Source organism: Artemia sp. Qi Xiang Cuo, chromosome 20, assembly GCF_049724085.1.
Source record: "Artemia sp. Qi Xiang Cuo chromosome 20, ASM4972408v1, whole genome shotgun sequence".
NCBI lineage: Eukaryota > Metazoa > Arthropoda > Branchiopoda > Anostraca > Artemiidae > Artemia > Artemia sp. Qi Xiang Cuo.
The window spans coordinates 32,115,709-32,177,744 of NC_142813.1; the positions used below are offsets into that span (position 1 = coordinate 32,115,709).

Genomic DNA, 62,036 nt, shown 5'->3' on the forward strand with positions numbered 1-62,036 from the left:
CATATAAAATATATATTTGTCAACTTTTCGTGTTTTGATACTATGGAATTGTAGGCCCAATGCTCTCCATTAATATTCTGAATAAGTAAGAATTGAGTTAGCTAATTAAATTACGTCATTTTTTCAACTTTTGGGGGTTTAATATTAAAGGGGTAGTACTCTCCCGTAAGCTAAATAGTTTGAAAACTGAAATTGATTTTTATTTTAGAATGCCATTGATCAACCATTGCAGCAAAAACGTGCAAAATTGGATGAAACTCAGGATAACACCGAGACGGGATTAAAAGAATCATTGAATTCAACCAGATCAATTGTAATCCACCTCGCACCGCATTCCAAAGGAGAGGAGAAATCTGACGAACTAGCTGTGATTTTTGACGTAAGTGTAAATAAAATACGACAAAATAAAATAAGAATAGTGGAATTAAAAACAATGACTAACATCTGGGATACTGTACCACTAAGCATATAGGAGGAGATTCATCTCATAGAACAAACTGCTTCAGTTGAAAGATGGTATAGTTTCATGAAGAACTGGGACCATCAAGCGCAATGCTATGAGCTAGACTCCTATCACGCATTTTCATTTTAAATGTTATTACAGATCCGAGTAAAAACCATTATCAATATATCTCATTCTTTCATTCTAACTTAACTTGTAGGAATAGGACTTCATTCAAACAACTAAATCTGTTTTATTCTATATATAATAGTGTACAAAAAGACTATTATTTTTCCTCATTCTTCTTCCCCTGACCAGGTGCTAATGTCTCCATCTCACCCGGGCTCTGTTTTCTTCTTAATATTCGATAGAAATTAAGGCTGCGTGATCTCCATATCTCGTAATAGCCATCATGTGTAATATAGTGATAATCGTCCCATCTAGGTTCTCGATCTAAAAATATGAAAATTAAAAGGCTTAAAATATATGGAATTTGTACAAGATGTAATGAACAAAAATTACTACTTCACGATCAATCTAATATAAATCAAGATAATGTATTAAAAGGACTATAAAAATTTTTCCTTTTTTTTCAGGATTTTATTGATGAGAATGTGGATAACATATGGTTATCATACCCATTGAGTGAAGAGGAAGAATTGGCACTCTGCAATCTAATTGTGGAACCTGACACTATAAAACCAGTGATATATCAACAAATTCAACCATTAAGGTGTCATAGGAAAACACACAACAAAAATATCTTTTTACGCATTTACAACGACTCGAGTGACACAAGAAAAAGGATAAGAAAACTTGTACAAACACAAAAAAAGGACAGACATAGTCTTCTGTATAATGCTAGAAACGTGAGACACTTTAGTCAATTAAATCACGCAATGAAATATCGCATGATATCCTTATGCTAAACATTCCAAAATAAGAAAATAGTACACTGACTAGAGATTTTTTTTTTAATGTTTCTGTACATTATATTTTGGAAATTAAAATGCTATTATTATTATCATGTCATTGTCACAAGTTAGATCATCTAGGATGAGTATATCACCGAAACTATCAGAGGAAGATGTTATTAAAAGCTCTCTTATATACGTAATAATCTCTGTTTGTTTTAAGTTTTAGTGTTGTTCCATACTTTCAGTTGGAAAAAAAACTAGTTTTTTTTACTGGCTTAAACTTTCACACAGAGGAGTAAGTCAAATGGAGCTTTCAGTATTACATACGCTTAAAGAATAATGTCATCGACACAAAAATACGTCATATACATAAACCAATGAAATTCAAGAACACTTTCCGCCACAGAACTGCGTGAAAGTAATCCCTCCTTTTCTCTTGGGTAAAACCATATTTCGGAGACCTTTTTAATGCATAAAAAAGTGTTTTAGAAAAGCACAAACTATTTTTTATTGCGTTCAGCATACGCGGTACAATTGACTATGGTACGAAAAGAGCGGAAACTATCTCTTAAAAAATAAAATTTGCTCACCAAGTTTAGCGAAATAAATTCGTCTATTCGTAAGAATGAACTGAACATACATCATCCCATTTTTAAGGCATTTTATACGTTATATCTTGGGAATTAAGCATCTTCTTATCATTATTCTGCAATTCAAATGCTTAATACCCCAAACATATGCGAGTCAAATTTCACTTTAAAGTGCTGGCGTATCTGATGAAATAATTTAAGTCGTATGATCAATTTAGTAAGGACATTCGATATCCTAAAAGTGTCTGATTCAAACTTTTACCTTTTGAACATCAATGTTGTTGTTAGCAGAAGGGAAATCCAGAGCCTTTTTTACTTGGTGGTCATTCAAAAATCGAGGATTTCTGTTAAATAAATATTTCTTTTACCTTTTAAAATAGCTTTACGGGTTTTGAAAGACTATGTTGTTTTATTCTGTGTGATTTTTCTTTACTTGGTGGTCATTCAAAAAGCGAATATTTCTGTTAAATAAATAATTCTTGTACCTTTTAAAATAGCTTTACGGGTTTGAGAGACTATGTTGTTTTATTCAGTGTGATTTTTTCTTTACTTGATGGTCATTCAAAAAGCGAGGATTTCAGTTAAATAAATAATTCTTGTACCTTTTAAAATAGCTTTTCGGGTTTGAGAGACTATGTTGTTTTATTCTGTGTGATTTTTTCTTTACTTGATAGTCATTCAAAAAGCGAGGATTTCTGTTAAATAAATAATTCTTGTACCTTTTAAAATAGCTTTACGGGTTTGAGAGACTATGTTGTTTTATTCTGTGTGATTTTTTCTTTACTTGATGGTCATTCAAAAAGCGAGGATTTCTGTTAAATAAATAATTCTTGTACTTTTTAAAATAGCTTTATTGGGTTTGAGAGACTATGTTGTTTTATTCTGTGTGATTTTTCTATACATGGTGGTCATTCAAAAATCGAGGATTTCTGTTAAATAAATAATTCTTGTACCTTTTAAAATAGCTTTACGGGTTTTGAGAGACTATGTTGTTTTATTTTGTGTGATTTTTTCTTTACTTGATGGTCATTAAAAGAGCGAGGATTTCTATTTAGTTTTTTTTTCTTGTCCAAAACCATTTTTTTTATCATGAACCGTTTAGAGACTAATTTGATCTGTACACATTGAAAAATGTTTGTGATAAAGAGAAAAAAAGAATTGTTCTGTTATTGACATTAGCTAGTTTAATTGTGCTTTATTGTTCGACTTGATAGAAATTCTGAAACAAGATAGTCGTTGAAATTACTTAATGACTAAAAATTTTGTTTTTCTACTAAAAGGCTTAATATTCTCAAGGCTTTAGCGTTTGATGGATAACATTAAACCTAAGGAAATTTATGTATTTGGAATCGGCGTATAAAGTCAATCATTTTTATGTATCTATAATTATTAAAATTCTGTTTTTAGAGTTATGGTTACTTTCGGACGAGTTGCACTTTACTTTCACCTTGTTTCCCAAAAACTGTTTAAACTTAGGGGTTTTTTTTCGTAGTTGTTTTCGTATTTGCCCTATTGTTCGACTTGATAGGAATTCTGAAACAGGATAGTCGTTGAAATTACTTAATGACTAAAAATTTGGTTTTTCTTCTAAAAGGCTTAATATTCTCAAGGTTTTAGCTTTTGATGGATAACATTAAACCTAAGGAAATTTATGTATTTGGAATCAGCGTATAAAGCCAATCATTTTCATGTATCTATAATTATTAAAATTCTGTTTTTAGAGTTATGGTTACTTTCGGACGAGTTGCACTTAAGTTTCACCTTGTTTCCAAAAAACTGTTTGAAGTTAGGGTTTTTTTGTAGTTGTTTCCGTTTTTGCTTTATTGTTCGACTTGTGTAGGAATTCTGAAACAGGATGGTCATTGAAATTACTTAATGACTAAAGATTTTGTTTTTCTTCTAAAAGGCCTAATATTCTCAAGGTTTTAGCTTTTGACGGATAACATTAAACCTAAGGAAATTTATGTATTTGGAATCGATGTATAAAGCCAATCATTTTCATCTATCTATAATTATTAAAATTCTGTTTTTAGAGTTACGGTTACTTTCGGAGCGAGTTACACTTTACTTTAAATAAGTAGTTCTTGTATCTTTTAAAAGAGCTTTACAGGGTTTGAGATACTCAGTTGCCTGATTCCATGTGGTTTTTCTTTACTTGATGCCCATTAAAAACCGAAATTTTTGTGTTAAATAAGTAGTTTTTGTATCTTTTAAAAGAGCTTTAAGGGGTTTGAGAGACTCAGTTGCCTGATAATCAGTATACAAAGCCAATCATTTTCATGTATCTATAATTATTAAAATTCTGCTTTTAGAGTTACGGTTACTTTCAGAGCGAGTTACGGTTTACTTTAAATAAGTAGTTCTTGTATCTTTTAAAAGAGCTTTACAGGGTTTGAGAGACTCAGTTGCCTGATTCCATGTGGTTTGCTTTACTTGGTGCCCATTAAAAACGAAATTTTTGTGTTAAATAAGTAGTTTCTGTATCATTTAAAAGAGCTTTTAAGGGGTTTGAGAGACTCAGTTGCCTGATTCCGTGTGGTTTTTCTTTACTTAGTGCTCATTAAAAACGAAGTTTTTGTGTTAAATAAGTAGTTCTTGTATCTGTTAAAAGAGGTTTAAGGGGTTTGAGAGACTCGATTGCCTGATTCCGTGTGGTTTTTTTTTGGTACTTTGTTTTTCATGGATTCATTTTTATATTCCTTAGTGATATTTTCTGCCAATGTCATTTTTATTTTACTAGCAATATCACTCTTTTATCACACTATTTTACACAGGTAACAGTTCCGGCACGTAGACAGGATATAGTTTATGATATTAGTACGAGGGCAATTCAGAAACTAACCTCCGATTGGTCACAGTGCGTGTAGTGGGGGGAGTAGCACGCCATCTGTGCATTCACGCGCTCAGCAGGTCAGTCGGCATCAAGCCGTAGTCGAGTGAACATCATACCTGCGCTAGTTTAGTTATTGTGGTAGTTTGAAATGTGTGCTGCAATAGAAAAGCCCGCCAAATGTGAAGTGCGTGCTGTTATAAGGTTTTTTACAGCCAAAGGATACTCTGCAGCTGCTATTCATCGTGAGCTTTGTACCGTGTACGGACCAAAAGTTATGATTTAAGGAGTTGTCCGTGAATGGGTACGTTTATTTAAAAGTGGACGAGAAAACGTTCATGATGAAGAGAGGAGTGGTAGACCATCCTTGGTGACTGACGAACTCGTTCAGACAGTTGATGCAAAAGTTCGTGAAAATCGACGTTTCACAATGGCGGAGTTTTCTACTGATTTTCCACAGATTTCTAAGACTCTTTTGTACGAGATAGTGACAGCAAGATTGGGTTACCGTAAGTTCTGTGCATGATGGGTGCCCAAAATTCTTACTGACCACCACAAAACTCACAGAATGGTCTCTGCATTAGACTTTTTGTCATGTTTTGATAACGAAGGAGAGCCATTGTTAAACAGACTCGTGACCAGTGAAGAAACCTGGATTAAATACGTGAACCCTGAAACAAAAGAACAGTCAAAGATGTGGGCACATTCAGATTCGCCTACCAAACCAAAAAAAGCCCGGCAAGATTTTTCTGCCAGAAAACTGATGGCAACGGTGTTTTGGGATGCCAAAGGGGTGTTTTTGGTTGAATTCATGGAACGTGGGACGACCATTAATCAAGACGTGTACTGTGAAACACTAAAAACATTACGACGGGCTATACAGAACAAACGCCGTGGTATGCTGACTTCTGGTATCTTTTTTTTCCACGATAACGCCCGTCCTCACTCTGCTCGCAGAACAACAGCCCTTCTTGAGTCCTTCAAGTGGGACGTTTTCAACCATCCACCTTACAGCCCAGATCTGGTGCCAAGCGATTATCACCTCTTCATGCATATGAAGAAATGGCTCGGGTCCCAGCGGTTTGATGACGACGAAGAGCTCAAAGATGCGGTCACAGGCTGGCTCAAGGCACAAGTGGGTGATTTTTATGCAGAAGCAATTTCAAAGCTTGTGAAGAGATACGATAAGTGCCTCAATCGTTATGGAGACTATGTCGAAAAATAGTGCAAAGATGTAGTTGTAAGATGTATATATTAGAATATTTTTACTTAACTTGGTGTATTTTTTTCAATCAACCGGAGGTTAGTTTCTGAATTGCCCTCGTAGAAGAGTAGGCCTACACGACACACAAACAGAGTCATAGTGAGAGAGATATCCAAAAAGTTGGATCGATCAAGGTTCACTTAGAGTGGCGCGCCACTCTCAAACCCTGTAAAGCTCTTTTAAAAGATACAAGAACTACTTATTTAAAGTAAAGTGTAACTCGCTCCGAAAGTAATCGTAACTCTAAAAACAGAATTTTAATATTTATAGATACATGAAAATGATTGGCTTTATGCGCCGATTCCAAATACATAAATTTCCTTAGGTTTAATGTTATCCGTCAAAAGCTAAAACCTTGAGAATATTAAGCCTTTTAGAAGAAAAACTAAATTTTTAGTCATTAAGTAATTTCAATTACTATCCTGTTTCAGAATTCCTATCAAGTCGAACAATAAAGCAAAAACGAAAGCAACTACAAAAAAACCCAAATTTTAAACAGTTTTTGGGAAGCAAGGTGAAAGTAAAGTGCAACTCGTCCGAAAGTAACCATAACTCTAAAAACAGAATTTTAATAATTATAGATACATGAAAATGATTGGCTTTATACGCCGATTCCAAATACATAAATTTCCTTTTGTTTAATGTTATCCATCAAAAGCTAAAACCTTGAGAATATTAAGCCTTTTAGAAGAAAAACAAAAATTTTAGTCATTAAGTAATTTCAACGACTATCCTGTTTCAGAATTCCAATCAAGTCGAACAATAAGGCAAAAACGAAAACAACTACGAAAAAAACCCTAACTTTAAACAGTTTTTGGGAAACAAGGTGAAAGTAAAGTGCAACTCGTCCGAAAGTAACCATAACTCTAAAAACAAAATTTTAATAATTGTAGATACATGAAAATGATTGGCTTTGTACGCCGATTCCATATACATAAATTTCCTTAGGTTTAATGTTATCCATCAAAAGCTAAAACCTTGAGAATAATAAGCCTTTTAGAAGAAAAACAAATTTTTTAGTCATTAAGTAATTTCAACGACTATCTTGTTTCAGAATTCCTATCAAGTCGAACAATAAAGCACAATTAAACTAGCTAATGTCAATAACAGAACAATTCTTTTTTTTCTCTTTATCACAAACAATTTTCAATGTGTACAGATCAAACTAGTCTCTAAAAGGTTCATGAAAAAAAAATAGTTTGGGACAAGAAAAAAGAAACCTAAACAGAAATCTTCGCTTTTTTATGACCATCAAGTAAAGAAAAAATCACACAAAATAAAACAACTTAGTCTCTCAAATCCCGTAAAGCTATTTTAAAAGGTACAAGAATTATTTATTTAACAGAAATCCTCGATTTTTGAATGGCCACCAAGTATAGAAAAATCACACAGAATAAAACAACATAGTCTCTCAAACACAATAAAGCTATTTTATAAAGTACAAGAATTATTTATTTAACAGAAATCCTCGCTTTTTGAATGACCATCAAGTAAAGAAAAAATCACACAGAATGAAACAACATAGTCTCTCAAACCCGTAAAGCTATTTTAAAAGGTACAAGAATTATTTTTTTAACAAAAATCCTCGCTTTTTGAATGACCATCAAGCAAAGAAAAAATCACACAGAATAAAACAACAAAGTCTCTCAAAACCCGTAAAGCTATTTTAAAAGGTAAAAGAATTATTTATTTAACAGAAATCCTCGATTTTTGAATGACCACCAAGTAAAGAAAAATCACACAGAATAAAACAACAGAGTCTCTCAAACCCAATAAAGCTATTTTAAAACGTACAAGAATTATTTATTTAACAGAAATCCTCGCTTTTTGGATGACTATCAAGTAAAGAAAAAATCACACAGAATAAAACAAAATAGTCTCTCAAACCCGTAAAGCTATTTTAAAAGGTACAAGAATTATTTATTTAACAGAAATCCTCGCTTTTTGAATGACCATCAAGTAAAGAAAAAATCACACTGAATAAAACAACATAGTCTCTCAAACCCGTAATACTATTTTAAAAGGTACAAGAATTATTTATTTAACAGAAATCCTCGCTTTTTGAATGACCACCAAGTAAAGAAAAATCACACAGAATAAAACAACATAGTCTCTCAAAACCCGTAAAGCTATTTTAAAAGGTACAAGAATTATTTATTTAACAGAAATCCTCGATTTTTGAATGACCACCAAGTAGAGAAGGCTCTGGATTTCCCTTCTGCTAACAACAGCATTGATGCTCAAAAGGTAAATGTTTGAATCAGACACTTTTAGGATATCGAATGTCCTTACTAGATTAATCATACGACTTAAATCATTTCATCAGATACGCCAGCACTTTAAATTGAAATTTGACTCGCATATGTTTGGGGTTTTAAGCATTTGAATTGCACAATAATGATAAGAAGAGGCTTCATTCCCAAGATATTGTGTATAAAATGCCTTGAAAATGGGATGATGTATGTTCAGTTCATTCTTACAAGTTGGAGCATGAAGTGGAACGAGACTAGTCAAATTTTTTCGCTAAACTTGGTGAGCAAATTTTATTTTTTAAGGGGTAGTTTCCGCTCTTTTCGTACCATAGCCAATTGTACCACGTATGCTGAACGCAATAAAAATATTTTGCGCTTTTCTAAAACACTTTTTTATGCATTGAAAAAGGTCTCCAAAATAGGGTTTTACCCAAGAGAAAAGGAGGGATTACTTTCACGCAGTTCTGTGGCGGAAAGTGTTCTTGAATTTCATTGGTTTATGTATATGATGTATTTTCGTGTCGATGACATTATTCTTTAAGCGTATGTAATACTGAAAGCTCCATTTAACTTACTCCTCTGTGTGAAAGTTTAAGCCAGTAAAAAAAACTAGTTTTTTTCCAACTGAAACTATGGAACAACACTAAAACTTAAAACAAACAGAGATTATTACGTATATAAGAGAGTTTTTAATAACATCTTCCTCTGATAGTTTCGGTGATATACTCATCCTAGAAGATCTAACTTGTGACAATGACATGATAATAATAATAGCATTTTAATTTCCAAAATATAATGTACAGAAACATTAAAAAAAAAATCTCTAGTCAGTGAACTATTTTCTTATTTTGGAATGATTAGCATAAGGATATCATGCGATATTTGATTGCGTGATTTAATTGACTAAAGCGTCTCACGTTTCTAGCATTATACAGAAGACTATGTCTGTCCTTTTTCTGTGTTTGTACAAGTTTTCTTATCCTTTTTCTTGTGTCACTCGAGTCGTTGTAAATGTGTAAAGGGATATTTTTGTTGTGTATTTTCCTATGACACCTTAATGGTTGAATTTGTTGATATATTACTGGTTTTATAGTGTCAGGTTCCACAATTAGACTGCAGAGTGCCAATTCTTCTTCTTCACTCAATGGGTATGATAACTATATGTTATCCACAATCTCATCAATAAAATCCGGAAAAAAAATTTTTATAGTCCTTTTAATACATTATCTTTATTTATATTAGATCGATCGTGAAGTAATAATTTTTGTTCATTACATCTTATATAAATTCCATATATTTTAAGCCTTTTAATTTTCATTTTTTAGATCGGGAACCTAGATTGGATGATTATCACTACATTACGCATGATGGCTATTATGAGGTATGGAGATCTCGCAGCCTTAATTTCTATCGTATATTGAGAAGAAAACTGAGCCCGGGTGAGATGAAGACATTAGCACCTGGTCAGGGGAAGAAGAATGAGGAAAAATAATAGTCTTTTTGTACACTATTATATGTAGAATAAAACTGATTTAGTTGTTTGAATGAAGTCCTTTTCCTACAAGTTAAGTTAGAATGAAAAAATGACATATATTAATAATGGTTTTTACTCGGACCTGTAATAACATTTAAAATGAAAATGTGTAATAGGAGTCTAGCTCATAGCATTGCGCTTGATGGTCCCAGTTCTTCATGAAACTATACCATCTTTCAACTGAAGCAGTTTGTTCTATGAGACGCATCTCCTCCTCTATGCTTAGTGGTACAGTATCCCAGACGTCAGTCATTGTTTTTAATTAGACCATTCTTATTTTCTTTTGTCGTATTTTATTTACACTTACGTCAAAAATCACAGCTAGTTCGTCAGATTTCTTCTCTCCTTTGGAATGCGGTGCGAGGCTGATTACAGTTGATCCGGTTGCATTCAATGATTCTTTTAATCCCGTCTCGGTGTTATCCTGAGTTTCCTCCAAATTTGCACGTTTTTGCTGCGATGGTTGATCAATGGCATTCTAAAATAAAAATCGTTTTCAGTTTTGAAACTATTTATCTTACGGAAGGGTACTGCCCCTTCAATATCAAACCCCCAAAAGTTGAAAAAATCACGAAATTTAATTGGCTGGCTCAATTCTTACTTGTTCAGAATATTAACGGAGGGCGTTATGCCTTCAATTCCATAGTATCAAAACACAAAAAGTTTACAATTATATATTTTTTATATGCAAAGCTTTTAAAACTTATATACCTAAATTACTAAATACTTAAAATTACAGAAAAAAGAAAGAAAAAGATTCCTGGACATAGCCTAAACTAAAAATTATTAAGTATATAATGGGTTCGCCCTCTAGCCTATATCTCACCCTATACGCTTATTTTTTTAGCATTTTCAAAAGAGATATCTATTCTAATTAACCGGCCTTTGTGATTCGAACAAAATTCGAACTTTAGTGTAAAGAGCATGATATTGAGGAGGGGGGGGGGCGACCTTTCATATCTTCCGAAACTGATATGCAAATTCTATTTTAATTTTTCATATACAAAGAACCAAAATCAAAGTGAACCTGCCTCTCTTTTTTGAATATTTACTAAAATTGAAATACATGGACTGTTTAATATTTAAAAGAAGGAAGCTTTTTAAAAGAGGTAACAACACGGTGAAAAAAAAGCGTAAGGAAGGAAATTCTTCCTTAACTTAATGGCGAGACAAAAAATAGATTTCTTTTTTTTATAATAATGAGAAAATTTTACTCACCAGAAGTCGTTTAGAAGATTCCATATCTATGTAAATGATTGCAAAAATATTTATACTAGTAGAATGAATGAACTATTCAAATTGTAGAAAATGTTAATCTGAAACTTGAATATATATAAAAAAAAATAATTGAATATATTGGCAGTTAAACAAGACACACCGGTTTTCTGATACGGGTTTACCACTGGTTTTCTGACACGGAAGACATATATACAATATATATATCTTGATGTAGAAATCTAGTCTACGTAAATTATGTCAGAAAAACTTGTCCTTCATAACATACTATGCAAGGTCCTAAGTAGCACAAGATGGAGCATAGTCTACCCAAAGTATAATACTATGTGAGAGGATACTCACTCTCTTTGAAAAGGTGTAGAGCTTCTATAGAATAATGTAGAAATTCTTATATGTCTGTTAGAATAACATGGAGATTGCTATATGTGTAAGCAAATAGCATGGTCCTATACCTGCAAGCAAATAACATGGGAATTGCTATATGTCTACGCAAATAGCATGGTTCCATACCTGCAAGCAAATAACATGGGAATTGCTATATGTCTACGCAAATAACATGGAAATTGCTATAGGGCCATCAGAATCCAGAAGGCGCATACTACTGTTATCACTTACTACACCTGATAGAATAATGTCCAGAGCCCTTACGCAGGAGCTAGTTGGAGGAGTGGCCCTAAAACGTCCCACCAGGATGGTTGGGACCTAAGTAAGTAAGAAAAACTGAATAAAAAGGGGTTGCATGGTAAGAAATAAGCTTAGTAGCCAGGTTATATAAGAATACTCATAAAATTGGAGATTACGGGAGATGTTCTGTCAATATCATAGGCAGCGCAAGAGGGCTGCCTTAGTAAAGAGCGATATGGGCACTTTTTTTAAAAACATAATTAATCGATTTTTTTCACGTGGGATTGTGTAGTAAAATTATATTTTCCAGTTGATACCCAATTTTATTATTGCGAATAATTAACATCCCGCTATGCTATTCCTTGCATTTTATGATGCTCATTTATTTTAGTCCTACGGCAGTCAACCAAGTCATTACTGTGTGTGTTTGGAAGGGGGGGGGGGGTTCAATTTTGTTTAAATTCAATCAAATAGCTAATTTTTTCCCTCTTTAAATCTAAATTTTAGTATTTTATACATTCATACATTTGTAAGATCATAGACCACACTGCCTTTCTATTTATAACTAAAACAAAAATAATTAAAACCGGGTAAATTTTTTAACAAGACAGGACAAAAAATACTGCAAAAATAACAATAAAAGTCGGAATATTTATTTTTTACTTCCGGAAGTCTTTATTAACAGAAAAATAAAACAAAAATCTTGCCTCAAGAAAACATATAAAGAAAAACACAATAGTCTGGTATGTTTATATATATATAAAAAAAAACATTTCAACAAATTCCAATGTCGTACAGCACTAAAGATCAATGTACTTATATGTTTTATATAGGATAATTTTGCTTGATTTTTTTATTGATAAGGGTCTTAGAATGTGAAGGTGGACTTTTATTATTTTTTTTTATATTAATGTTTTTTTTGGGTCTTATTAAAAAAAAATTACCCGTTTTTAAGTGTTCAATTGTTCACACGTTTAATTGCATAGTTTGTGTTGCTTACATAAATTAGAAGAATTATTTTTATTTTAATATTTTTAATTTTGCAGTGGTCGATTTTTAATTATTTGAGCTTCGAGTTTTTACTATTTAAAACGTAGTTTTAAGATCCTAATATTGAACAATGGGTGAAAGTGCAGATGATTTGCTGCCCCTAAGTCCCTATAGTTATGCAAATACAGTTTTAGCTCAGAGTTTTGTTTTAAGTCATGGTATACTTTGCAAATATGTTATTTAATTCCTTCTTGATAGTCCACCAGGAACCACATGGAACAACAAGGAGCCGTATGCAAAGGAACTACATGGTCTTTATCCGAATTCTTGGATCCGGGAGATGTAATTTTTTTTCTGATTACAGTGCCTAAAATAAAAAAGTGAATGTCAAAATTTCAAAAAGTAATGGTAAAAGAACGTGACACTAGACTTCACACTTCCTGCAGATGGTGCTGATTATCGTTTCTTGGTTATTCAGCTCGGAAGTGCAAAGAGGCCTGTTCTTCACACACCTTTTGTGTTTACCTTCCCCTGATTTTTCAACATACCCATTTAGAGTTGTGTTGGCTCTGGCTAAGCTTACAAGAGTGACACCACTAACCTTGTCCTAAACCAAATAATAGGCGATACAAAGACTCGAACTTCTGTTTTGACAGACTCAAAATGGGAAAAAAGCTTTAATAATATTGGAGGGGAAAATAAAGAAATTATAATAGGAATATAGATATTGTTGTGATTTAGTAAAAAAGGAGTCAAATTAGAAAGAGCTCCCTCCTTTGGTGATTCATGAAACTAGGGAGAAACGCTTTACGAATTGTATAAGGATATTGCTTTTCCCAAAAACAAAAGTGAGAGACTTTGGTAGCAGCGTTCATATATTTAACAAACTATTCATCCTTAGGAATTTGATAATTAAAAAAAATGATAATTAAAAAAAAAAAAAAAAAAAAAATCTAATTCTAAAGTAGATAATACAAATTTTTAGTAAAAGAAGAACAATGAGAAAAGAACCACCTCTTTCGGATGCCCCTATAAACGTCCACGTGAATGAGGGCTTACCCCTCATTCAAGTTATGGCTCATATGGTTGTCCTAGTGGTAGTTCTTGCTTCTATTGCGCCTTTGGCAAAATCTTGATTAGTGCCCTTCCCCTCCCTCTAATTTTAACAAAGTTTTCACTTAATAAAAAATTTTAATAAAAAATATCACAAAAAAATATTTTAATTAATTAAATTCGGTTCAGTTACTTTTATTCCCAAGTAATCGTGATGAAGATATGGGAAAAGGGAAAATTTCTGATTCGATTTGCTGCCAACTGTGCCCTCTACTTTATTTCAATAAAGATAAAATTTTATAATTACAAAATAATTATAACTGTTAAATGATTGATTTGAAATTCGTACCTCTAAAATTTTTGTGCCCAGGGCAAGCGTTTATTGTAGAAGAGGCCATAATGGCCTCAATGTTTTAATGTTTTTTTCCTAAAGGCAATTCATATGGAACGGGTGGTTGTACAAACTTTGGAGGGGGCTCATTCGATTTGAAATCGGAAGTTCTAGTGTCCTTTTTAATAGTCAAAATCGATAGGTGGGCAACTAATCCCCCCCCCCACCCCTTCTTTCCCCAAATGGATCCAATCAAAACTTTTAGATAGCTACTTTTTTCAGAATATTTCAAAGATCCGATATCACAAACAATCGAAAAGGGATAATTTCATTAGACAGTGATAACATTCACAAAACATATTGGATATTTTGATCACGTGTACAGTAACCCTCATCAGCAGAAAATCAGACTTACATTTTGCTATAGTATTATAGTATTTTATTATAATATATTTTTGATACTTTATTGTTTGTATGTTTCAGAAGCTGCGGCCCAATCTTCGGTGCCGTTTTCACTGAGTGAGATGGTTGATATGAGTCTACCACTCTGGGAGTTGTGCGTTGGTCTAGTTTAATTAGCCTATCCATAAACAGTTCTTACAGAGAAGGAAATATCAAAAATGAATTTTGATCCTAAAGTTTGGAATTGTCTCTTTAAGTTTAAGAGATTTTTTTATTATTATTAAAAAATTAGTTTATTAAATTTATTAAGTGATTAATGAAAATATATTTTTCAGTAAAATAAAAGAAAATATAGTAAAAATCATAAGAAAAGTATTGTAGTATTGTAAGGAAAGTATTGTAAGTGTACGAGAAAATGTGTAGCTCTTGAATTGTGGAGAGGGATGTACGCTACAATAACAGGATAAATTGGGCTTAAGTGGCAATAAAGTGAAGCTTGGACATAAATTTGGATCTTTCTTCTCTTTTTTCATGAAAAGCCAGAGGTGCACCCAGGGTGCTGTTTCAGTGGAAAGACGGCAACTGTGCCTGATATGTAAAAAGAAAGGCTTTTGACCACTTTTTATATATATATGTTTTTTTATGAACACAGGAGAAATCTTTAATATAAAAGCAAACTAAATTTATAGCAACATCTTAATTCGTAGGGGTAGGGGGAGAAGTCTGCGCCAAAATAAGACGGTAACTTGAGCTCATCTTTTGCTCACTTAACTACGAAAATGGCTTTTCCTACTAAAATTTGACATCCACTGACTTTTTTAAGGAATTCAGAATATGGCCTGAAAATATTCTTTTGCCGATTTTGTTGCATCAACACTATAAGCTAATATTTGGAACACGGCAAGTGTTAGTTCTGAGGAAAATTCCATAGGTAAGTTTGGAACTCAAAAATGAACATACGCAAGTCAGAAACATAGATGAACCACTATATCATGAAACTATGATAACTTGAAACTGCAATTTTTCCAATATTTACAATCATTCATGGTTTTTTCAAACATATCACATGGCTCTGTGGCTTTTTTGTTTGAGATGATCTTGCAAAAGGGGCCTTTATATTAAAGCACTTAAAACCCGTCATAGTTCTAAGCTGCCCGACGCAGATGTACTGGTGAAACCTCTACTCTATCCCAACTTCCTCAACGATTCTGCTTTCTCCGTCTTCTGTGGAATTCATAAAGACTCTAGATTTTTTTTCCAAGCTTTGTCTAAGATTCGGTAGTGAAAGCTTTTTCGAGTAATATAAGCCTGATAGGCTAGATTTACAGTGGTATCTCAGTCACTGAAATCGAATATTGCACACATGCCAGAATGCTCAGTGGTGTATTGTATTAAAAATTTCTTTGCCAATAGGAATTTATCGCAGTGCTAAGCTGCCTGGAGCTAATACAATTGTGAATGCTCCTGCTTCATCCTAATTTTATCAAAGCTTCTGCTCTGGCTATCTGCCATGGAATTCATAAAGGTTTTTAGGTTGTTTCACTTTTTTCTCTTCTTCATCCTAGCCTTTATCTTATGCTCCGGAAACTGCTCCTTCTTTTTTATGCTCCTCCTTCATTTTAGTTTCTTCAAAGCTTATGCATCGACTATCATCCTCCTTCATTTCAATTTCTTTAAAGCTTATTTATCGGCTATCTTCCATGGTATTTGTAAAGATTTTGGGCTGTTTTCTTTCTCTTACATCCTCTTTTTACAGCCCTTATTTTAGGCTGTAGAAACTGCTCCTCCTCCTCCTTCTATGCTCCTTCATCCCAGGTTCCTCTTGGCCATCTTCTATTGACTTCATAAAGGTTTTTGTTTTCTTTTTCTCTGTGTTCTTCAGACTCGCCTTTATTTTATGCTCCGGAAACTGTTCCCTCCTTACGGTACCGTTGTGAACTCCTCCACAGATTCTACCTTCAGAGGCTTTCAGGTATGATCACACGGACATAGCCTCGCACTATTGGCCGTTAGACTAAGTGCAAAACTAAAGAAATGAAGATAAAAATTAGCGAAAAGCTGAAAAAATCGACTTTGCAGTGTGTGGCCTGATCTTGACCGTATTTTTGTACTGAGACTGCTCCGATCAGGCGTATCTGGTCAATTGATGACCTTTTATAGATTTTTTTTTCAAGTAATATTTTTTGTTCTTTTATATGAAAATTGATAATGGTTGATGAATACCGGTGAGTTTTATGAGTTTTTTCTAACTCCGGCTCTGAAGATTTTTAACTCCCTTGATGGGCGTTTACTTCAATTGTAAAGTAACCCATTAGATGTTTTGAGTATTCTTAATAATTCTATTGGTCAATTTAAAAGAAATTCCCTAAATATTTCTCATTCAATTACTAGTAAGTATGTTTCCGATTTAAAGTGGGCTATTAGACGAGATGATAATTTTTTGGTCTTTCCATTCAATACTCAGGGTCTATGTTCATCGATTGATCAGTTGAGAAAGATAGTTTTTGATGGGCAACCCTATGTTGTCCAACTATGTGAGACTTTCCTTAATTCTAGCAATGAAATGCTTTTAGATATACCCGGAGTGATTAAATCGCAGAAGGATGGCAAAGAGTGGTCTAGTAATGCATATTTCTGATATTTTTCCCTTTAGTGTTCGAAACGATCTGTCAAGGAATGACTAGGGGGTTTTTGAATCCCAGTCTATTGAAATCAAATTACAAAATAAGGTTTTGTGAAAAGACATTGAGTAGGGACACTCCAGCATCTGCTTCATCTTCTCTTAGGTTTGAATGAATCAATCCGTCTTAGATCCCATTTAGCTGAGATGACATGGAATACTTTTGGTGAGGATAATTATTTTTGTTCAAAATTTGATTCCTTTTATGAGTCAATGAAGGAGTCTATTTTTGACATATGTGCTCTGTCTCCCTCGACTTCAAGGTCAAAAAGGTTTATTCCTCTTAACCCATGGGTGACCCCTGGTCTTCTAAAGAGTTGGAGAAGAAAGAATAATCTTTGTAAAGTTTTTAAGTCAACAAAGCCATCTTTGAATGCTGCACGTCTTCATCAATTCAAACTCTACAGGAATGTTTTCAATTCCTTATGCCGGAAGGTTAAATTCCTTTATTATTCCAAAAAATACTCGGATTGTGATTGCTTCTGATGTTGAAGTAGCCAGGATTGTAAATAGCGTAAAGGGCTCTTCGTCGTCTGGCTCTGTCTGTATTCCAACTATGGTAGTTCAGTTCATTCCTCCTTCAATTATTTCTTTACTGACAAAGCTTATAAGTCTTTTTTTTGAAAATGGGATTTCCCAGTTCTCTTAAGCGAGCTAGAGTAATTGTTTTATATAAAGGTGGATCAAGAAATGATTCAGCCAATTATCGTCCTATATCTTTGTTGTCTGTTTTTAACAAAATCTTTGAAAAGATCATGCTTTCCCGTCTACTTGCTTTTCTAGAGGCTAAAAGATTTTTTCATGATTTTCAGTTTGGGTACAGATCTAAATAGTCTATGGAGCATGCTTGTGTAACTCTTTTAAATTTTCTCCACACTGCGCTTGACTCTGATTTGATTCCTGCTGCTATATTCCTAGATGTCCGTAAGGCTTTTGACTCTTTAATTCATGAGATTCTGCTGTATAAGCTATCACATAATGGTGTAAGAGGACAGGCTCCTGCTTGGTTTGATTCCTATTTGTCAGGTAGAACTATCTCCGTAGATTTCCTTTCCCGCTTTTAGTCTGAAGTTGAGTTTGGTGCTCCTCAAAGCCCTGTTCTTGGACCGTTTCTGTTTCTGATTTATGCTAATGACCTTTTAGTTGTGGTTAAGGACGAAAAACCTAAAGTTTGCTGTCGTCTATTTCATCCTGAATTTTTCAATGCTAAAAAAAATACAACGTTTTCGCTGGATGTGGACACTTGCTGATGGCAGTACGATTGGTGCTGTAGTAGGAACTGAGTCTGAGATGCTTCCCAAATTAGTTGCCCTTTTTGAGAGAGGCGTTCTTTGGGTTGATACAAATTGCCATGCGCTAAATGTTGCTAAGTCAAGTTTTTAATTTTTTCCCGTATTTCTTTGGCGTGCCCTGAGTTAGCTAATATCCTGCTTTCAAGGGGCTCTCTTTGTAGACCTAAGCAACGATATGTCCAATTTCCAAAAGGAGCCATGGAATTTTTAGGAAGCTAAAACACATTTTTCCTGGATCAGTTTTAAAAATTCTGTTCCATTGCATAGTTCAGTCCTACGTCTCTTATCCCTGCAATAGGGATTTCACCTTTCTCTTCTTTTTTGAAACCACTTTCTAAGCTATATGAGAAGGCAAGAAGGCTTATACAGAAAAAAAAATGTTCTACAACTAACCCAACTAGCCCATTACTTGATTTGTAGTCTCTCTACATTCTTTCATGTGCGTCTTTCACTTTTCATTAAATTTATGGTGATGTTCCCACAGCCCTTCAAACTACTCCTTCTTTCATCACTGATAGGTCTTCACATCATCTTCGCAATTCAAGGAATATTCATATTTTATTTACTCCAACGATGAGGTCTGACTTTAATCCATTAACTGCTTGTCACATCGTTTGGAATAGCCTACCTGAGTCAGCCCAAGAACGTCACTCGTTTGATAGTTACAAAAGAATTTTTAGAAATTTTTCAATGTCTTGATTTTTCATATTTAATTATTTTTGTTTTAATTTTATTATAATTATTTAGGAGGGGGGTGGTTGACCCTGGCCTGGATTTGAAAAGTTTGTTGTGAGGGGTACTGAGTTTGTCTATTTTTTTGTGTCTTGGTTTCAAATGTATACTTTGGAATTTTGGTTTATTTTATAGGATTGTCCTACATCTTTTTTTTGGGTGGAGGTTGTCTCTTTAAATCGCCTTTTAGTTGTTTTTTTTAATGCTGTTTCTTTCTTTTCCTTGTTTTTTTTTCTAATTATGATGCCTGTAAACTATCTATAGTAAATGTTATTACAGGGATAGCTGCCATTCCAGCTTTTCTGCCGTTAGTTTTTTTTTTCTTTTGTCTACTTTTCTTTGTACCATTGATTGGAGTCTGTTTAATTTATTCGATTATACTTGATGTGTTTGACATTTTTCTTCTATTGATTTAGTGCTTAAATTGAAATGTATGTATTCCCCATCTTTTACAGGCCAAGGAGCCTTTGGGGGATTAGAAGAATGTATTCATTGTGTGATTAATTAATTACGAATAAATCTTATCTATCTATCCTATCTAAATTTTTATTTTTTTTCAGTATAGTGCAAATTATGTTCTGGCCTTAAGAGGTTGAAGTTTCTACGACAATATTTTCTGTAAAAAACCTTATATGCCCTCAGGTCATACCTTACAATTCTGGCCCTGAGGGCTGTGGGGGAGAATCCTCAAAAACCTAATTTCTATCTGGAAATCAACTACGCTGAAAAAATGGCTCTCTCAAAATTTTGATTGGATGTGTTTCGGGAAAAAGCGGGTGTAAAAGGGGTGTTAGTTGCCTTCCTATCACTTTTGACTAGTAAAAAGCCACAAGCCACTCCAATTTTCAATTGAATGGGCCCTTTTTGGAGTTTCTGCAACAACTTTATCGATACAAAATACCCTGGTCTAAAGGAAAAAATAAATAAATAATACATTGTGCCAACATCGTTTTTATACGCCCCCAGGGCCTAACTTAAAGCCCCTTGCCCTGAGGGCTGTGGGGGAATGTCCTCCTGAAAAACATATTTTCTATTTAGAAATCAACTACGCTGAACAAAATGTCTGTCTCAAAATTTTGATCGGATGTGTTTTGGGAAATAGTGGGCGTGGAAGGGGTGTTAGTTGCCTTCCAATCACTTTCGACTTTTAAAAATGGCATCAGCCGTTCCAATTTCCAATCGAATGAGCCCTTTTCCAAGTTTCTCCACAACTTCTTCGATACGAAGTGCCCTGGTATGGAAGAAAAAAATAATAGACTGTGCCAACATCATTCTTTACTTATGCAGCGCGATTGTGCTGCCTATGGTAATCATAATCACCTTACTTTACTGGATGTGAAGCTCCTTCGCAAAACAAAGCTGATGGAGTGTGAAGGAGTTACAAAACAAAACTGTGAAGGAGTCTACGAAACTCCTTTACAAAAATAATTGTCAACGTCTTCGAACACGACTGTCTCTGCAGAGTCCTAGAATACATTCTCAAGATCACATGATCAATGCTGAAGTCCATTAACAGAGAGTCTGTCAAAGAAGTAAATGGGTGCAACTTGAAACCATTTGGCCATGTCTTGTGGAGATGTAGAGATTATCTCGTTTTTTAATTCTTAAAGTGAGCTGCTTAACTTCTGGAAGAGACTCTAAGAAAACTAAAAAAGAAAGAGCTCATGGAACGTACCAAAACAGACCTTAGATCCATTAAGAGGTGTCAAAAGCTCGCCCATGAATGTTGAGCCAGGTTACTTGTCTTTGGGAAGTTCTAGGCAGTGGACCAAGCCATGATTTTGCTGCTGATCTCTAGCAGTATCTCAAGGATTATCGATACCAGTTGAGGCGGCAATGTCTGATTTTCGCCACAACTACAAGTGAGTTTGAGTTATCAGGGTTTTCGCTTGTCTCTTTCAGATCGAGAATTAAATTACTTCATAAATTTAGTTAACCTTTTCCTGGGTTCCCAGAGCTTGGTTTTTACAAATAAATGTCAGCTTCCATTTTTTTTTTTTTTTTTTTTTTTTTTTTTTAATTTTAGGTTAACTCGGCATGACAATTAATCAGCTGATTTCAAATCTTTCTAATAAGTAGTTGACAAAGCATCTAATTTAGAATTATCCCTAAGCTGATGTATAAAAAAAACTTGCAGTTTCCTTTTATTGTTACTTTTTTTTGTTTATTTCTCTATTTTGGCGTTTTTGATTTTTTGCTACAGATGATACAAGCTGTTAAATAATTATAACGAAACTAAGTGCTGAATTAGTCGTGCTGTGAGCTACAAAACAAGATACAACTTTTTTCCGATTTTACGGCCGATTTTTCCCTCATTCTTACAAAAAACTTCTATAGCATAAACTATGGACAAAGTTGCATTTATTCAAAAACAAAGTGGAAAGGAATACTTTTTATAGAAGGCGTTGTCGTAGAAAACTTAAAAACAGGCTCATTCGATTGTAAATTCGAAGGGCTAGTACCCTTTTTAATAGTCAGAAGTGATTGGATGGCAACTGCCCTCCCCCCCACCCAACGCCCATCATTCCCCTAAACACATCCAATCATTTCTTTAGATAGCCATTTTGTTCAGTGTAGTTGATTTCCTGATAGAAAATATGTTTTTGAGGAGGATACTCCCCCAAAACCCTCAGGGCAAGGGTTTTAAGTTATGCCCTGGGGGCATATAAGGTTTTTATAGAAGACGTCGTCGTAAAAACTTCTAAAAAGGCTCACTCGATTGGAAATTCAAAGGGCTAGTGCCTTTTTTAACAGTGGAAAGTGATTGGAGGGCAACTAGCCCCCCCCCCCACTTCCATCATTTCCCCAAACCCACCCAATCAAAATTTTGAGAAAGACATTTTGTTCAGCATAGTTGATTTCCAGATAGAAAATATGCTTTTGAGGAGTACACCCCCCTAGAGTTCTCAGGGCAAGGGTTTTAAGTTATGCCCTGAGAGCGTTATCGTAGAAACTTCAAAAAAAGCTCATTCGATTGGAAAGTTCAAAGGGCTAGTGCCCTTTTTAGTAGTCGAAAGTGATTAGAGGGCAACTAGCCCCCTCACGCCCATCATTCCCCAAAACACATCCAATAAAAGTTTTGAGATAGCCATTTTGTTCAGCGTAGTTGATTTCCAGATAGAAAATACATTTTTGAGGAGGCTATCACCCACAACCCTCAGGGCAAGGATTATAAGTTTTGCCCTGGGGGTATATAAGGTTTTTATTGAAATCTTTGTAGTAGAAACTTGAAAAAGGGGTCATTCGATTTGAAATTCAAAGGGTTAGTACCCTTTTGAATAGTCGAAAGTGATTTGAGGGCAACTAACCCCCCCTCTCACACCCACCTTTTCCCCAAGAACATCCAATCAAAATTTTTAGATAGCCAGTTTATTCAGCGTAGTTGAAAGTCTTGGAAATTAGGTCTTTAAAGATGACAACCCGCCCCCCACAGCCCTCAGGGCAAGGGCTGTAAGTTATGCCCTGGGGCATATAAAGTCTTTATTGAAAGCCTTGTCGTAGAAACTTCAAAAGGGCTCACTCCATTGGAAATTGAAAGGGCTAGTGCCTTTTTTAATAGTTGAAAGTGATTGGATAGAGACAAACGCCCCGCTCATGCCCACCATTTTCCAAAACACATCCAATCAAAATTTTGAGATATCCATTTTGTTCAACGTAGTTGAACGTTCTGGAAATTAGGTCTTTTAGGATGATAACCCCCTTAGAGCTCTCAGTGCAAGGGTTGTAAGTTATGCCCTGGGGGCATATAAGGCTTATATAGAAAGTTGTTGCATAAATCATAGGCAGCATGATCGCGCTGCCTAAGTAAAGAAAGGGGACACCCGAGAACGAGACAAGAAACGGGGACTAAGTAAAGAGGAGGACACTACCCCACAACCCTCACGGCAAGGGTTTTAAGTTATGCCCTAGGGGCATATAAGAACGATGTTGGCACAATGTATTATTTATTAATTGTTTCCTTTAGAGCAGGGCACTTCGTATCGAAGAAGTTGTCGCATAAACTTCGAAAAGCACTCATTAAATTGGAAATTGCAGTGGCTTGTGCTCTTTTTAATAGTCGAATGTGATTCGAAGGCAACTAACACCTCTCTCACGCCCACCATTTCCCCAAACACATCCAATCAAAATTTTGCGATAGCCATGTTGTTTAACGTAGTTGAAAGTTCAAGAAACTCGGTCTTAGAGGATGACAACCACTCTAACAGACCTTAAGGTAAGGGTTCTAATTTATGCCCTGGGGGCCTATAAGGTGTTTATAGAAAGCATTGTCGTTTCCAAAGGGGTTCATTCGATTGGAAATCGAAAGGCCTAGTGCCCTTTTAAATAGTCGAAAGTGATTGGAAGGCTTGACATTTTTATAGTAAAGATCGAAGTGGGTATAATTCATTATTTTTTTTTGTTGCTGTTGTTTAGACCAAGGCACTTCATATCAAAGGAGCTGTCGTGGAAACTTCGAAATAGGCTCATTCGATTGAAAATAGAAAGGGCTGATCCATTTTTTAATAGTCGAAAGTGATTTGAGGGCAACTAATCCCCCTTCCACTCCCACCCTCCCACGCCAACCCTCCCATCTCTGCTCTTAAAATTTAACCAAATCAAAATAGCGTAAGTGTATCCAAGCCATGGACGTAGGGAGGGGGAGGCAGGGAGGCAGCTGCGCCCCCCTATACCTTCAAATTTACATTAGATATGGCTTAAAAAGCAGATGGTTGGAAAAGCAATTGATAAAAAGCCCTTCATCACACTATCTACTGCCCCCTGTAGACAATATGCTGCCTACTCCCATGATCCAAGCTATCAAATAAAGTAAACAGATTTTTTTTTTTGCGAATGGTAGGCTATCAAGTTTTCCATTTCAGGTCAACTAGAGGAGGTATAAAACTAAATTAAATAGTATTATTTGTGTCCAGACTTTTTAAAATGGTGTATGTTGTTAAAAATTGCTGAAAATGTTTCTCCAGCATTCAAATAGCAGGCCAAACTATAAAGTCATAAAAAACAAAAAGATTTAAAGTATTATTTTCTTTTTCCCTGAAAAGAATGTGTCAATATAAAACGAACAGAAATTAATTTAAAAAACTTTTTTTTTGGGTGGGGGTTGTCTCTTAAAATCGCCTTTCGGTGGTTTTTTTTTAATGTTCTCTCTTTCTTTTCCTTGTTTTTTGTCTAATTATGATGCCTGTAAACTATCTATAGTAAATGTTATTACAGGGATAGCTGCCATTCCAGCTTTTCTGCCGCTATAGTTTGTTTGTTGTTTTTTTTTGTCTACTTTTCGTGTACCATTTATTGGAGTCGTTTAATTTATTCAATTATACTTGATGTGTTTAACATTTTTCTTCTATTGATTTAGTGCTTAAATTGAAATGTATGTATTCCCCATCTTTTACAGGCCAAGGAGCCTTCGGGGGATTAGAAGAATGTATTCATTGTGTGATTAATTAATTACGAATAAATCTTATCTATCTATCCTATCTAAATTTGTATTTTTTTTCAGTATAGTGAAAATTATGTTCTGGCCTTGGGAGGTTGAAGTTTCTACGACAATGTTTTCTGTAAAAAAACCTTATATGCCCTCAGGTCATAACTTACAATTCTTGCCCTGAGGGCTGTGAGGGAGAATCCTCAAAAGCCTAATTTCTATCTGGAAATCAACTACGCTGAAAAAAATGGCTCTCAAAATTTTGATTGGATGTGTTTCGGGAAAAAGCGGGTGCAAAAGGGGTGTTAGTTGCCTTCCTATCACTTTTGACTAGTAAAAAGCCACAAGCCACTCCAATTTTCAATTGAATGGGCCCTTTTCGGATTTTCTGCAACAACTTTATCGATACAAAATACCCTGATCTAAAGGAAAAAATAAATAAATAATACATTGTGCCAACATCATTTTTATGCGCCCCCAGGGCTTAACTTAAAGCCCCTTGCCCTGAGGGCTGTGGGGGAGTGTCCTCCTGAAAAATATATTTTCTATTTAGAAATCAACTACGCTGAACAAAATGTCTGTCTCAAAATTTTGATCGGATGTATTTTGGGAAATAGTGGGCGTGGAAGGGGTGTTAGTTGCCTTCCAATCACTTTCGACTTTTAAAAATGGCATTAGCCGTTCCAATTTCCAATCGAATGAGCCCTTTTCCAAGTTTCTCCACAACTTCTTCGATACGAAGTGCCCTGGTATGGAAGAAAAAAAATAATAGACTGTGCCGACATCGTTCTTTACTTATGCATTGCGATTTTGCTGCCTATGGTAATCATAATCACCTTACTTTACTGGATCTGAAGCTCCTTCACAAAACAAAGCTGATGGAGTGTGAAGGAGTTACAAAACAAAACTGTGAAGGAGTCTACGAAACTCCTTTACAAAAATAATTGTCAACGTCTTCGAACGGGACGTCTCTGCAGAGTCCTAGAATACATTCTCAAGATCACATGATCAATGCTGAAGTCCATTAACAGAGAGTCTGTCAAAGAAGTAAATGGTTGCAACTTGAAACCATTTGGCCATGTCTTGTGGAGATGTAAAGATTATCTCAGTTTTTTAATTCTTAAAGTGAGCTGCTTAGCTTCTGGAAGAGACTCAAAGAAAACTAAAAAAGAAAGAGCTCATGGAACGTACCAAAACAGACCTTAGATCCATTAAGAGGTGTCAAAAGCTCGCCCATGAATGTTGAGCCAGGTTACTTGTCTTTGGGAAGTTCTAGGCAGCGGACCAAGCCAGGATTTTGCTGCTGATCTCTAGCAGTATCTCAAGGATTATCGATACCAGTTGAGTCGGCAATGTCTGATTTTCGCCACAACTACAAGTGAGTTTGAGTTATCAGGGTTTTCGCTTGTCTATTTCAGATCGAGAAGTTTATTACTTCATAAATTTAGTTAACCTTTGCCTGGGTTCCCAGAGCTTGGTTTTTACAAATAAATGTCAGCTTCCATATTTTTTTTTTTTTTTCTTTTAATTATAGGTTAACTCGGCATGACAATTAATCAGCTGATTTCAAATCTTTCTAATGAGTAGTTGACAAAGCATCCAATTTAGAATTATCTCTAAGCTGACGTATAAAAAAAACTTGCGGTTTCCTTTTATTGTTACTTTTTTTTTGTTTATTTCTCTTTTTTGGCGTTTTTGATTTTTTGCTACAGATGATACAAGCTGTTAAATAATTATAACGAAACTAAGTGTTGAATTAGTCGAGCTGTGAGCTACAAAACAAGATACAACTTTTTTCCGATTTTACGGCCGATTTTTTCTCTCATTCTTACAAAAAACTTCTATAGCATAAACTATGGACAAAGTTGCATTTATTCAAAAACAAACTGGAAAGGAATACTTTTTATAGATGTTGTTGTCGTAGAAAGCTTAAAAACAGGCTCATTCGATTGGAAATTCGAAGGGCTAGTACCCTTTTTAATAGTCGGAAGTGATTGGATGGCAACTACCCTCCCCCCCCCCACCCCACTCAACGCTCATCATTCCCCCAAACACATCCAATCATTTCTTTAGCTAGCTATTTTGTTCAGCCTACTTGTTTTCCTAGTAGAATATATGTTTTTGAGGAGGATGGATCCCCATAATCATCACGGCAAGGGTTGCAAATTATTCCATGGGAAAACAAAATTGATTCATAGGAACTGTTGTCGTAGAAAATTCAAAAAAGGCTCATTTGATTGGATATTCAAAGAGCTAGTGCCCTTTTTAATATTCGAAAGTGATTGGAGGACCAAACTATTAAAAACATTGTGTGTCCTTTTCTTCAGCAAAAAGCACTTGGACTTGCATCATTTGGGGCTCTTAATGCCTCTTTTGCCTTTGGTGTTGATTGATGTCACTCCATGACAATAATTTTTTATTCTTCTAAGGGGGGAGAGAAAATTACTCTGGCTTTTTCATAAGGACAAAACAAGGGAAGTTAAAAGTAAATACTTGGAGGGTTCCACTGTGGCTCTTGCGACAGGACACTCCCATTTTTCTGCTTGTTGACCGTTCTTCTTGCCGTTTTAAAGACATCTTCTACGAAATACTGAGGCTTCGGAAGAATTCAATCATTCTCTCGAAGATCTATCTCTCTTCTTGTGCTGGGAGGTCTGCTTCTAGCAACAGCTTGATATATTACTAAAATCTCAATTTTTTAGTGGTTCTTTTAAGTTCGGAGGAGATTGTTGTTGATTTTGGGCATTCAAACAGGAGATGCTGAATAGTCTTGACTGTTGATGAACATTGGCGACAGAGAGTGTTTAAGTTTCAACGGTCGATAGTAAAGTAAATTGCAATTTTGACGTCGCAGTTTAGCCCTAAGGGTGGTACAGGCAGAGTTTTTGCGGATTCCAGAAGACCTCAGAATTAGCTGGCTTGCCAATTTGTCAACCCCCTCGGTAAAACTTATTCCCTCACAGCTTGGGACGTATTGGACAGCTAGTTTTAACTCCTCTTTGGCAAAACGTATTATCAATTCTTGCAACCGATGGACGTCCTTGTCTGTGACTTAAAATTGAATTTTCTTAATAATTTATAAAGATGATTGGGAATCCTGAGAGTACATGTGCCTTTTCTATGGGAGGAGCGTTTGTGTGGACTACCTTTAGAGCCTTGCTTATTGCAGCTATTTCAGCCATGAGATCAGAGGAACCTTCAAGGACCAGTTTCGAAGTGTGAAGGTTTAGCTGGGTGATGACCGTAGCAATTGCTGCTTTACTTGCTTTTACGAAGCCATCTGTGTAAACGTTTAAGAAATCCTGAAACTCTGTTACTCAAATCTTTGGAATTCCGCGTGAATTATTGCTGGAGAGATATTTTGTTTGTTTTCAGCAATTGGTCGGAGGAATAAAGTAGCAGTTGGCATCATCCATACGGGATGAAATGGCGTACAAGGGAAAGATAATTGGTCGTTTTGTCAGGTAGGGCAATTGTAAATAAAAATATCCTATGCCCCAATTCTCCCTAAGGATTGATTACACAGTTTTTCAAAAGTTAACCGATACTTTGAGTTTTCTGAGCCATATGCCTGAATCTTTCTAAATTTCTTACTGATAGCTTTTGGCTCCGATCAAATATCAAAGAAATTCCGGCTAGTTGGTGAACTTTAAAATCCCTCACAATCGATATATACTGTTATTCCATAAGTAATTTTTTATCTGATAAAACATCTTATAAAAATCAAGCAGAACCTTGGGAGAATGGCCCAAGAGAAGAAAGTAAGTCACCCAAGGATTAATATTCTTTTCATGCAAGAACTCTTGGCAGCTTTGACTTGAGCATTTTATTTGAGTCGTTAGTCCATAAGTAATTTTTTATCTGATAAAACATCTTATAAAAATCAAGCAGAACCTTGGGAGAATGGCCCAAGAGAAGAAAGTAAGTCACCCAAGGATTAATATTCTTTTCATGCAAGAACTCTTGGCAGCTTTGACTTGAGCATTTTATTTGAGTCGTTAGTCCATAATTAATTTTTGATCTGATAAAAATTCTTATAAAAATCAAGCAGAACCTTGAGAGAATGGCCCAAGAGAAGAAAGTAAGTCACCCAAGGATTAATATTCTTTTCATGCAAGAACTCTTCGCAGCTTTGACTTGAGCATTCCATTTGAGTCGTTAGTCCAAGGTGAAACCCAAGATCATAGGGTTAGCCAAGGCTGTAACCATGATTTTTTTCGGGGGGGGGGGGGGGAGATTACTCAAAGATTTTTTATTTTTATTTTGTTTGGGGGGGATAGGGGGTTACACACAAAAAAAATCAAAAGAAGCATACAAAATTTGTTTTTATCCATTTTTGTTACGTTTTTACGATCAAGATATACATTTCGGGGGATGTGGGGAGAGGAGTTCAAACCCCCTACCCCCTGGGTACGGCCTTGGGATTAGCTTTAAGCTGAAATAATGAGCCTTTATTATTACGCTATGGTATTCGGACTTTTTGTTTATTATGGAAGATTGCTACTTTTGTTTTCATGACTGAGATGGGAAGGAACATCGCTTCTGAGAAATTTTGTTGGTCAAGTAGGGTTTTTGTAGGGTTTTCTTCAACTCTTCAGTTGAGCGCCCGCATTCCCAAATAGTGAATATCACCACCACACTCCCTTTTGGATATTGTTGAACTTGAAAGCTCAAACTCTGATATCAAAAGCAAGTCCTTGAGGGACAAAAGGAGATCCCTGGAGTAAAATCTATGTGATACAAATTTGAATTTCTTAGGGAATAACTTAGGATAATATTTTCTCTTTTATAATAATTATTTTGTGGCTAAAATTTCGGTTAATTTTTATTTTCAAGACAGATTCTTGGCTTGAATTACGATAGATCGTTTTTTATTCTAAAAAGTTGTATAGAAATCCAAAGCTACTTTTGATTTCCCACAGTATAGTAATACCAAAACAAGTGTTTCAATAAAACTATTACTAATGGGAAGATCATATTTTTGTACTAAGAAATCAGTTGAGAAACGTTTAAAAAAACATATATAGCGATAGTATAATTAATGATTCTTTCTTCATTTTTATCATTTAACAGACATTTTGCAAGAAAACAAAAATCAGGTTCTTAGAAAGGTAGTTGGTACGTTGGTAGTTCTGTTCTTGATAACCTAATTCAGCTCGAGAACGATAAGCAATAACCTACATCAATTAAAACTAGAGCCATGGGTCAATATATACCAAATCATATTATTGAGTTAGGACTAAAGTGAATAGGCTACACCATTCAATGCCTTTTTTTATGCTGATTACAAATATAATAAGCATTTCTATTACCTTAAATCACAGCTTGGAGTGAAATAAGGACTTTCGATCCTGTTGAATCACTCCTTATGATGACTGTTGTAGTTGGTTAAGTTCTGGTCCCCTTTATAGGCTATGCCTAACCTAACCCTGAATTGGCATATATAGGGGGGGGGGGGGCTGAAATTAATTTCCGATAGAAATGCTTATCATATTTGTAAACAGCATAAAAAAGGCAACAAATGGTGTATTCACTTTAGTCCTAACTCAATAATATGATTTTGTATATATTGACCTAGGTCAATATATACCAAATCATATTATTGAGTTTCAAATAAAGTGAATACACCATTTGATGCCCTTTTTATGCTGATTACGAATATATTAAACATTTCTATCGGAAATGAATTTCAGCTCCCTCCCCCTATATATGCCAATTCAGGGTTAGGTTAGGCTAGGTATAGCCTATATCGGGGGGGGGGCTGAAATTCTTTTCCAATAGAAATGCTTATTATATTCGTAATCAGCATAAAAAAAGCATCAAATGGTGTATTCACTTTAGTCCTAACTTAATAATGGTTTGGTTAGGTTAGGTATAGCCTATAAAGGGGTGGCTCTGAAATTCATTTCCAATAGAAATGCTTATTATATTTGTAATCAGCATTAAAAAAGGCATTGAATGGTGTATTCACTTTATTCCTAACTCAATAATATGTTTTTGTAGATATTGACCTATATTTGCACATTAGGGGGGGGGGTTAAAGTTTAAACTTCATTTAAATCTGAAATAAAAGTAACCCCCCCCCCCTAATGTGCAAATATATACCCTGAATTGATATATATATATAGGAGTGGGGGTCAAGTTCATTTCCAACTAAAATGATTATTATATTTAGAAAGAGCATAAAAAAGGCATCAAGTGGTATGTCTACTTTATTTGTAAATAAATAATATGAACTTTGAAAAGTTTACCTTTTTTTAAAGTCATTAAGCTTACAGTATTTTGGTATTCATAAATAAATAAATTTAATTGTTATTAATAATTAGATGACATTTTTTTCAGTTTTGAGTGATAGGCCTAGTGTAGGGTTTAAATGGTCAGTTTTTTCACAATAAAAAATAATCCTCTCAATAAACAAACAAGGTACAGTTTTGCTTTTCTGGTCACACCAAATCTATTTCCCAACATGGTTATTTTTTTTTTAAATCTAAACAGAAAACTGGATGAACATACTTGTCGTCATAAAATTGATTTGGAGCCTTTTCTCTTGAATTTTGGCCATATAGTTTATAAAACAGATAAAAATAAATATTGTCTATATAAAACAATCAGCTTATTATGCTGGTCCAAATATATAAGATTTGTCAAGTTTCTTGTCAAAAGTTACAAATGTGAGAAAATTTGCCTTATTTTCAAAAAAGTGGAGAAACACCCCCTAAAAGTCCCCCTAAAGGTGCCATGGCACCTGATTTGGGTGTTTTTGGATTGCTTTTGATGGTTGTGAGGGGCATATCCATCTGCAATGTATCCCTGAAGATCTTTCAACCAATTACACAAAATCATCAAAAGAGCTAGATGCTGAGGATACCATTCCTGGCCTTTTCCAACCAGACAATTCAAATAGAACTTGTGTACATTCTCAAAAGCTTTTCCGGAAATGAGCCAACACCAGACTAAGGAGCAAGTTCTTCTCAAATAGAGTTGTCAGCTTGTGGCACTCCCTTAGTGAAAAAACAGTAATCTCTAACAGCGTGGATGCGTTCAAGTCATCAGTGGATAGGGAGTGGCTCAACAAACCATGGTGCACCATTTGGGATGCCACAGATGATGATTAACTATCATCACTGAAGCTGGAGGACACAGGATTCGTCCTATTGCTCGCAAGTGCAATTTAAGGTAATGAGTTCCTAATTTCCTTAATTATTAAAAGTTCAAATAGGAATAAAATCCTTTTAATAGATAGTCATTTTCAGAAACAGTGATAAAATTTCACAAAAAATACTAGATATTTTGGTCACATATGCAGTGGCCATCATCAGTAGTAAAACAAAACAAAAACAAGTAAAAACAATAGTTTATATGCAAAATAAAATAAAACTACATATTGTTTAATAATCTAATTCTTTTCAAAGCATAAGCAGAAGCTAGTCTCTTAGACCTTCTTGGATCCAGTTCATTAGCATTGAATGAACTAACACTTGGACAGAGGTTAACTACATTGGGTGAATTGAACTTTACTCTATCAGATTTTAATAAATTATTGTAGATAGAGCTCAAACCAAATTCACCTGTGTCATGATTTAAAGCTGTATTCTTGAATAAATGTTTTTTAATTTCAAGATTTACAAAAAAATTTGGCTTTAAACCCTGGTCCCTAGAAATCAGAGAGACATTATTGAAAAACATCAAATGGTTTGGAAAATTAGAAATATGTTCCAAAAGGGCTGAAATGGAATCTTCAGACTTAGAATCTTGCTTAGAGTCCAAAGATTCCCAGTGCAGCTTGCAGGGCCTAGAACACCATAGAGAGCTGTTTAATGGCTCATTTTCAATGAAATTACTATATCTATTGCCTTTTATATTTAACAAAAATAATATTAATTTTTTATTTTCTTTTTACCAAAAAAACTGTGTTTTCATATAATACTCTATAACAGAATTGTCTTCTCAAAAGTTGCTTCTCTGGGATTTGCAGTATATACAGAACTTGAACATCAGATCAAAACAAAAAGTGCACGACTAGAATATCCTTGGCCAAAAACCCTATATAGTAAACTGAATAAAGTGCACCATTAGAATTGCCCTGACCAAAAACCCTATATAGGAAACCTAATAAAGTGCTGAAACCTAATAAGATGCACCATTAGAATTGCCTTGGCAAAAAACCCTAAATAGGTAACCTAATATAGTGCTGTAACCTAATAAACTGCACCATTAGAAATATATTGGCCAAAAACCCTGCATAGGAAGCCAAATAAACTGCACCATTAGAGTTGCCTGGGCCAAAAACCAAGATAGAAAACTTACAGTGTTCTTGGCTGGAAAAATAAGGAAAGTGTTCTGCATGTGTTCTCATTCTGTGAAAGTGTTTCTCAGAATGAGAAAGTGTTCTTATTCTGCATGAGAAGGATCTTTTTTCTTTTTTTTTTTCTTCTCAGCAGTTCTATAAAATGCAATAATGTTTTTAGGGTTTTAATAATAAATGCCTTTTAAATTGAAACTGGTGAAATTTTAAAATAAATTAATTTGATTCCAGCTCTCAATTCAAGATCTCTAAATTTATTACATAAGAAGCATCAATATTTATAGTGTCTTGGCAGCAACTCTACTTTTTGAATTGGAACTAGCAATATAACCAAAGTTGTGCTTAGAAATAATAAAAAAGTATTATAAATAGAATGCTCAAGTTGTGCTATTTGTGCAATAAAAAACTGACACAAGAAAAAGTAGCACAATGTGACAATTATGGAGTTTATTAGAGCAGTAATCATAGCATATTATACTGCATGATATGTGCCACCAATCCAATAGCTCTAATTAGAATTCCCTGTGGTTTGTTCTTACTGTTCCAACTAAGAAAAGGCTGTATGCTCTTTCCTGAGTGTTTTCCTTTGCATAATGTATAAAAAGGTACTTTTCTGGGGTTAATTCTCTGGCTGATTGACTGTGATTTTTAATAATAGTTTTACTATAATGCTTTGGGTTGATGGATAGTGTGGAAAATACTCTAATATATGGTTTGAAAATGTATATAATCTTTGAGGTTCTATTGACAGAATTATAGCCCCATTCTTGTTACAACCTCAAGTATACTGTTGTAAAATTACCATAAAATAAAAGTCCTGGTCAGTAAAATTGGTAAAATAAGGTATTCCCTACGAAATATAGGTTAAAATTGCAATTTTAGAGTTGCCCTGTGGATAGAAGACCAGTTGAGTATTTTTTTTGTTTGTCTTTTTTTCAGCTTATAATGGAAATATTTAAAGATTTTGATGTTCTTACACTTAGAAAGGTAATATCCCTCCTCTATTTTGTAAACCAATTGATAAAAATTTTCAAACATAAATGAACTCAAGTTTTGTTAAAATACTATTTAGTTTAGGGCACACAATCCTGGTTCTCATTTTATTTATTTATAATAAATAGGCTTTTATTTGCTTAGGGTTGAAGGCAGGACCTAATTTGGGTCCAAATCCCTGATGCATCAAACTTCTTTGAATTTCTGGACATTCCCTAATCAAATTATCTAACATTTGTTTTACCATCATCCTCTCCCTTCCAAGGAAAAAAAAAATACAACTTCCTATTTAGTTGTTTTTTCTGATATACCCTCTGTAAACACCCTTATTAATCTGCAGTAAAAAAATGAAGAAGAAAAAACTGCCAAGTGTGTCCCCTTCCATTTTTTCTGCTTCCATCTCAGCATAGGCATTAAAATAAACAATTGTTTATTTTGTCCTTTGTTTATTGTTTTGACAGTAGACAGTTGCATTTCTTCCATTGACGTATGTTTTATCAAGTGTGTTTTTCTTCTACCCAATGTGTCAATTGCAATAATATCCTACACACCTCTAAGAAACACTTGGTAAAAAATACCAAGTGTGTCTTGGGGCTAAAAGTCTTTCTGACTTTACAAAGCATATCAGAATGATAGTGTATTAAAGTAGAGGTGGTTATTATTTTTGAAAGGTTGAAATACTACCTGAAATAAAATTATGTGTGTGATTAAAGATAATCTACAGTCTTTAACCATATAATTAATACTTACAAATATAGAGGAGAGACATACAATGTATTTTCAAATGTGAAGGGGGGGGGGGGAATTGTTTTTTTTTTATTGAAAACAAAAAAGGCTTATGAATAATTGGCATTTCTATGGTAGAATGTTTACCACCTAGTGTGTCTATGCTAGATTAGCAAAAAAAAGAAATAATAAAAAAAATGCAGCAGCAAAGCCTAAACCACACATAGCTTTTTTTGGTTCACTCCTTTCAGCAGCTCAGTGGGCAAACAATGGCAAAACAAAAAAATTGCCTTTTACAAGATTTTTAAAACAAATCATGGACTTTGACAACATTTGTCAACTGCAGCTTATCAATAGTTGCATGATTGATCTCAACTTATTATTTAGTTCTTTCATTATTATTATTAAGCTGTTCTTTTATCATTAAAATTTATATTATCTTCAAATATTTATTTCATTAAATTATTTTAATTAATTTTTTAATTCTTTCATTATTAAATATTAAACTATTACATGTATTTGAATGTATTTGGTGATACATGTATTTGAATGTTGTTTTTTTTTTATATTGTGCCTATCAAAAGTTCCTTTTCTGCTGTGGTTCATTGCATCTTTGTGTGTGAAGTAAATAGAAATAAACAATAAAGATAAGCACAGTAAAAAAAAAAAAATGGGATAGTGGATAGGAGTGCTGTTATTATTGGTTCAACATGTCCTTAAAATTCCAATTAAAACTTTAAGCTGCTACTGGGATACTGTTGATATATATTTTGATACCTGCATGAATAATGTGCTTTGATTTAGTTCAATATCCCTTTTAACATTCCCTGTGTTTCACCTTAACATTCCTTACCTTATTAGAAACAATAGTCATAGAAATAGTACTAGTTGTAATAGTGGTAGCATGCACATAGTGCCTTTTGGTTATTTAGACATCCCTACCAAGATACTTTGAAAGATTCAACTTGTTCTATGCTGTTACTGTGATATTGCTGATACACCCTTTTGACAAGTCATATACATATAGTGTATTCTGATTTAGTTCAATATCCCCCTGATCATTCCCTAAAATCTTCACTTTAATATCCTCAATGTCTGTAATAGTTGTAGCCTAGTTGTAGTTACAGCATTAGTAGCAGTATGCACATAGTGCTTTTTTCATCATTCCACCCCAACATAACATGACAGTTCCAACTTAATACCCTAAGCAATTCCTGGGTTATTCAACCCTGAAGTTTTCAACTTAATGTCCATAGCTTCTGTAGCAGTTGCAACAGAAGTAGCAGTTTCAGTAGTTTTAGTATTAGCTGTAGTAGTAGCATTCACAAATTGCCTTTTGGTCAATTGATCCTCCTTCTCATAATTCCTTAGAAGTTGCAACTTTATACCCTAAGCTATTCCAGAGATATACTCTTTGGACAACCTGCATGAACATAGTGTGTTTTTATTTAGTCCAACACTCCATTCAAAATTCCCTGAACGCTTCACCTTAATACGCTTAGCTTTTTTTGAACACCAATGGTCAAACATGCACTCACCCTTTCCCAATGAAATAAAAAAAAAGTTTTTTTTTTTTAAATGAAAGCAAGGAGCAACATCAAGACTTAAAATAAACAGAAATCATAGGGGCTGTCCCCTCCTCAACGCCTTGCTCTTTATGCTAAATTTTTTATTGTTTAAAAAAATGAAGTTGTGAGAAAGAGTCAAACTTTAGCGAAAAAGAGCGAGGCTTTGAGGAGGAAACAGCTCCTATCATATATAGAATAATTTCTGTTTGTTTTAAGTTTTAATGTTGCTCCTTTATTTCAGTTGAAAAAAATCTTTTTTTTTATTTTATTTTTGATTGTTTTTTAAATAATGCTGGGAAATCCGGCGCCCCCCTTCCTAGAAATATCCCTCCCCCCATGAAAATATCCTCCGTGGAAAGATCCTCCCACGTAACCCCCTCCTCTGGCCCCTCCCCCCCCCCAGAAAAAATCCCTCCTGAAAAGGTCTGTGTATTTCCCAATAACCAATACTATATGTAAACAATGAGCAAAGTTAATAACTTCCAGCTCTTTCCCCAGGAACTCTGGGGGATGAATTTATCCTCAAAGACATATTTATTATATGTTTGACTATGCTGAACAAAATAGCTATCTCAAAATTTTGATCTGGTGACTTTCGAGGAAAAAATGAGCATGTGAGGGAGGCTAGTTGCCCTCCAATTTTTTTGGGCAGAGGCAATACTATAGCGTTGCCTATAGTAAAGGCCATTTGGCTCCAATCTTTTATTATTATTTATTATTTTTTTCCCAGAGGCACCTCATATGGAACAGGTTGTCGTAGAAACTCCAAAGGGGGCTTATTCATGGATATTGGATATTGGATATTATCCAATATCCAATATTACCCAATATCTTCATGGATATTGGAAATCGAGAGTTCTAGTGCCTTTTTAATAGTCAAAAGTGATTAGAGGGCAACTAACCCCCCCCCCCCTCACGCCCATCAATCCCCCAAACACATCCAATCAAAATTTTGAGACAGCCATTTTGTTCAGTGTAGTTGATTTCCCGATAGAAAATATGTTTTTGAGGAGGAGACTCCCCCACAACCCTCAGGACAAGAGTTTTAAGTTATGCCCTGGGGGCATATAAGGTTTATTATAGAAAGCGTTGTTGTAGAAACTTCAAAAAAGGCTCTTTCGATTGGATATTCAAAGGGCTAGTGCCCTTTTTGAGAGTCGAAGGTGACTGGAGGGCAACTAGACCCCCCCTCCCAAAGCCCATCATTCCCACATACACATCCAATCAAAATTTTGAGATAGCCATTTGTTCAGCATAGTTGATTTTCAGATAGAAAATATGTTTTTGAGGAGGACACTCCCTCAGGGCAAGGGTTTCAAGTTATGCCCTGGGGGCATATAAGGTTTTTATAGAAGGTGTTGTCATAGAAACTTTGAAAAAGGTTAATTCGATTGAAAGTTTTAAAGGGCTAGTGCCCTTTTTAATAGTCGAAAGTCAAACCCATCCGAAAAGAACTTTGAGATAGGTTTTTTTAAATAGTTCAAAGACCATATAACGAAGACTCAGGGGTCAACAAAGCCCCCCAGGGCCCAAGGGCAGGTATTGTAAGTTATGCCCTGGGGGAATATATGTTTCTTATTGAAGGGATGCTCGTAAAAAATTCAGAGATGGCTCATTCGATTGGAAATTGAAAGTTATAGTTCAGTTTTTTAGAGTCAAGAGAGATTGGAGGGCAGCTAGCCCCCCTCCCTCCCACGCCCCTTTTCCCCAAAAGGATACAATAAAGATTTTGAGATAACCATTATGTTAAAAATTGCTCAAAAGTCAGATAACAAAAACTCAGGTGTCGTCACAACACCCAGGGCCTGGGGGAAGGCGTTGTAAGTTATGCCCTGGGGCATATATTGTTTGTAGGAAAGGGATGCAAAAACCTCCAAAACATGTAGGTAATATAATATAGGTAATCAGGCAATCTGGTAGTCATGTTGGCTGGCGACTTGAATTACAATTTTCTCTATGACTCAGGCATCAAATATCCTGTGTAGCATGTGTTCACAGGCTGTTCAAGTAAAAGATGAGCTTAGCATTCACATATATCCATAGTTCTGGCAGCCTATCTGCTCTTGATTTCAAATTTTGCTCACCTGAAATGCTGTTGAACTTGAAAACCTCTGTTATTACTTCATTAAAGAAATCAGATCACCTACCAATCAGCAACACTTTTCCCATCCTGTTAGCTCTAACTGATCCACTTACATCAGGTGATATCAGCAAGTGGCATGAAATCTGTGACTGGGTAAAATTGACCTGCCTACTTTTCAAAGCGTAAGTAATGCTCTCCTCGTAAAAATAAAAGTACCATTCCAGTCCCTGTCTTAGAAGTCTGGAACTACTGTTTCCGAAAGTCTGATTTTACTTGATATGAGTTAAGATTTGAAACTGCATCAAGCATATTCTATTGCCGTAATGTCTTACGTGGCATGTAATGACCCAAACTTTGTGTGAAAAAAGTTAATAAAGTATTGCATCCAAGTAAATCCAAGTGTAGCAATTCTTTACTTACAAGTGACTAGTTGTGTAATTATTTCAGTGCTGAATTTTTGGAACCTGATGCGGTCTTGAAAAGTGGCTATGACAAGAAACTTGATGAATGTTTACTTGGGTGTAGCAATGACCTCAGTTTACCGTCATTTGTTCTTTATGGCTTTGCTGTATTCCTAAGCTTCATAAAAAAATCCTGTGGTACCAGTGGCATTTGTGCTAAGCATCTTGAAGCTGGCTCCACTTTTTTTAGTTCAACACTTGGCACTGCTTTATCAAATGATTTTTTGCTATGAAATAGTACCGAATCTGTTTGGTGCTGGTACAGGTAGTTGTGTCCTTAAAAAGGAAAAACCTTCTTACCAGTGCTCTTTGTTCAGACTGATTATCTTTCCCCTGTACTTTACAAATTGTTTGAAATAGTTAATGATGAAATTACAACTAAGTGTTATGCATTAGATAATCAGTTTGGGGTTAAAAAAAATTTAGCTCCAATCATGAGCATCATCTTGTCCCTGATTTGTTGGAATATGGTGCTGAAAACGATAAATTACTTTATTTTCCTGATCCCCAAGAGCATTTGACTCCAGTATCCATTTAAGTTTAGTTGCCGTATCCTAAGTTTTGTTTACAATGTTTTTGTTGTTCGCGTACAAATATGCGAAATACCTGCTCTGGCTTCCCCTTTGGACTAGCAACACCACTGTGTTGACCAGATATGGAGTCAACAGGCCCTTAGATGCTATCCGAAGAAGAACTGAATCGTTTGAAAGGCTGCCAAATTTGGGTTCTTCTTTCCTGAACGTCTTTTTATAATCTTGTCATTGGTTAAATGTTAATTTTATATTCGTTGTGTTTTTTTTTTGTTTTTTTCCTTCCCTACTATGTCATTTGTGCACTTTTGTGCATTAAGATAGGCAATAAAATAGTAATATAGTATGAAGTAATATATTAGCATTATAGTAAGATTTTTGTCTCTTGAGTTTTATGTTCCTTGAAAAAGAAAATTTAAGGTTATTTTACACTGATCGGTTTTAAATTGGACTATATTTGACATACTATAATTACTATTTATACTATATTTTTGTCACTATTCTATGATGCTCATTTTCCAATTTTAACCTCTCATTTAAAATAAGTGACTGTATGTCTTGAATTCCAACTTGGATATAAATAAAATACTACCTGTGAACAGACTGAACAGTATACTTAGCATAATTTGATTTAACTGACTTGTATTACAATTTTAACGATTTTTAATCGCTGGCTTAATCATATAGGATCATTCCTTAAATGATATGTGAATGATCATGAATTACAATAGTACAACGCGTCTTAGTCTGTCAATCTGGTGGGGGGGGGCTTGATTTTGGGCCCTGAAATTATACAGAATAACAATTCTTCACATGATTCTGATTTCAAAAGTCTGCAACATGTCCGATAAGGTGTCTTGAAAAGCAATTTCGAAAACCTTGCTCTCTTGGGTGTTTTTCCATTCGTTTAGGATTCAAAGTCTTAAAATGTGGATTTTGAGTACTTTAGATTCAAGGTAGGGTTTGCCTTTAGGAAATTCAAATTTCAAAATTTTACCAGAACTCAGTTTTCATTGGTTTTTACTAATTATTTTTTCTATACATGAAACAAATCTCTTTTCATGCAAAGTAAAAATTTGAAGACTTTATTAATCTACAGCTTGCAGTTCTCAAGAAATTTGCACAGAATTGTACAATGATCTTTTATTTAAAGATATGGTATTGTCTAATACAAATTTTATTTAGCTGGTAATTCAGTAAAGTAGAAACAGCAAGAAAATTGTTCAGTTATGTTTTAATGTTGTGAAACAGGGCAACATTTTTGATTACTTAGTTTCCTTCTTATCAGTATACTTTGTTTCTGAACTGAGTATAAACTTTGAAGCCTCCCAAGAAATATCCACTGTAAAGGTCCAATCAACCATCATAAATAACCAACATAAATAGTTTGTCCAAAAAAATAAAAAAAAGTTTATGACGGGCGAAACAGGGTGATCCTTTAAGTTATTGAATTCCCTTGAAGTACCAAGGACATCAAAATGGAAACACTTTTTGAGATTGCAAAATAGATTCTCTACGATTTGATGTCGGTTATTATACAAATAGTAGCATCTTTCTCATTGCGTAAATTCTCTCCTTTATTGCCACACTGAATTGTGAAGATTATGTGATCTCAATAAGTTAGGGGCAGAAGGTGACCAATAGGGGATAAGGAGTCAAAAAGTTGTTGAGTTCCAAGACGAGTTTTGAAATGTTGCGTGATATTAAAAGAGGAAAATGTCAATTTTGTTGTTCTTCTGAATATCCACTCGAAAAAAAAACGTTGATAAACATTTTCATGGTTTCTCCCATCTAAATTTGGAGTATTGTCTCCAAACTGGAGTATTCTCCCATCTAAATTTGGAGTATATAAAATTGACATGAATATTCTTTCTTTGTATTTGCGTGTAGTAAAATGTCATATTTACCCCTGCATAGATTCTACCAAACGGAAGACAAATCCATTGACTGCTCCCTCTTTGTCTGCAGTGCTCCCATGATAGAATCTGACATCAACCATAAAAAACTAGTAGCATCGTCCATTATCAATGTTGTCATAATTCAAAAATCACAAACAATCAGCAATAAAACTCAAGATCTCATGTCTTGAGTTGTAGGCATGACCAGCAGCAAGGGTATGTCGAGGATTTTTGCTTGAGGGGGGGGGGGGGTACATAGAAAACCTTTAAGAAAGCACCGAAAATTTGTTCACATGCATTTTGCTATGTTTATACAAATGGGAAAAGATTTAGGGAGGGGAGGGAGTCAAAGCAGGCAACTCCCGCCCCCCCCTAGATACAGCCTTGACCATCAAGAACAACTTTTTACATCCCTGTTGTCTAATTAATCATACTACTACTACTAACAACTCACCACAGCACCAAGACGCCTGAGGCCCACACAGCTGCACACGCTCCTCCTCCATCCCAATCTATTCAAAGGATCACTCTTTACACCCTCCCAGAAAGTTCCCATTTTCCATAAATCTTTCTTTGCGGCATCCTTCCATCCCAACCGCGGATGACCTGCTTTCAATTTAGCCCAAGATGGTTTGGCTGAAAAGGACAATCTTTGGCAATCTGTCATCCTTCATCTGCAGGACGTGCCCTTGCCATCTCAACCTTTCTCTCATTATAGTCCTAGATATATATATATAAGATATAGTCCTCTATCTTTTCCTGCAACTCTATCTTGGTTTAGCACATCCTTAAAATATTCTGCCCATCTCTTTTTAAGTATCACTCAGATAATCTTTGCGCAAGTTCCTTCTCTTCTCTATTAAACATAAAGTTTTTCAACGATTATCCCTAGCTGCATTCCTAACTCTCTTCCAGAAGACACTATCAGCAAGTTCACAAATTGTTTCCTGAAATTATTCCATCCATCTTCTACATTGTCAAATTTGAAACTCTTTAGTCTAGTATTCAACTGTTCCTGGAAAGTTATTCTGAAATTATCATCCTGGAGTCTACTAATGTTATAACGTCCTGGGAGGTAGTTGACCTTTTGAAATTTCAGCTTTAAATCAACCCTAGGTGCTACTAGATGGTATACTTTACTTTTAACATCAATAACAGCACTCCTATATAACCTAGTATCTTGCATTGATTCTGCCAGTCTTTGGTTTACAATAACATAATCAGTAAGGCTAGCTGTCTTACCATCATATGAATACCATGTTAACATGTGGACTATTTTATGAACAATTACTGTATTGGCTATAACTAGATTTTTTTACCTACAAAATTGCAGAAGTATGTATCCATTACTGTTTTCTTTTCCTACACCAAATTTACTTAGGCTAGGATACCATCTATCCCTACTTCTGCCAACCTGGGCGTTAAAATCTCTTGATAAAAACACCATATTTCTACCGGGGACCCTGTCTATTTGTTCCCGTAAATGTAAGTAAAATTCACCTGAGCCACTAATATCTTTGTTAGTCGGTTCTACAGGGGCATATACTACTATGACTGATACCCTTCACTTTTTAGTCGTAGAATTAGCAATTAGTATACTATTATTAGTACATTCCTGGCCTAAACAAGACTTAGCATGAGCCCTACTCCCTGTCGATGTACCCCATCCTTCCTGCCTGAATAAATAAATATTATATTACCTAAACTAATTCTTCCTACCTCTGGGATATGTGTTTCTGAAAGTCCTAACAAGTCCAGTTTAGATCGTTTGAATTTGCCAGTGAAAATTTCGATACAATAGTTATTTTTTATTTTCGTAACATTCCAAGTTACAATTTTATATTCTTGAAATCATTGAAATTATTTTGGCCTTAGGAAAAACAATGGTCCCGGGTACCAGTGCAGGAAGGGGACCAACACATCTTCTCAAGTATACACCGAAGCGCTTAAGCCAGTTTAGAACCGGACAGCAATAAGTTTCTGGTACCTCCAGTATGATTGGAGACTTTGTCCAATCCTGGGTCCATCTTGGTCACAACATGGTTTTCAGCACTTGGCGATATTATTTTATTATCACAGGTAGAAATCCTGCAGAAGCAATCTCAAGCCTATTACCTCTAACTAATTGTATATCCATGCCTAAAATAATTATGATACTATGGGGAGGCAACCCATAGTATATAAACTAGCTATGAAGAGATTTTTCAACCCCAAAACGCCTGCCAAAACAAAGCAATCCCAGAAGAATTATCCATTATTCAGAATCCTGTGCAAATGCTTTGTCGTTTACTAGGCTATAATTTCCTCGAGGGTCACCACTCCTCAAGTGGGAATAGAGTTGACCAAAGGTGCCCAGTTTTGCGGGCACCGTGACAGGGTTGAGGCTGCCCTTTGCAGTGTCCGTTGTCAACAGAACTCGATCTTATGCCCTGTCGCAATTGTCCTCCTCTAAAGGATCGTCCCATGATGGTGTTATGCATCACCATACAATTTAACCCATTAATGGTAGAAGGTTTGCAACTCATAGCACGTGTTCACACACCAGTGGGCCCTGCTGAGTTTACATTTGAGGAGCCTTCTTCCTCCTCCGCCTGTATTTACGGCCCCCGGGTGAGGGTGCCCCAAAAACCAACAAAGAGAAAAATCTCTAAAAAAAAAACAAACAAACGAGACTGTGGCCAGTGGAGAGAAAAGAAAAACAACAGAAACAAAACAACGCGGATATTTCGCCTGTATACAAACAAGGCGTCTTCAGCACGAAAAACACAAAAAAAAAACAAGATAAAACTAAAAACCAATAAAACCACCACCAAAAAAAACCAAAAATGTACAATCGGCGCAAACTAATCCACGTAGGGAAAAGATGCTAATATAGAGTTACTTCAGTGAGGACACCAGAGTAACTGAGGAAAAATAAAAAAAAAAACTGTAAAATTACTTTAATTATTCAGTTGCGAAATAATACTTTTGTTAGCTATTACTGAAGCAAATCGTTTTGGTCTAACAGGTAAAATAGTCCCCTGGTGATTATTTAAAATCTTTACTCCCTTATTGACAATTGATTCACTCTTTAGAAGGTTATCATAAATTGGGTCAATATTTAAATTACCCTCGTCCATATTTATGGAAAGGTTAGCAAACATATGTTTTTTAATTTCTATGGCTTCCCTGGCCCATTGGGTGTACCCCTTATCATTAGAAATAGCCAAGGCTTCATCAAATTTTACAAAATGATCTGGTTGAAGCCAAATATGCTCTGCTAAAGCTGAAACGAAAGTTTCTGGAGGCTTGCTTAATTGTAGGGTTTTTTCTATTGAATTACGGTGTTCAATAAACCTTTCAACAAATTGTTGGTGAGTCCTACCAATATAGAACTTCCCACAAGAACACGGAATTTTATACACCCCACTTACTAAATTTCCCCGAGTTAAATCCTTACCAGAACTAAAAAAACTACTCATTGGCCTCAGCGATTGGAAACATGTATCAATACCAAATTTACGTAAAACCCGTGAAAGTTTCTCCCCCAAATCAGGTACATATGGTAATGAAATGAAGCTTTTTGATACAACTAAATCTAAAGACTGAGAAACCTCAACAACCCTACTACTATGTTTGGCCCGTCTATTTTCAATTATTTTATCAATGAACTTAATTGGATAACTATTACAAAATAAAATATCCCTCAAGTATAACAATTCCGAATCCAGAAATTCCTGGGAACAGATATTAAAGGCTCTATCCACTAGTGAAATTACAACCCCCCTTTTCATCGACATAGGGTGTCAAGAATGAAAATTTAAATACCTATCATTGTGCGTAGGTTTTCTGTAAATCGAGAAAAGTAAATGGAAATCTCTTTTAATTAATAAAATATCCAGAAAAGGTAATTTATTATTATCCTCAAATTCAACTGTAAATTTAATATTATTATCAAAACTATTTAAATGCTTACAAAAAAGGTCTAAGGAGTACAACACATGTTTCCAAACGCACACCACATCATCCATGAACCTACCCCAGAAGCAAGGGGAGATTCTAAAACTGCTTATAGCGGAGTTTGCAATGACATCTATGAATAGATTTGCAAATAAAGGAGAATGAGAATCCCCCATAGGTAACCCAAAAATTTGTCTATAAAACTCCCCTCGAAAACCGAAATAAAAAGAAAATTCATTTACCAGCATAATTAGTTTCATAATGACATCAATATCCAAACTGGCTAACATCACATCTTCTATTAAATCAAAGTGTTTTTCTAATTTACTTTTTAAAATATCCTCGCACCTTTTTAAATCACAATTTGAATACATGGACACAACATCAAAACTGCAAAGAACTGAGGTCTCCTCCAGCGTGAAATTGCGCAATTTGTTAGTAAGATCAGTCGAATTTTTTAAATATGATTTTTGTGTTCCCAAAAGTGGACGCAAAGCTACCGACAACCATTTTCCTAATTTTGAAACAGGTGACAGAAAAGTTGACACAATGGGGCGGAGGGGGGATCCAGTCTTATGAATCTTAGGTAGACCATAGATCTTGGGTGCTGAATAACCCCTAGGATAATATTTGTTATAAAACTGTGGGGTAATGTGAAAATTATTTTTCATTGACTCCAGTTCCTTTCTTGTTGATTTTACATATTTATCCGTATTATCAAAATCAAGTTTTTTGTACGTAACAGTATCAGAAATAATGGATTTCAAGTTATTAGTATAATCTTTAGTATTCGTGACTACGATAGGGTTCCAATGCTCGGCTCAGTGGATATTAAGTATTCTATACTGTTTCAAATATGAAAAGATTTTAGTGTCATTTTTTTTGTGAGATATCTTTACCAATTAAGTTCATATTAAAGGTTTTTAGTTATCTTACGATCTCAGCTCTAAGATCTTGAGGAGTATCAACCTTATCTATAAAAGCCATAATTCCTGACTCCACCTTTGAATTTATTTTTGAATAGGAGACTGGTGTTGGAAAACAGAACTTTGAACCTTTCAACAAAACGGCTTCCTGTTGAATATTAAGAGGCTTAGAAGACAAATTCTTAATTGCTGGACCCAGACAATGACGAGTATAAAAAACATCTGAATCTTGGAAATTCTCAAACAAAAGTTTATTAAACTTGTAAACCACCCGAACCTTGGACAAATGAAACTCATGGCTAAGAGATATACTGGCATTTTCCTTATTTCTTATAAAAATGTCAGATGGAAGGTTATTTCTTAAAAAGTTTTCAACATATTTTAAGTCCTTAGACAGTTGAAAACGTCTCTGTTTTTGGAAATATGGTCAGTCAGCCGGGTACCCAGAACAATCCTTAAGCAATTTCTCTGGAAAACATCTAGCAAATCTTCATCCGGTTTTGAGAGCGTCCATGCTTCAGAGCCTTATTTGACCACTGTCATTCTAATATTCTAATCTTGGTTTGCAGACTTACCTTCCTATTCTTCCAAACTTTTATTTTACTGTGAAAAAACACCCTGAGCCTTGGCTATTCTACTTTTAACATCTTCACTGCTCCCACCATCTTTACTAATAATACTACCAAGGTAAGTGAAGATGCCCACCTGATCAATCTTTTCATTACCTAAGGTCACCTTTTCATCTTCACTTATTCCTAGCCTTAGTGACTTAGTCTTTTTAACTTTAATTTTTAAACCTATTCTAGCACCCTGAATTCGCAAAACCTCAAAATTTTCATTCATTTTGCTCACACTTTCATCTAGGATGCTTAAATCAGCAGCATAATATAAGTCCAGAAGAGTTTTTCCTCCCCATTTGATTGCGTGGTCTCCCATTGCCTTTCCTGTGCTCCTTAAGACAAAGTCCATCAAAATGATCCATATAAAGGCGAAGAACACAGCCCTGCTTGACTCCTGATTTAATACGAAACCAGCTGCTAACCTCATTTCCTACCTTAACTGCAGCAGTGTTATACTTGTTCATAGCACTAATCACTTTAATGTATTTTTCTGGTATACCATACAAAGATAAAACCTTTACTAAAGCTCTTCTATCAACAGAATCGAACGCTTGCTCATAATCTATAAAACTGAGGACCAAAGGTGTTTGCAAACGCAGGCACTTCTCAATTATTAGCCTAAGAGTGAAAATTTGTTCCTTCTTGAGTGAAAATCCTTTAGATTATGTTTAAATACAGTATTAAAAAAGAATATAAAGGGATTTTTGTGAAAAACATTGTAAAAGTCTTATATTTGAAGCCAAACAACATTAATGATTAAAAGTATTTCTAAGTAGTTAATATGAAAAAGTTTTAATAATTATATTAAAAAATAAAATTAAAAAATGCAGAATATTTTTGATTCATGTATGAAAATATTTATCAACTAAAAATAATTTAAAAATTTAATTAAAGAGCTACTTTGTGCTTGAAAATAACATAAAAAATAAAAAAATTAAAAATGCTATATAAAAAGACTTACTGGAGTTTATTATCCTCTCGATTTGGCGTGAGCGTCAGAAGATCAGACGCCATTCTCCTCTATGACATCCGGTCTTGAGCAGCCGTGACTGCGTCCTCAAATGTTATTCCTGCCTTGCTTAGGAACTGGTGTAGACTCTTAGACCATTTTATTCTTGGATGACCACGTGATCGTTTCCACCTAGCGGCCACGGGGTTTGCAATTGTAGGCGATTCATTATGGCGTTTCTTTGGGCATTTGGAGAAGATGGCTGTACCATCTCACCATACGCTGCGTTACTTACAGGGAAAATTAAATAAAAAAACAAGTTTTTTTTAACCGAAAGTAAGGAGCGACATTAAAACTTAAAACGAACAGAAATTATTAAGTATATGAAAGGGGCTGTCCCCTCCTCAACGCCTTGCTCTTTACGCTAAAGTTTGACTCTGTCTTACAACTTTATTTTTTAAAACAATAAAAAACTTTAGTGTAAAGAGCGAGGTGTTGAGGAGGGGACAGCCCCTTTCATATACGGAATAATTTCTGTTCGTTTTAAGTTTTAATGTCACTCCTTGCTTTCAGTTAAAAAACTTGTTTTAGTTTATTTAATTTCTGATCGTTTTTTAGTTAATGCAGCTTTTATTTTGGCTCACCGTCATTGAATAATTAAAATGGAATTTGCATATTAATTTTATTTTTCTTGTGCTGAAGGCTTTCCAATAAACCAGAACCAATACTATATGTAAACAATGGGCAAAGTTCATAACTTACAGCCCTTCCCTTGGGAACTGTGGGGGATTAAGTCATCCTAAAAGAAATATTTATTAGATTTTCGACTATTCTGAACAAAATGGCTATCTCAAAATTTTAATTGGGTGACTTCGGGAAAAAAATAAGCGTGGGAGGGGGCCAAGTTACCCTCAAATTTTTCGGTCACTTAAAAAGGGCACTAGAACTTTTGATTTCCGTTCAAATGAGGCCTCTTACGATATTCTAGGACTACTGGATCGATACGATTACCCCTGAGGAAAAGAAACAAATAAACACGCATCCGTTATCTTTCTTCTGACAAAAAATACAAAATTCCACATTTTTGAATATAGGAGCTTGAAACTTCTACAGTAGGGTTCTCTGATGCGCTGAATCTGATGGTGTGATTTTCATTAAAGTTTGATGACTTTTAGGGGTTGTTTTTCCCTTTTTTCGAAAATAAGGCAAATTTTCTCCGGCGCGTAAGTTTGGATGGGTAAGACTAAATCAGCATAAAAATGTCATTCTTGTGATGTATCTATTGGTATAAATATTCCGTTTTTTAGAGTTTTGGTTACTACCTTGAGTCGTGTCACTCCTTACTTATAGTTCGCTACCACGAACTGTTTGATAATGAAATATGCTTGGAATGGGTCAGGAGGTTGGCATTACTGATAAAATTGTACCAGCTGAGTCTCGTTATCTTTTGGAGTCCTTCGGTTTGAGTTACACCCAGCTTGTTCAAAGTTGTGGGGGTTATTGACAAAGTTTTTGCGCCATTTTGTAGGATGGAGCATACAGATGCATAGAGTATCCGCATTTTTATGAAGCGGCTGACAATAGGGTTGCGCCAGATTTGGTGAGTCTCTCTAGGACGGAAGATGCCTAGGCAATTCGTACGGTTGCTTTTGCTCTCGACTTAACTATCACTAATAGAATGGAGCTGAGGCACGTGACGCCTCCCACACGATTTATGGCGTTGGACCCATAAATCGTGTGGACCAAATGATTTAGGAAAAATAATGAATTAAACATTTCTATACAGCTAAATCAGGGATACGGGAAGAAATTTATTTTGGCTGGGGAGAGACAAAGTATAAGAAGCCACATAAATTGGCAAAATTTATAAAAATGTTGGGATTTATGAGAAAAGCTGATATTTAATAAAAAGGAGGTCAGTATACCAAAATGAAGGTGTGCTGTATACCAAAATGAAGCCACGTTGTCCTGCTAAATGGAATTTTTTAATTTTTTTTTAAATCCTCAGGCAAACAATATTTTCGTAGAAGGTTAAAACCTTATTAATAAGTCGTGTTAAATTATGAAAATGGGAGATACACTCTTTCAGAAGATAAAGGGGAATTTATTCAGTGGGACTGAGACCAAAAGTTTTGTTTTGAGGGTTGTGATTCGCTTAATTTCGGATACTTTTTACTCACGTTTTTGCAAATTTGTCAAAATAAAAATAAAGAAATGTCACAAAAGCTACAACAATTGCTCTAATGTGTATAAGTTCGAAATTTGTAATTCTTGAACTTCTGATCCTTTTTGTTTTAGGAACAACGGTTAGCTGCAGCAAAATACCAGTCTGCACGAAAATGCCAGTCTGCCGTGAGAATCTACCTGACCAACGCACAACTAAAACGTGCGTTGGGAAAAGAATATAACGAAGCACTCCAGCAGGAGGATATTAAATACTTATTAAGAAGATTCAACTATTAAGACTGATATGAATACAGGAAGTTTTATGCTGAAAAATCCTTGGAAATCTTCAGCGTAGTTCTCGTGTTATAATCTCAATTCCTTAGTGGCCTTCAATCACCATAATTTTAATTTCATTTGTTTCTTCCCATTCTTCTAATTTTATGCATTTCTAGAGGCAGATGTCAGATATGGTATTTGGAAATCTGAGACTGATTAGAAACGTGTACTCTAGAAAGAATACTCTAAATCATGGGTACTCTGAAGCGACTGGATGGGCCTATCGCACAGCAAGACTAACAATTTATGTGTTAGACTACGTCAACAAGGTGCTTCGAGAAGGCAAAGAAGGGGAGGTGCTTCTCGAGCCTTTTTATCGATTATTGAAAGTCGTGACACGAGTAGGTGAAAACAAAAATCGTGCTTCAGAGTTATTTTATCGAGCTGTTTTTAGATTAGGTAAGAAATAAATATTTTTTTTGTTCTTTACGAAATAAACTTATTTATATTCAGGAATTGGGATTGTGGATAGTCTTCCAAGTAAGAAAATCTTGAGGAAAAAGTGATATCAACGACGTTCTGCAAAATTGACTCTTTTTTAAGTGCCAGAGCCCTGTCCCCCCTAAGAACCTTCCGATATCCCTTTAAAAGTATGAACCTATGTATTCACGACATTGTATAGACTAGGAAATTAACTGTATGAATTATCTGGGGAGGAGGGGGGTATTATTTTTCACAAGTTGCACTTTTAGACACCCTGCCACAATTATTTCTCACCTACATGTGCTTATTGCCAAGATTGTATATGAAGAAGGCCGTCCGTGAATAAAGTTTTGGACGAAATAAGCTATCCTTTTCCATGCAGGCTTTATGTGTCAATAAAATTATGAAAAATATCCTGCCCTGTCTAGAAGGAAGATTGAAGGTGTAAATTTTCATATTTTTTATCTGTGTTTTGTTCAAAGTTATACATAAGTCATCCATAATCAACTTTTCTAATAAGCAAAATATCAACTTTTATCCTGGCCAGTTAATATAAAAAATATATTCAGCACGAAAAAATGTGGCAGAATTTTACTGAAAAAAAAATTGAATACGCAAAGTTATGGTGCAATTTTACTGCAGCTTTATCTATTTTCACTATTACTCGACTGTAGTTTCTCTGTGCTTTTGCTGAAATATCGCTGTGGGTTGGTAAAACAGTCGATAAAATTTGTAATTAATTACAAGCACAAGTGCACTACTAATGTTTTTAATTACAAGTTGGTGCTTAGATTATATATCCGATGTGTTTTATATCAAGATATCAACTTTTATCTTGGCCAGTTGATAAATAAAAAGAAAAAAATATACGAGTCTTTAATGCTGTGGCACAATTTTGCTTTAAAAATCTTGACCAGTTGACAAAAAAAGGTTTTGCAAAAGTTTCCTTTACAATCATTCTCCCGGCGCCCCCCCCCCCACAAAAAAAAAAATTAGTATGTAAAGCTTTGGCACAATTTTGAAATAAAACCTTGGGCAGTTGACAAAAATAATAATAATGATAATAATAATAAAAAAAAAAAAATTATTAATTAAAGCTGTGGCACAAATTTACCTTAAAAATCTTGGCCAGGTGATAAAAAATTAGTACGTCATGCGCTGTGGCTTCATTTTGATTTAAAAAAAGAAATTGAGTGCGTAAAGCTGTAGCTTAATTTTACAGTAAAAAAAAATTAGCACTTAAAGCTAGGGTAAGATTTTACAGCAGTTTTACATATTTTCACTATGTCTTGACTCTGCTTTTTCTTTTCTTTTTTTTTCTTTTTTTTAGGATTGCTATCGGTATATGGACGTTGAAAGATTCGGCTTATACTTTATTTTTTTTCTTAAAAATTTGATTTTAGTATTGTTTTATGTATCCATGCTCACAACAGCGTATTTCCTAAGATTCTTCTTATGATTTAAACAAAGCAAGACAAAATTGTGTGAAAAAAATTGATGAAACAAGTCATATTCAGAGATAGAGAGAAAATGTTTGGAAGTCAATTTGTGGCTACTCAATGCCAAGCCTTAAAACATACAAGGTTGCCATGAGTTACGCTACAGTATGAATCACCACTCTTGTTTTGGCTTTTTTATTTAGGTGTTGTGTTTCTTCTGCTTGCGGCTTTAATTTTAGCGAAATGTCACAAAGTAAAAAAAGTCACTTTTAATTCACTTGGTCTTGGACCGAAAGTCGCTCTTTAGATTTTAATGTAGGTAATTGGCACTTCAAGCACTAAAGGAATGAAATGTACAGAATATAATCTTTCGTTCTATATGAAAATTTTGAAGTTTGTTAACTTTCTATGTATTTCCGCAATCGTCGATGTCATGTGAGCCATCAATGGCTCTAGAGCTGGGGTTCCCAACAGATTTTGGGCCATGCCCCATCTAGCCATTTTTAAAATCCTGATGCCTCCCCTCTTGATATTTAAATGTTGTTTTTTAAAATTTTACGTGTATTCGTCTAAAGGAAGATTAAAAGCCATTAACTTAGTTGTTTTTTTTTTTCGTGTCACTTAAATGCATATATTAAGCTAATGGAAAATATTGTGTGCATCAAACACATTCTATGCAAGGTATTATGTTTTTTCAGTACTATAGTGTATCTATTTTTGCTCTTTAAATTTTGATGGATGTGACGTCATTTACGTGATTATCACGAGATGAATTTGACGTCATTACGTCATTTATGTTCTTTTTTTATCAAAAATTAGGTTCTAAGTATAGTCAGCCAAAGGGTGCACGCCCTGCCCATGACCCGCCAAAACATTGCCGTGCCCCACCAGGGGGACTTGCGCCCCACGGTGGGAATCACGGCTTTAGAGCATCTATATCTCTTTTACCCCATTTACAAATTTAGTTTCACAGTTTTTTTCTCTTTAGTTTTATAAGCTCATTATTATTTTAGGTTACATGAAACTGGTCAGAACTCTGGCCGATTTGAAAATACCACCTCCAATAGAAGAGACGATCAAGCCACCAACCCCAATTTCTGCTGTTATATTTAAAATGATTTCACAGTCTTTCCGTCTATCAAGCATAAGGTAAATGTTCTTCCCTGAGTAGAGGTTGCCGAACAGTAGTTTTTCTGCCCCTAATTTAATAGTTCTTTTTTTAATTTTGTCTTTAGCCTATTTCTCTCTTTGTCTGTGTTTTTAGGCCTTCTTTTTCATGTATTTCCTTGTATCTAGTTTATCCTGTTTGCTTTAGATGTCATAGATAGATAGACAACATATATCGAAGCCCAAAAAGTTTCCCTTTGTAATAAAAAACAGAAAATTAATAAATAGAGATCAGGTTAATGTTCCAGTTTAATTCCACTATGTCCAAAAAGGTTTTAAGGGGATAGAAACTTCTCTTATTATGGTGGAAGCAGCGTTGATGTTAGATATAGCTCTTCTAACTTTTGGGCATAAAAGGCTAAGTCTGCAATATTTTACCGCAGATTCAAGTTATAGGACAACTTATTGGAAGACAAAATCACAGAAAATTAACATAGAAAAATTAATTTGAAATGAAAATAATTAACGGAAAAATAAATTGCTATAAGCCTAGAGAACTGCCTGGAGAGAAGGAAACATGTTAAAAAAAAACAATTTTAACTTCATAATATGCAGCATAATAATAGCTAACACATTTTGTATGCAGCTAACCTTTATCTTCACTGACTTCAGCGTTTTTCCAGTTTTTCTAATTTATTTATCATTTTTTTTTATAGATTTTCTTTAGTTTTAAATCATCCTTGAAACCGAGCATTTTTCACAAAACTGTTTATAGAAGAGGTTAAAGAAACTGCAGTAACTAGCGTAACTAAAGTAACTAGCTGATTTCGTCCAAAACTTTATTCCCGGACGGCCTTCCTCATATACAATCTTGGCAATAAGCACATGTAGGTGAGAAATAATTGTGGCAGGGTGTCTAAAAGTGCAACTTGTGAAAAATAATACCCCCCTCCTCCCCAGATAATTCATACAGTTAATTTCCTAGTCTATACAATGTCGTGAATACATAGGTTCATACTTTTAAAGGGATATCGGAAGGTTCTTAGGGGGGACAGGGCTGTGGCACTTAAAAAAAAGTCAATTTTGCAGAACGTCGTTGATATCACTTTTTCCTCAACATTTTCTTACTTGAAAGACTATCCACAATCCCAATTCCTGAACATAAATAAGTTTATTTCGTAAAGAACAAAAAAAAATATTTATTTCTTACCTAATCTAAAAACAGCTCGATAAAATAACTCTGAAGCACGATTTTTGTTTTCACCTACTCGTGTCACGACTTTCAATAATCGATAAAAAGGCTCGAGAAGCACCTCCCCTTCTTTGCCTTCTCGAAGCACCTTGTTGACGTAGTCTAACACATAAATTGTTAGTCTTGCTGTGCGATAGGCCCATCCAGTCGCTTCAGAGTAACCATGATTTAGAGTATTCTTTCTAGAGTACACGTTTCTAATCAGTCTCAGATTTCCAAATACCATATCTGACATCTGCCTCTAGAAATGCATAAAATTAGAAGAATGGGAAGAAACAAATGAAATTAAAATTATGGTGATTGAAGGCCACTAAGGAATTGAGATTATAACACGAGAACTACGCTGAAGATCTCCAAGGATTTTTCAGCATAAAACTTCCTGTATTCATATCAGTCTTAATAGTTGAATCTTCTTAATAAGTATTTAATATCCTCCTGCTGGAGTGCTTCGTCATATTCTTTTCCCAACGCACGTTTTAGTTGTGCGTTGGTCAGGTAGATTCTCACGGCAGACCGGCATTTTCGTGCAGACTGGTATTTTGCTGCAGCTAACCGTTGTTCCTAAAACAAAAAGGATCAGAAGTTACTGAATCCAAAATTTAACGAAACACAGGTATATCCAGGGGGACTAGAGGGCTCATCCTTCACCTTTTAAAGTCTCGTGTTGAAAAATATTGGAAGTATCTCGCATCTTAAAATTATCGTGATTTCTAATTGTCGATCCTAATAAAACAAAAAAGTTCAAGAATTACAAATTTCGAACTATATTTTGGGTTTTTTTTTTGCCTTTTTTGGGAGGTTATGTTCAGGATAAAAGAATGGTAGTGGTGAAAGTTATTGATTCAAGCTGTTCAAGTAGACTCTACAGAAACCGAGTAGTTTCTTTATTCTCTGATATTTTAAAAGGTAAAATTTTTGATGATTTTAAAAGGTTGGTTAAATTTGTTAGAATGGTCATAGCACATAGAAATTTTTTTATTTTGACGAATTGTAATTAGTTTTTGATCAGTGAAGTTTTAAGTTATTAACTTTTTGCGCGAGTATTGTGTAATATTATTCTATTCAATAAATACCTATCTTTTCTAATTGTTTGATTATTTTCTTGTTAATAATTATAAATTATTATTGCCAAATATGGTGTAAACAATACTTTGTTCATCTCTATATGGCAAAAAGCATCTTAGACTCAATTGATTATAGTATTGTTTTTGTTTTAATAAGTTCCATTTCATAGTCTACATGTTGTATTAGTGTATTTTATTGTATTAGTCTATATGTACATATGATTGTATTATACTTTTGTTACTTGATTCAAACTAGAGTAGAAGAGTAGAATATTTTTATTTATAACACATAAATAAATAAATGTAATAAAACAGCGCAAATGCCTGGTGGCATACTTTAGCGCTGAAATTATGGCCAAAGAAAATACACAGCCATTTTATAACTAAATTTTACAACAGCGAAAGAGGAAACCCTAATAAACAAAATGCTTAGCTTGTCGTAAGATATTTCTTCACCAGTCTTAGAAAATGTCGCTTGTTGCTGCATTCTGGAACTGACGCTGGAATTGAGTTCCAGATATTTGGCCCATTGTGACAGATGCTGAATCCCGCTCTGGATGTCGGGTAAATTTCGCACGAAAAGTCTGAACGATGCGTAGTAGGATAATTATTAATTTGAAAATTAGTTGGGAAAATGCCGGAGAAATTTACAGGTAAATTACTATATTGATAATCGTGACAAATACTAGAGATAGAAATTAAATGAACTTGGTCCAAAGAAAAATTCCTGAAGTCCCATATAGGTGTCTAAATGAAGATCTGCAATCAACATTAAAAAGAATCCTCATTGCTTTATTCTGAAGTATTTGGAGAGATTTGAAAACAGACGAAAAGGTAAATGCCCAAACCGAAATGCAATAGAGAAAGTATGTTTGGACGAAAGAATAATGAATAGATTTTATATTAGCATTAGGAAAGAAATGCCGAAGACGAGTTAGCATGCCAATGTTTCGGGAAGTTTTTAACGACAGTGTTTTTACATATTTATGAAATGACAAATTTTCATCTAAAATAATTCCAAGATATTTGAACTGATCTGCCCGTTTTAATTCAAGACCGACCAAGAAAAGAGAGAAGCTACCTGATATTACTGATCCAGTTCACGAAAATAACATATATTGGCATTTTTTTTTCATAAAGAGCTCCAAAATTCCTAGAATACCATTCAGATACAGTTAGTAACGTACTTTCAAGCTTTTGGAAAAGAACTGATAGGTCCGGACGAGAAGCAAAAGCAAACATTATAATTTTACAAAGAGGCAAAACTTTGGCAAATCATTTCTAAAAAGAAGAAATAAAATAGGCCCAATGACAGAGCCCAGAAGTACTCCGTAATTAATCAGAAAAGTTTCGGTACGGAGATTATCAACACATTAATCGGAAATGTTTCGGAACGGAGATTTATCAACACAATCTAGTCATCTCCCAGAAAGGTAAAACGCAAAAAAATTAAGAGCATATGTTGAAAACCCATAAGATTTGCATTCAAAAAGGAGCAACGAATGATTTACGGTGTCAAACGCCTTGGCAACATCGAGAAAAATCGCCAACGCGTATTGACCATCATCTAGTGAATCATTAATATTTAGCAAAAGCTCATGAATTGCCAGTTCAGTTGACATTCCTTTTATAAAACCATATTGAGACATATGTACAATCTTACTATCAATAAGTATTTTTGTAGTCGACTATTAGCAAGTTTTTCCAAAATTTTGCTGAAAATGGAAAGTAGAGAAATGCCTCTATAATCTGAAGGGTCAGTTGAACTCCCAGCTTTAGGCAATGCTATAACATTTGCTTTTTTTTAAATCTCAGGAAAAATCTCATGCATAAGTGATAGATTGAAAATATGTGCCAACAAAGGTGAAATGCTTGACGCTATTTGCTGTACGGTTTGAGCCGAAAGTCCGAATTCTTCCTTATAAAAACTCCGTTTAAGGTTCAGAATAATTTTTTTTACCTCGTGAGGCTTAATCTCAGAAAAAGAAAACGAATTTTCTGCATATTGCTCATTAACTGGAAGAGAAGGGTAATTCAGTTGCATATTCATAGTCGATGCAAGTCTAGAACCAATACTACTGAAATAATCTCCAAAAGCTTTTAAAATTTAATTGGGCTCTCTAACATTTTCACCATTTAAACAAGGCAAGTAATATTAATGCTTTTACGACTATGAGGACGTATTTTATCATTTATTAATTACTATGTCTTTCTCATATCTGATTTATGCTCCAAAATTTTCTCTTTATAATATTTTCTCTTCTCATGTCTAATAATTGAATTTAACTTATTCCTATAAACTCTGAATTCTTCATACGACTCATGTGTCTGTAATTCTAAATAATTCTTAGATTTTCTATTTTTATATTTTAACGATGTCAAAATACCTTCAGCAATCCATGGGCCAAATTTCTGCGCAAACTTTCCATGCGAAACCCGTGTTGAGGAAGCCCGATCCCGCAATCGCATCATTTGTTAATAAAATCTGAAAACTCAGCATTTGCGTCATCTGAGCCATAAACCGAACTCCAATGATGGTCACCAATTAACTGACCTAGAACTTTATAATCAATCCATGTATATCGGTTATTCATTGTCGGATCTCGATATTGTTTATTATTATTATTTAAATTTAAGAGAACACTCACCGGAAATAGATCCGACATAATAGACAAATTCAATTACGATTTTCAGCATCAAATAAAACAGGAGAGAAAAATATATTATCTAATAATGTAGCTGTGTTAGCTGTAACTCTTGAGGGCAGAGAAATACTTAGAAGAAAATTATAACTCAACATCATACTTAAAAACCCCTTATTATTTCTAATATTGAGATTCAAAAGATAAAAGTTAAAATCACCCGAAACAATAACTGTTTTTTCAACGCTTCTAGGTTTTTCAACAGCTATTCAAAAACTTCAAAATATCTCCTTGGGTTACCCGACGAAGATCGATAAACAGACCCGAAAATACATGGATCACAGCCCAAAGGTAAAACTTCAAAAAAAATAGTCTCACATAACCCTTCATCAAATACAGACAAATCACTGAGAATACTAAAAGACCAGTCATCATGAATATACAGCATCTAACCTCCTCTCGCATTCTGACACCTTGTACGTGAAATACACTTCATCCCGGGCAGATCTAACATTATAAGGAGTGTATTAGCAGACAAAAAAGTTTCCCGAACTCCAACAATGTCCATAGGACTAGATGCAAGCAAGAGCTTCAATTCACTGAATGCACTTTGTAACCCCTGGGCATATAACAATCGGATCGGAAAATCACAATTTTTTGTTTTATCTGATAGAAAGTCGCCTGAAGAATGATCTCAGTAAATTGAGCTAGTAAATTCCTTGAATACCAATCAGATACAGTTAGTAACGTACTTTCGAGGTTCTGGAAAAGAACTGATAGGTCTCGGCGAGAAGCAAAAATTACTACATCATCAGCACACATTATAATTTTACAAAGAGGCAAAACTTCTGGCAAATCATTTATAAAAAGAAGAAATAGAATAGGCCCAAGGACATAGCCCTGAGCCACTTCGTAATTAATCGGAAAAGTTTCGGAATGGAGATCACGAGATTTATCAACACAATCTAGTCGTCTCCCAGAAAGGTAAGATGCAAAAAATTTAACAGCATGTGTTGAAAACCCATAAGACTTGAGTTTAGAAAGAAGCAACGGATGATTTACGGTGTCAAACACCTTGGCGACATCAAGAAAAATCGCCAACGCGTGTTAACCATCATCTAGGGAGTCATCAATATTTAGTAAAAGCTCATGAATTGCCAGTTCAGTTGACTTTCCTTTTATAAAACCTTATTGAGACGTGTGTAAAATCTTACTATCAAATAAATATTTTCGAAATCGACTATTTGCAAGTTTTTCCAAGTTTGCTGAAAATCGAAAGTACAGAAATGCCTCTGTAATCTGAACAGTCAGTTGAACTCCCAGCTTTAGGTAATGCTATAACATTTACTTTTTTTAAAAGCTCAGGAAAAATCCCATGGATAAGTGATAGGTTAAAAATATGTGCCAACAATGGTGAAATGCTTGACGATTTTTGATTTATGGTTTGAGCCGAAAATCCAAATTCTTTCTTCAAACGAATTTGACTCCTTAACCTCTGAATTCTTCAAACGACTCAGGTGTCTGTAATTTTAAATAATTGTTAAATTTTCTATTTTTTAACCATGTCAAAATACCTTCAGTAATCCATGGGTCAAATTTCTGCGCAAACTTTCCATGCAAAACTCGTGTTGAAGAAGCCCGATCCCGCAGTCGCATGATTTGATCAATAAAATCTGAAAACGTAGCATTTGCGTCATCTGAGCCATAAACCGAACTCCAATCATGGTCACTAATTAACTGACGAAGAACTCTACAATCAATCTATGTATATCGCTTTTTTGAATTATCCATTGTTGAATCTCCATGTTCTTTATTACTATTATTTAAATTTAAAAGAACGCTCACTAGAAAAAGATCCGACACATTAGACATAATTACTGACTATTTTTAAGCGTAAAATAAAACAAGAGAGAAAAATATATTATCTAATAATGTAGATGTGTTAGCTGTAACTCTTGTCGGCAGAGAAATACTTGGAAGAAAACTAGAACACAACATCATACTTAAAAACTCCTTATTATTTCCAACATCGAGATTCAAAAGATCAAAGTTAAAATAACCCGAAATAATAACCGGTTTTTTCAAAGCTTCCAGATTTTTCAACAGCGGTTCAAAAAGTTCAAAAAATCTCTTTGGGTTACCCGACGGAGATCGATAAACAGACCCGAAAATAAATGGATTACAGCCCAAAGGTACAACTTCAACAAAAATAGTCTCACATAACCCATCATCAAATACAGACAAATCACTGAGAATACTAAAAGACCAGTCATCACGAATATACAGCATCTGACCTCCTCTCGCATTCTGAGACCTTGTACGCGAAAAAAAACTTCATCCCAGACAGATCTAACATTGTAAGGGGTGTATTAGCAGACAAAAAAGTTTCGCAAACTCCAACAATGTCTATAGGACTAGATGCAAGCAAGAGTTTCAGTTCATTCAATGCAGTTTATAACCCCTGGGCATTTACATGTAACGATCAGATCGGAAAATCACAATTTTTTGTTTTATCTTTATCACTTCCGGTAGGTGAATTTAGAATAACATCTAATTTCAAACGAGAATCAAGAAAACACTGAAAACGATCCATAAACCAAAGAAAAGAAAAATTCACCGCTTCTTAATTTAGACGACAGGTTCATTTGACATATTGCGAACCAGAACTACGTCGGAAATCGTTTTACACGGAATGATTTACGAACCGCACTTTGGCATAAACCACACCTCGTAAAGTCCATTCATTTTTCAATTCAAACTTATTGCGCGCAAGCTTGTAGATTTCTTGCCTTTAGCCTGGTTAGAGCCTCATTTGCATAGATTCGGGAACCTTTCAAATTCTTGCGATTGCGCAGGATCTCAACTGTAAATACCTCAGTAAAAAGTGCAAGTTCAATCGGAGTTTTTATTCCCGAGGCACCTCCCAAATGCCTTGCACCCTTGACAACGGATTTATCAAGATTGAGTCCCATTTCACTGTTAAGACGAGCCAATACTTTCTCACCAAGGTGAGGCAAATCACGCACGGGAGAGTCTATATCAGATACAATGACCTTAGTCAGAAGAGAAGACTGGTTTATATCATCCAGCTTAGTTTCAAGCTTTTGGAGCTTTGCACAATTTTGAAAAATTCTTGCCCGCAAATCGCCAAGTGATTTCTCAATCAGTTCAAATTTACCCTTGAATTGCAGATCAATCGCCTCATAGACAGCTTGCGTAACAGTATCAAGAAAATCTGACTTAATCTGTGTCACCGAAGAACTTCCTAAGCTTCTGCACTGGTCTTCCACTCTCCTACGAATATCACCCTGTATGCCGTCACGAAGGTTAACAATTTCTGACTGCATCAAGTTAACCGACTCAGATAAATCCCCGGCTAAACCTTCCGAGTCCTCCGTACACATTTTTCCGCGTAGGCCCATATATTCTCTGACGTTATTATCTTAATTTCGTCAGTTCCGTAACAGAAAACTTCATAATTACTTCCATCATCTTTAACAGGTACCAGCCGCGTAATTTTGCAAGGCCACAGCTTGTAATATTTAAACTGAGCAAACGCCCGGTTTCCTACTTGCATAGCTTCGGCAAATGACAAAATGAAAAAGCAAAATTTCTCTCGCTCAACACGTCGGAACACCTTGTGTTTATGAATGTCTAGCAGCGACTGATGACAGTGGGCGGGATCAAAGAAAAAGGAGAGCTGAAAACAGCCAATGGAAAATTTACCAAGTATCCAAGTTTAAATATCCAAAAAAGCAGGATATAACTCTCTTGTGTTAAGTAGTCAATGACTGAATGACTCGAATAAATTTTTATCAATTAATTCGACGCATTGATTAAAAATTGGATTGATTCGAATTGGTTTTTGCAGGTATTTTGGTCCAAGCCTACAAAATAGGCATTGGTTACCTGGTCTTTCGACTTCCGTTCTCCCCTCTCTATCTATCATTTCAATTGCTTTTTGGTCTTAAATGTAAAATGGAAAACGTATCTTCTAAAAGAAAAAACCTTTCTTCTA

The 62,036-nt window shown here is 34.8% G+C and overlaps 1 protein-coding gene across 1 annotated transcript; it reads left to right on the top strand.

Annotated features, from left to right (window-relative positions):
* Positions 1–29,680: 29,680 nt before the first annotated feature.
* Positions 29,681–55,622, top strand: LOC148940103 (uncharacterized). Its single transcript, XM_089106473.1, has 3 exons — positions 29,681–29,702; positions 49,888–50,490; positions 52,967–55,622. Exons 2-3 carry the CDS (start codon positions 50,214–50,216, stop codon positions 53,104–53,106), a joined length of 417 nt encoding a protein of 138 aa, XP_088962599.1. The 5' UTR covers positions 29,681–29,702; positions 49,888–50,213; the 3' UTR covers positions 53,107–55,622.
* Positions 55,623–62,036: the final 6,414 nt, after the last annotated feature.

Bases quoted from the DNA above. Each gene is read 5' to 3' on its own strand.
- LOC148940103 (XM_089106473.1), top strand. From the start codon at position 50,214: ATGTCAGATATGGTATTTGGAAATCTGAGACTGATTAGAAACGTGTAC. The intron at 50,491-52,966 runs GTAAGAAATAAA...TTATTATTTTAG, and splicing joins TCGAGCTGTTTTTAGATTAG to GTTACATGAAACTGGTCAGA.